This window comes from Corvus cornix, chromosome Z (genome assembly GCF_000738735.6).
Source record: "Corvus cornix cornix isolate S_Up_H32 chromosome Z, ASM73873v5, whole genome shotgun sequence".
NCBI lineage: Eukaryota > Metazoa > Chordata > Aves > Passeriformes > Corvidae > Corvus > Corvus cornix.
This window is the reverse complement of record NC_046357.1, coordinates 69389273-69461361: the sequence shown is the minus strand read 5'-3', so window position 1 is coordinate 69461361 and position 72089 is coordinate 69389273. Positions and strand designations below refer to the sequence as shown.

The 72089-nt window shown below is 39.1% G+C and overlaps 1 long non-coding RNA gene across 1 annotated transcript; it reads right to left on the bottom strand.

Moving 5' to 3' along the window:
• Window positions 1-21006: 21006 nt before the first annotated feature.
• LOC109145492 lies at window positions 21007-64602 on the bottom strand. Its single transcript, XR_002046879.2, has 4 exons — window positions 64368-64602; window positions 29973-30105; window positions 28698-28768; window positions 21007-27891 (listed from the first exon to the last, which is right to left on the bottom strand). It is a non-coding gene; the product is annotated as an uncharacterized LOC109145492 (long non-coding RNA).
• Window positions 64603-72089: the final 7487 nt, after the last annotated feature.

Sequence of the window (72089 nt, the reverse complement as noted above, 5' to 3'; positions counted from 1 at the left end):
GTAAGAGGGTGTTGGTTTGAGAATAGGATTCTGTGCTTCTTTACATGGCGGCCTAAAGGAAATAAGGATTAAATTAAAATTAATGACATTAATCCTTTGATTTAGCTAGATGGTCTCACAGCAGGAGGCTCGAGGGCTGAGCAGCTCTGGTGTCACCTTCCACAGAGTCTTGGACAGAGCTGGAGCCTGCCCCTGCCCCAGCTCCTGCCCCTGCCCTGGAGCACAGCCCTGTTACAGTACATCTGTTTTAGAGGGTCAGCTCTTACCAGGAATGCTTGGAGAGGCACAAGTCCAAAGCTGTGGGATCTCAGGACTGGTCCAACGAAGCAGATGCTCAGTACTGCTGCTAATACAGAAGAGAACGAAAAGGTTTCCTCTAATGCTTTGCTCCCTCTGTTACCAGATACTGTGAATACTGCACAAGGAATAATTAAGGCTCACAGGAATTAAATATTATGTTGTTCTGTAAGTATATTTATTTCAAAGTTTTTCAGGCTGAAGCACATAATATGTTTAGAAATATCTTCTATCTCCCCACTCCTCCCAAAACAAAAGGCCTTGAGACCACAGAACTAGACAGAATGGAGCAATAGATAATACATTAAAGGTAGGTGAGGGTGTGCAAAGAAACACTGAAATTATATTCAGCCTGAAAAAAATGTGCTTTCTGTGCTTCAGCCAATTTTTACTGGCAAGAAACAAGTCATTGAACAGTTTGTTTTAAAGAAAAGCATTAAAAGAGGAGACAAAGGCAAATTGAATGCTTACAGGCAGCATTTTCTAATCATGAGGGATACTGGGACAAGTAGATGTAGAAAATGAAAGCTGGCATCCCAGCCAGGCTGGAATTTAGAGTCAATATTTTGACAATGAACTGATGTGTAGTAAGGCTGGGTCAGGGAAGCCTTTGAATGTTAAAGCAGACAGCTTAGGTTGCGTAGAGCAGATAACGAGGAGCCAGATGGTATGCAAGGAAGTGTGCATATACAGAGAGTATTACAGTCAAAATGACAGACTGAAGTGATGATACAAAAATGGTCATTTTGTAAGCATTTGGGGTGGATAAAAGCAGGAGAGCGTCGTGTTTCTTGAGTCTAGAGAAGAGCATTTAGCAGGGATGAGAGCTTTGATGAGACTTTCAGCTTTGTGTGTAGCTAAAGAGCTGTTTCTTGATGCCATTAAGCAGAAAGAATCAATAAGATGCAGGAATAGCTCAGAGAGGATGCTTTAGAACATAAAATGTCGCTCCAATTATGGGGTTGATTTAACCATAAAAAATGACAGATTACCAAATGCGTAGATTAGATTCAAGATTCCTAAAATAGAAAGACCATGGCAGTAATTTCAAGTGGCATGAAAGCTCATCTCAGCAAAACAATATCAATATTATCATTTCATATAATGAAGAACTTAATAAAAATCTTGATATTCTATTTTATCATTGAAGATGATTCCACATTTCCAGATTATATTAATCTGAGTCTTTTCTAATATGTTGGAAGGGTGCTATGATCAAGTTTCCACTCTCTAGCATGTACTTACAAATTGAGATACTGGACTTTTTCTGCTGGAATGAAAAGATGGTGGGGTTTATGTGTTTATCCAAAAAAGAAAAGGAAGGGAAGGGAAGGGAAGGGAAGGGAAGGGAAGGGAAGGGAAGGGAAGGGAAGGGAAGGGAAGGGAAGGGAAGGGAAGGGAAGGGAAGGGAAGGGAAGGGAAGGGAAGGGAAGGGAAGGGAAGGGAAGGGAAGGGAAGGGAAGGGAAGGAAGGGAAGGGAAGGGAAGGGAAGGGAAGGGAAGGGAAGGGAAGGGAAGGGAAGGGAAGGGAAGGGAAGGGAAGGGAAGGGAAGGGAAGGGAAGGGAAGGGAAGGGAAGGGAAGGGAAGGGAAGGGAAGGGAAGGGAAGGGAAGGGAAGGGAAGGGAAGGGAAGGGAAGGGAAGGGAAATTTCAATGCAATTTGCAGGCCACCATGTAAAGAAGCACAGAATCCTATTCTCAAACCCAACTCCTGAAGATGTATGAGGGATAATATCAACTTCTATTTTTAAGACATTGTAGCACAAATTGCCTGGAAAATGTTGTTGGGGTACATCCAAACTCAGAAGCTAGTGGCCAAATAAAACATTCCCAAAAATCTTTATTATTTTAACAGCAGTAAAATAATTTTTCAGATAGTCTTACAAGTACTGATTTGGACACTTTAATGCTTGAAATCAACAAATCTGTCCCTTGAGCTCCTACCATTAACTCTTCTCAGCACAGCTCTACTGACTAAGACATGGGTGTAGGAATGTAGTTGTTTTTGCATGACCATAGCATCTTCATTTGCCAAATATTTGTCCAATTTCAACAACTTCACTCAGGTGTTTTGGACTGCAATGGCCCCATTCAGGGGGCTGTAGAGCAGGGGGACAGGGTATCCCCATCATTCAGGGTGGGTGCTGCTCCCTTCATGTATTTCAGTGGGGCCACCCAGATGAGGATGGCTCTGCAAGCCTCATCCTCACCATGGGCTGTGTTCACCATGGGCTACCCTCTCCTCCTGGGTTTTCAGGGCAGTGCTGCTCTTCTCTTCACATCCCCTGGTGCCCAATTGCACCCTCACATATTTATCTGAGAATCCTTTAGCCCCACAACGCTTCACAGACTCTCAGCAATCAAGAAAAGTAATAGCTTAGTAGAAAGTTCTTCCAGAACTGTGGATAAATCATACTGCCTTGCAACTGGAGTGAGCTCAAAACATCTGCACAGGCAGTTAATAGCAGTTACCATGGCACCACTGATGCACAGAAACGTATTAATCCTCCACAACGCGGTTGTGTGCCTGAGCTGTAGATCTCCATTGTAAGTAAATTGACACGCTTTACAGCTATAATGATGGCAGCATTACAAGGAAACACAAATGTGGTGATCAGGCATAATAACAAGCTTTTGCCTATTTTAATGAGAATTGCAGGCTGTTACTTCTCTGAAAAGCAGTGTATCAGAGTGAAATCAGACTTTACTGAGACCTAGAGCAAGGCATTACTCCACTCCTGCCATATCACCTGAGTAGGCTTCACTCCCTGTCCATTGCAAGCACTTAGACCCTTCCCTTTATTCTTTGAATGACACTGCCAGGTAAAATACTTGAGGACCATGACTGCCATAATCTGATAGCTTTGGTAAAATTCATTCATTGCTTTGCTACTTTAATATTCCATTCTCCTATTCTCCACATATGTGAAAATGACCTACAAGAATACTTTCCTGCATGTTTTCTGTTTTGAGATGGCCACAGAATAGCTGACAAAGGATGAAGATGCAGGCTACAAAATTGAGAGGAAGCACAGAAATGTAAAGAACAGAGCACAAAACCTCTTATTGTCCATAAAATTTGCTCCATTCAGAGAAAATCCTTACAACTAATGCTAGCTGAATTTATGTACCACACTTACCTATGTTCTTTTATACCATTTCAGACAGATTTCTGCCATTCCTTGACCATACAGTTAATCCTTGAAAATAAAGTAATGAAAAAGACATATTTTCACTTATATTTTCTTTAATTTATATACTTGCTCTACAATACAAAATAATCCAACCTTATAAAATGCATTCTTTTAATTACATAGCATGGCACAGATGACAATTTCAGAACAGATTATAGTTTTAAGTCAGGGCTCCATTAAGGAGTCTAAAATTGTAGTCTTGTGACATCCCATGTTATTACTACAAAACGACATCTTAGGCATATTGCTGGAAAATGCTGATTACAATATCTCTTGCTGTATCTTTTACACACCAGAGTTAGATATCTTTCAATTGATCTTATTGGGATTTGGATTGGACCCTATATACCATTTTTTATTAAATAATTACCTACAGTCAGCTTAACATGCCCAAAACAGTGATGCTGTTATTTGCATTCAACTTTCAAAAATTATTGTCTCAATTTTTTTAAAGAATGTGTGCAACAGAAATTCTTCCCATGGTGCTCAGCTTATCCATAACACCAGCATGCTTTATTTGTACCAAGTCAGACTGGTGCAGTTTGCTGTGCAACTCAGGCAACATAAACACATCTAATGATATATTTTTATGTATATGAGCACTAGGAGGAGAATTGCCCCTTCCTACTTTCGTTAAATCTAAGTTTTAGTAAGGGCAGGTAATCTAATTCAACTTCACTAAAAAGGCCTGGAAGCTCTGAGGCTCCCACAAGGCCCATAGATGATTAGTTAATAATAGAAAACCTCCAGTTACTGGGATGAGCGATAATCAGAATTACAGTGAAACACAATAATGGAATCCGAGTGAGTGGCTAAAATGATACTGAGACCCGACAAAGGAATGACTGCAGATCACCTGGCAAGAATACAAAATATTCCTATGCTCTGAAGCCCATGCTGGAGCAGGATCCTGGCAGGGATCTATGGACCTACAGAGAAAAGGTTTGCTTGTTGGACTTGTGACCCTGTGGGGGATCCATGCTGGAGCAGACAGTTCCCAAAGGATTGCACACAGTGGATAGGGACAAAAATCGATGTAGTTTTTGAAGAACTGTAGCCCAAGGGAAGGACTCATGCTGGAGAATTTTGTGGCAGACTGTCCATTGGAGAGCAGGGGAGAAATATGAGGAGGAGGGAGCGGCAGAGACAACTTTTGATGCACATACCACAGACCCCCTTCCTCATCTACCTGGGCCACTGGCAAAAGGGAGGTAAAGGAATCAGGAGTGAAGTTGAGCCTGGAAAGAAGTGAGGGGTTAGGCAAAGGTGTTTCAAAGTACGGCTTTATTTCTTATTTTTCTATTTTGATGTGATAATTAATAAATTTGTTTCTGAGTTGAGTCTGTTTTGATGGTAATGGGTGAGTCTCCCTGCCCTTATCACAGCTGATGAGGTTTCCATAACAGTTTCTCTCCCCTCGCCAGCTGAAGAGTGGAAGTTGTAGAGCGGCTTAGTGGGCACCTAGCATCCAACCAAATCTCCATCCATCACACCAACTGAAAATTAAATACTACTTATTGACAGATTACAGCAGTCTAGCTCTTTTTTAACACATTAAAAAAAAACCCCTCAGACCAAAAAAATAAGTTATTAATATGCATGGATACCTCAAAGGATGTTTGTTTCCAAATCGTAGTGGTGTTTGCTAGGCCACAGTCATTTTCACATCCTAATCCTGAGGTGTGTTGAGAACATTTAATATTAGTTGCTGAGGTGCACCGGGCTCATCATATATATTTACATAACTCTTCAATCACCCACACCCACCAGCTCAGGTAGTGCATTTGAGCAGGCAGTCCTCTTCCTTTCCAGGTATCAGAAAATTATTATGGCTAAAGAACTACAAACATATCACTTACTCTCATACCTTTATCACATCACTATTCTGAAAAGGACAAGTTGTAAAGGCAAATGTCAAAAAAAATGTAGGCCAACCCCATAAGTGGTATGTCCAGAGATGAGCAAACTGAGGTCCTGTAAGGATATAGTTGGGGTAAAATTTCAGTGGGGTGAGTCTGATGTATAGCTGAGTCCCATCAGGATTCTTCTGTCTGCAAATTGCCAGGAATGGGTTCTTGTTTAAGTGTCATCCGCTATGGCTCCCACTTGGACTTTGAGAAAGGCTTGGATGAGGTAGAAAAGTAGAGAGCTGGAAAATCTCTTATGCACTTGCTCTCCAGCCTGATAGGTAACACAATAAATAAAAAGAATGCTTTGGGACTAATTTAAATGAAGCTATTAGTGTTGGAGGATATGAAGTGCTTACAGATCATAGATTTAAAAGGATAGTGCTCCTTTTTTACAAACTTGAAATGTAATTCAGCTCAAATTTTTGATTTTAAACCCAAATTGTTCTGGACAATATTAATATTTCATAGGCAAATACAAGGATGTTGAAACTCATTTGGGAGAAAAGACAAAAGTTACAAGTCATAAAAACATTCCATAACATTTGAGTCTCGATAACAGGCTCCAGCAAGTCCATAAATCCTATTTGCTTTCATTGACCTGAAGGAGCTTCTCATCAACAAAGGATGTCCATGCAGAAAGCACTTTTTTTTATTTCCAGAAGCATATACATATACATATACAGAGCCCCTAATGGCCTAAATCCTGAACTTAAACTTGCTGCGTGCCTGCAGTGTGTCATATTCCATCAGGAGCCAATGTGCAAATAACATATTTCCATTTTTAAAGTCTGAAAAATGTCACAAAAAGATTTTGGCATTTACATGACTCAATCACACTTACACCCTCTAATTCTCTCTGCAGATAATTTCTAATGTTCACTGTATAACCACAGCATGAAATCAGTAAAAACTATTAAAGTAAAAAAGTTCTGCAGCATAGCCATTAAAGTATGCCAAAATAGAAAGAAGAGGTATTTAAAATTACACTATTGACAGTTGCTCCTTAAAAAGGGAAATCAAAATGTAATGCACTTAAACAAAAAATGGTCTTTATACACAAAAGGTTGATTTACCAAAATTTGGCCCTGCAACTTGGTACAAACTAGTGAATTTGCATAAGCAACATTTTTACCTGTGTCATTACAGAACAGAAATCCAGCCAAAGCACTTCTTTGTCCTTTTTCCATGTTGCATTTCCTTAATAATTTTATTCAAAAAGATGTGATAGTCTGTGTTTTTAAAAACGAAACAAGTTTGCAATACACAGGTTTCATACCTGGACCTGATATTAAGACAGCACAGTACCCATACCTGCTGCATTAAGTCATGTTTTGCAAGACATTTTTGTGGGAGTCACCTGTATGAACTCAAAGTAACAAGACAAAACAAGACCCCAAAAGCCTGAAATCTGTCCTGATGACAGAGAGGAAGCATAAGGGAGATTTGTCAGTAGCAGAAAGAAAAATGAGGGAAAAGGAACTGCAAGAAATATTCACTTCTTACAGGGTTGTGGTTCCAGGTTGGGATGGGAAAATACCAAATGAAATTTGGCCACTCAATTTGTGAAGAATTTGTAGATAACAGTGTTGTCACACTTTTTCTCCAAGAAAATATGAAACTAGAAAACAGGGAAGTCGTTGAAACAGAATTGCAAAATGAGTGATGGTGATGTTCACTGTTTGGTGTGTAGCTGTATGTGCACATTTGCAGTAAGGGGACGCATGGAGGAAGGATGAGTAGAAATTCACAGCTGAATTGCCATTACCTTGCCATTACCACCCGTCACCAAACAAAACACAACGGGCACATTTCAGACAAAGCAAAACTTCGGTTTTCCTTTCCTCAACCTGCCTCACAGATCCTCTACAATTGTGCAATATCTTTCTGCTGACACTCATTTTTTTTACTAAAAATAGGATAAGGTCTATAAATTGTAAGTCTCACACTACTGTTCTGGATTTTTATGTGATACATTACAAGAGGGTGCTTTTACTTTGAGACAGAAAAGGACTTGAGAGAATTTTGAAAGCCTAAAACTCAGTTTAGATGCCTGGTAAGGAGAAAATCTGTTTGTATCCAAAAAAGGAGCAGCTCAGACTTTTAGGTGAAGTGTACTTTAGGTATATAAATTACAAGGCATCCATTAACTTTTTAAAGGCTGAACAGTGTGGAAGAAGCAATAGAACCATCAGGAAAATACTTTAATTCCTTCAATGCTTATTCAGGTCATTTACTTTTAAGATTATGTGTTTACTAGCAGCATAACTATTGTTAGCTACCAGCAATTGAATCTACATACAAAATAGAAACCTAATTTGTCTATTCAACTTTCATGGGAATGATCATCACCATCCTCAAAATGGAGGCATGACAAAAAAGCTGGGATAAAATTTTCAAATGTCAAAATAGTAAATTAACATCACAGTGTTATTTGGAAGCCATTCTTTAACATTCCCCAGAGACATTGGATTTCTAATTTCCCTTTGCACTTGGAGGACTCAAATCAAATTGTAAAAAATACAGTTTTTTGCTGTTACACAGCAAACACCATAGAATCTAACCTTTCCGTGGTTTATATTGTCTGTATGGTTGCTGAAAAGCCAGAAAAGTTGGCACTTTTGTGACTGGGAGATATACCTCAAAAAATAGCACAGGGTAAGGCAAAGATCTTTTTAGCTATATAAGGCTATAGCTGCGATAGCTATCTCATGACAACATTGATAATTCTGAAAGAAGAAAGAAACTGGGCTAAAAAGTCTTTAGAAACTGGGTTAAAAATACCAGGCTCCAGGGTCCCATCTTATTCTTGTAAAAAGGTACTATGTTGCTAGTGTCATGAAGACTTTCTAGTCTCCACATCTACCACCTAAAGCATACTTGTTTTTATTCCTAGGAGACAAAAAATGAATAAGGAAAGAGGCATTTTGTAACACAAAATGAAAATAATGAATTCAGTATTAAGCCTGTGAGATAGCTAAATGTGTGTGGTTTCTTGAGTATCAAAAAAGCTATGTATAAAAATAGGTCAGTTTCCAAGACAGCATAAAATCACAAGTTAAATGTCAAGAGGGGAAAAAGATAAAGAAATTGACACTCTCCTGCAAACTATAGAAAATTTGCAACTATGCAGTAGCAAGCATAAAGGGTGTCAAAGGATGTATGATAAGAAGATTACTTTAGAAAAGAAAATAATAGTTTTGATGTAATTCATGCATTACCTTACTAAGTGTGCCAGTTTGAACAAATCTGGAGGAAATTATCCTCTGAGAGAAGGCAGGTTACAACCAGCCCTCCCCCACCAGGTTCGGGAAAAAAATTTTTTTTTCCTCAGAGGAAAGTGAAAGAGATAAAAACTGTTTATTTAACAAACACACAGGAAAAGGATAATAATGCTAAATGATAAAACCTTTCGCTGTGGACAGAAACCTGGGAAGATTTCAGAGTCGTTCTGTAGGTGTGGTCTCTCTCCTCTTTGGAACTGGGTCGGTGTGGGCCCACCTCTGGGGCCTCGGCGGAAAATTCTCCTGATGTGTTCTGATGTTGTTGAAACAGTCCAGAAGAGAAGAAGGGAAAAACCGAAGTCCCAGGAAAACAAAGTTCAACTCTCTGTCTCCCTCTGGAGAAAATGAGCCGAAGGCTGGCTGAAAAGCAAGAAGGGTGCTTCCTTCGCTCTTGCTACCACAGCAGGACACAGAGGAGTGTGTACCTGTGTCCTTGAACAACTGTTTGGAAAAGTTTGCTCGGTTTTTTCTCTCCCCCCTCTCAGGCTCAGTTTAAAGGCACAGAAAGGCACAAAATTAATTTCTGGGCATAGAGCAGCGAGGGGATACAACATCATAAAGTCACCCCAAGACACCTGTAACAGTCTCTTTATAATGCTTTTTATTTTTTAAATGTTACCAAACACAAATTCCAAAACAACAGTAGAGTAAAAGGACCACATTAAGTTTATCATAATTGTGACAAAAATCGATTAAATTAATTTTTTGTACACAAGTGAGCACACTACTCATAATATAACATAACCCCAGATACTTAGGGATGTTAAGCCAGAAACACAAAATTGTTTTGTTTTGGGTTTTTTTCCCTTCATAGTGGTAAGTTACAGAACTGCTCTCTCATATAGAATGATATGAATATTTATTATTAAGTTATACTGCTTTCAAGTAATATAAAGACCTGAAATAGCACATCTCAAAGACACAGAAATCTAAATTGATCATTCATCCATACTGATTTATAGCCAAGCAAGTAGATATTTAAATGGAGAAAAACAGGTTAATTGGCCTACAGTTTTTAAGGAAATAATAGGATGAATTTCAGAAAGTAGAACAAACTCAGAGGACTTAAGGATTTCATTAATTATATGGAGTTTTGAGACTTGATCCTGTAAAAATTAAAATACCCTCTGAATTTTACACAGGTGAATATTTCTAGCCAAATGGTGTGCAAATTTAAGTCAGAAGAGTTGAACAGGTGGTCCAGGATGTTTGGAGCAGTTTTCTAAGGATTCTGTACATACTAGAGAAGAAAGAAGAGACCAAGAAGTGAAGCTTGTAATACTCAGTCATAAAGTTACTACTTTTTTAGCATTATTTCCTTAGATGGTTGTATGCATGATATCTGTCTGTCTGCCACCCACTAACTGTAGTGTGCAAACTCATCTAAACCCATCCTGTCAGTAAAAGGTGGAAAGATAGTGATGGTCCTGAAGTCATATGGAACTGAGCACCTTCCCAGAGAAGGGTGAAGGATTCATGTTCTAGCATCCACAGTAATAATGTGGCAAGGACTGAGGAACTGTGTCACCCTGAAGACTGGCTGTCCAGAAAACATACTTACATGACATTAAATATCCTGAGGTTATACAGGAGGGGGGTGATCAGTAACAGCACACAGAAGCAGATTAAAAGCAAATCCATATAAAATCAGATACCATTAGACCCAATATACATGGAAGAACTGTCAAACAATGTGTATATACCTATTCTTCCCTTCAAACAAGAACAAGCTCTTCAAATTTGGACAGATTGGTAAACTCGGATATTTACCATTGATACAAGAGACTAATTCTAAATATTAATGACAAGGTCAGGGCTAGGTCGAGAATGAGTCATTACTAAGAAAATGCACAGAGTCACTGTCTTTGGCATTTTTTGTTTGGTTCTTTTCTTTCTTTTAAACAAGCAATGAGGTTATATGACAAAGTCACCATTGACTGCAGGTTTTAAAATATGCCTTATCAAAGCAAAAACAATTTATTATATTTCTGACATAGTTTCATGTGGGAAAAATTATAATTAGCTGTACCAAATTATCACCTGTCTCAGGATACCAATTTCAGCTGTTGTTGAGTGCTTGTCTCAGTTGGCCTTACTTTCCCACATTCTGTGAGTGACAGTTTTTAAATTAATATCAACTTTATATCATACATAAAAGACAACAGAAAAAATAAAAATTACACAAACATGTTTCTGGCTGAAGAGTTTGGCCATACTGTCATTCAAAATAAGAGCAGTGTACAGCTTCCACATCCTAAGGGTCTCAAGAAATTCACCATTTCTCACTCCACAAAATCAAGCAACAATTATTCACAGCCTAAAGCAAGATACTTGGAGGCTTTCTCATACAGTGTTTGGCACAATGTCCTAAAATACTGGGTTTGTCTATTTTTACTGTCAACTTGCTGAAGAATGAAATTCTTTTTACAATACAAAATTTAAGAGTTGGCAATATATTTTTTTGCTCTACTTTGACGACTTCAGCCTCTGCTACAGCTTTAATTTATTATAAGTTTCAAGGCACCACATTTTAGCACTGAGTACCCTAAGTTCACACAATGCATAGAAGCCTGCCAACTCTAATTTTTTTCAAATTAGGTGAGGGGTTTCTTTCCTTATATTCTTCTGGTGTAAAGACGTGTGCATCTTTCAAAACAAAATAACTCAAGATTCTGTGTTTCTTAAGCAAGATTTTAATGAACAGATATTTTTTGTCCAATATGCATCAGTCAGGGTTGGACTGAAACAGGACAAAGTTTGAAGGAATTTGCGAAAAGCTTGTAGTCACTATGGTGAAAACCATTTAAAGCAGTAAACTAAGGAAAGAAAAGAAAATAAATGGCAAGACAAATCAAGCAAACTGAAAGTAGATTGGAAACTTCCTAAAATAATCTGAATCTCTTTGCAAAAACAGCCATGGAATGCCCCACTTGGAACTAGTTCTTTACAGAGTTAAGTTTTTTTGGGGTTTTTTTGCTCTTTAGGAGAGGCATGTGGGATGCAGAAGTATTGAAGTAAAAGCCCTGATGTGATTGAACTGCCTTCTGATCTTTCTACTTCACCACTAAAACTTTAAGCATTTTATTCCTTTTTCCTCTCATTTCCACCAACATGGACAGCCACATTCTGCACAAAACATTGAAACTGTACATTGGCCAGTAGTGATTACAAAAAGGTGTTGAGAAAATAAATATTATTTAGTTTGCTGTGACAAAGAAAGGAAGTTTGATTACCTGGCCAGAAAAAAAGTTTAGAGTAACATCATGGTAGCAGTCCTTCTCGTATAAAGAGTGTGGATGTCAAAATACTTTTAATGGAGGTACTTTGACTCTACCCCTGCTGCCTAAAGAGTGATGGCCTAAATGGGAGCCACTTTCTCCACTACACAATAGGAAATTTTATACAAACATCAATTTGCATTTTTATTTTAGCTCCTTTGTCACACATGTCACACATATGCAACACGTATTTGTTGTGCAAATTATTCAGACTGTACCAATTCGGGTCATACAGTGTTGCCTTAGCAAAACTGTAACCATGTTGCCCCCCTATTTGTCATGGATGAAGCCATATCTGAAGTGTTCTGCACAGTTCTACACTCTCCAGCCAGAGAAGTTTGTTGACTTACTGAAGCAAGGCCAAGCAAATGCCCTGCAGCTGTTTAAGGAGCAGGACTCCCCACTGTAGGAAGAAGAATTGAAAGAAGTGGAGTTTTTAGCTTGGAGAGGAGTAGTCTAAAGGGCACCTGGAACTGCCCAATGGGAGGATATACAGAGGAAAAGAGTGAGGCACCTCTTGAAGATGCACATTAAAAATGTTAAGCACAGTCACAGCTGCAAAAAAAAAAAAAAAATCTGATTATTTATTAGAAGTAAGGCTATTTAACAGTAGTAACAATGAGGCTGATCAAACACTGAAGCAGAGGCTGAAAGAAGCTGTGAAATTTTACAAGATAACAAATTTGACTCAGCCCTGACTTGAGCAAAGGTTGAACTAGGTGAGTTTTGGGTATCCCTTCCAACAAAATATAATCTGCATATATAAACTGCCTAGGAGCAATCAGCAAACAAAAGAGGCTTTGTCAATCAATGTAATAATATATAAATATTTGCCCATCTGTGTGGCAACGTCCCAGTTTAATCTCACCCTAAATGAGTTTCAAGATGTGAATCCTAAATCATATCAAGACTTAGAATCACTTCAGTCTTGCCCCACATTAAGTATATGGTGCTATGCTATTCGTCAGACTGCCAAAGCTTGTAAAACCCATCAAGTCCACACATTACTTAAACATGGAGGGAGTTATGATCTCATCAAACACCATACATTGGACCTAATAACTAAGATATATTAATCAATTTGGAAATTAAGATCTGGTTCACTTGTCTTATGTTTTCTAGGCACCATGAGTTCCCACTGTGAATTGTGTGAATCTAAACAAAGCCATCCTATGAAAGCAGATCCTTTGGCATTGAGGCTGAAATATTTAATTAACAATAAATTTGCTACCACCATATGTCTTTGAAAGAGAATCTTGTTTCTTGTTTCATTTCCCAGTTAGATGGGCAGGCTTCTTTTCATTTTGTTTGCCTGGCAGTTCAACAAACTGTCTTCGTCCTAAAATTGTTCTTCACATTTTATGTCTACCACTATCCATCCATTCCTATTATAATTATTGCCCAGGCTTTTATGGATGACTCATACAGAAGGAATATCAAGCATATGCATTCATTTGTGCTGTTTTATGAAGAACCACTTTGTTGGATGTTGACATAAAACATTTGTGACAACCTGTTAGAAAATGAAATTTGCCCAACAAAGTTCACAGAGAAGAGTCTATCAAAATAGCCATCAACATGGATGAAAAACAAAACAAAACATAACAAAACCTTTATGGAACTCTTTCATATATTTCAATAGTATCAAGGGATAGAAAACTCTTTCAAGTCTGTAGGTCAAAGGCTACATATAGGGAGCAACGTGTCAGTCAGGCAGAGGAAACAGTGCAAAGATTCAGAGAAAGTTTCATATTTCCCCTTCCCTCACTGCTGATCCTTGGTTGCCTTTTTTTGACAAAGGGATGTAATGGGACACAGGTTTAACTGACATGCAGGGGGAAAGCACAGCAACAAAGGAAGGATGTGAAACAGGACTCTGTGGAATAGAGGAAAACAAACTACTCCCCCTCAGTAACCCAGCTGGGACCATACTACAACAGCACTTCAGATACAACAGGTGGTTTTATTGTTTCACACAACTTTTTGTTCTTCCTCATAAAATCACAGAGGCCAAACCAGTCCTCAGCCTAAATTATAGATGCGTACAGTTGCTGAACAAGCCCGAGGATTCTTTGACTAGTGTAAGCACAGAACACCTCTGACTGCACCAAAGATACATAAGACAGAGAAAGGAGTAAGCCCCTCAAAACATATTAATTTGTTGGAAAAAATGGAGTTTTAAATATTTATTATGTACAGTGCAGTGTTTTTTACAACTTTCCTCTTCTTCTGTTCTTTATGCCTTCTTTCACTTTTTGACTCATGTTTTTCCCTATATTATTCAGAGTAATGTACAGACTTCAAGGGATGATGAGCACTCAGACTGGTAGAAACTAAAATGTACATGCTGTCAACTTCAAAAATGTTTCTTTATTTTTCTTCTGGTTCAATTCATACTAAAGATGGGTTTTCATGGTCACTTACATTCACTTGCATGTCTGATAAAAAGCTTTAAAAAGTCATTATACTCCAAAGTTTTCTAACAGATACCCACCAAATCAATGAATATCAGACATATGAAGTAATAGTCCTTTCTGCATCAGCCCAGAAAAAAAGTTGCATGCCATTTTAAGGATATTTTGCCATATCTTGCTAGTAGGTTTAATCAAACTTAACATTCATTAGGAGGTGCAAAAAATGAGATTTTTCCTTTCCATAGCAACATGGAACATGCAAGTCTCTAACAGCATGGTAAGCCACACTTCTTTTATTCTGATATTTACTTTGACAGCTGATAAAGAGCATAGAACGTATTTATTTGCTCTCACGCATTAGTTCAGACAAATATGTAATTGCCTTTCTGATATAGTACTGATCTGTATCTACCAAGCTTCAGGCAATCCACAAATCTAATCAGGCTGCATGTCAGTAGTTAGAAAATGCTACAGAGCACTGCTACAGTGTTGCATCAATACTGATATAATAAAGCTATGAAGTCTTATCAATACAAATATAGATTTTTGTTCTGAAACCACGTGGATTGCACTATACTAAAAAGTCAAATAAATTGTATTTCATATTGTCTGAGTTAACTCCAATGTCACAATCCTACCAGTCATGTATGCTGGTCTACAAATTTATTGAAATCCAAGTGGAAAAACCGGTTTTAACCATCATAAAACTGTCACTATTTTTGTCTATTTGCTAATCATTTTTTCAAGAGATCACACATCAAATATGCAACAAATTTGAAAGTTCTCAGTGTGTCTGACATTGAGCCACATACTGTAGCCTTGTATCTGTCATAGGGCATACCTAAGCTAAAAGAACTTTATTAATTTCCTCACTTATTGCACATTTGTATGAGCAAATAACTCATAGAGTAAAAGGAGAGGAAAACCTAAAATGCAAGACTTAGGTCAGCACTTCTGAAATGGCATCAATATACACAGTGACACTTTCAAATGTATGCAAATGTATGTTCATCAAACAACAAAAGAGTACCAAGTAACAGGACATAAAAGGAAAGAACAGTTTAACTTTCCCTGTGATTTCTGACATTCATAAAACTTCACAAAAAACCTATGAAACTCAAAGAAACAATGTAAAATAGTTATGAAGCAGTGAATGGCTGTTCTCTTCACAGAGTCACGAATGAGTTTGAACATCTACATCGTAGTAACTAAACTCTTGATGAGTGGTTTTCATTTTTTGCTATTTCATGAACCAAAATTGGTGATTTAATTGGTATCCACAAGCCCCCTACATTCTTGCATTACCACTGTGTTTTCCCAGTGCATTCCCAAACCTGAAATCTACTACTAGGACAGGAATGCAGCTCACAGAAGGCAGATTGTTTTTAAAATATCCAAGGAAGGACTACAAAGCCTCTAAAGTAAAGTCGGTAGGCCAGTATTATATGAAATATATGGTACATGCTAAATCTCTAAGGGAGTATTTTCAATGTCTCATTCTAGCCCAAGAAATCTCTATCTTGCATGTGTTCTAGGACATATGGGTGAGTACAGAAGCATATAAAATATATTCCAAGAACACACATGGTTACTTGAGCTCTGGCACAGAAGTGAACTGAATGGCTTTAGACAGGGTTGGTAAATGAAAAACACTCAAAATGCAATACTTCCCACATACTTTTAGAAACAAAAGAAGCCAACATAAATTATGCAGCTCTGTGATTCATACAGCTTGAGTTTATGCTAACCAAATCAAATATTAGAACTTCCAAAACTCACAGGGCAACCTGCAAATTAATGAGCAGTACACTGTTATTTAGTACAATTAAATCTCTTGCGAGAAAAAAAGAAAAAGAAAAAGGTGAAAGTAAAGTTGCCATAAATGTTTTAATGGGCTTGGTATAAATTCCTTTGCAAGCCAGTAATGCTAAAATAAAATTTCTAAGCTGTTAAAAAATATAAGGAAACAATAGTCTATTTCTCCACCTTTTCCAAATAATCAGCATGTAAGCAATCAAAATAAGAGTGCTGTTACTACAAGAATAGAAGGGACTTTAAAAATCTGGTTACCATATAGTTTGTTTCTATTTTGATCTTAAGAAGTAAAATAAAACATTACATGCCTGTTGATAGGGTGCCAGGCATTTGCAGATAAATGGTAAGAGACATTTCAGAAATCCAGTGATCCAAAAAGATAGCTAAATGGTTACCCACCCCCAAGCACTGAAGTGAGCAAGACCAGAAAAGAAAAGTTCCGCTGTCACTGCTTTGTCAGCTGAATATTCCAAGGTGTAGAGGCTTCTTATGATCCACATATAAGGATTATGAAGACTCAAAGTAAGCATGACATAACTATTCCTCAGAGCACACTAATGAAAAGCAAAGGTTGTGGTTAAGACATAATGTAAAATATTAATATGGAAAAATAATTTCAAGTAAAAACACTGTATTGAAAAATACCCTTTATAAGGAAAGGTTAGTGAACTTCAAAAATTTTGCAGTTCGCATATTTGTTTGCAGTGAGGTTAATCCCCAAATTTCAAATTTGTGAAATAGCAAAAAAAAATCCAGTTTATGCTAATTTGTTACATGCTCTGTGAGCAAGGACGCCTGCACAATCTCAACGTATCAGTTTTGTTGTAGAGCTGAGAGTCACAGTCTAGTCTCTCAGCATGCTCTGGCCATCCATCTATTGCTTAATCATGCAGAGAATGCCCTTCTTTCTCAAGAGACATGATATTCACTCTTGGGGCTGCATAGAAGGCATGGATTAAGACACTAGGACAGAGTGATCTTGGGTATAGTCTCATTTGCATCACACTCAGTGAAACTCAAGGAAATCATCATCACCATCACAACGATAATGTAGTACAAGGAAGTCAGGAGGAGGTACCACTCCTGGTTTTGGTTTCAGACAAGGGATTTCTCACAAAAAGCAGAGGACTGGGCCGAAATATATCCAATAGCTGTTAGCCCATTTTAAGAGCTAGGGAATGAATTAAAATTCTTTGTTCATCAAATCCTTAAGGTCCTACTAATAAAATACAGCTGGGAACATTACAAAGGTAATTTTGTGCAGTTTTAATTATATAGTCACTGCTATGAGTAGCAGAAATAATAAGATTTTTCCCTTCTTAAAGATATACCTGGGCCCTATTACTTTAGAGGAGAAGGCGTAGCATGTCTCTTGCTTGTTCTGAGGAACATTAATGCCTAAGTTTTAAAGCACTCTTGAGAGACTTTTTGGGAAGAAAAGCTGATGGAAAAGGAATGCGTCCAGAAAGGTGCCTCACTGGAACAACAGTGGAGATCAGATTCAGGCTGGTGCATAGCAGAGCAAAATTCCTGTTGATCTACCTATGAAGCAACAGGTTTACCCAAGTAACAAAAAATATTCACACCTTTCCAGCCTTTAAAAACCCATGCTTTCAGACACCATGAACTCCTGCACTTCCTAACTCATTCGTTTCATCATTAAGAAAAAAATTGGAGCAATCCATCTCTCTTAATTTGTGAAAATAGTGCCACTGTTGGGACCCGGCAGGTCTGATTTTTAAAAACGGAAAAATTTTTACATTTAAAATGTAAAATATTTTTACATACATGTGTGAGAGAAGACTAATAAATTGTTGCTGTTTCCCTACTGCAGTGTTTGTGGCTAAATAACTTCCTTCACCAAAGTGAATGGGAATCTCTAGGTAATGCAGGGACATAGATTTTGTCATTATTTTATGGTTCTCTGCTACACCTAATTTTTTCAGAATTCCTACCAGGAAATTCTTTCCATTCTCCAGGGCATGGACATTATTTAGCTGTCCTAAGAAACTACAACAAACTTAAAGTGATTTAAAGAATTTAACTGATTTTAAGTATACTGATATTCAAGTATCAATACTAGAAGGATACAAGGAATGGCCATCTCAGTTTTGCCCTACATGGATACAAAGGTACAATTATGTCTGATTTCAGGTCATGTGGACTTGGGGAAATGATGGAGCAGTGACTGTAATTCTCACATTCACATATCCCAAGTGCAGATTCACTAGCTGTGACAATTTCTCTGCAGCAATCTTTTTTGTTTGTTTTTTTCTTTTGTTTTTTCATACTGTAGAACTAAACAAATGAGATCTATACAGTCCTCTATCTGAGGTGCAGGATTTATACAGCAAAATAGTACAAACTATAAAAAGTAATATTAAGAATTATATAGACTATTTTGCTGGAGTAGATAGGGATCCGGACAGTGAAGGAGAAATTTTGTTGCCCTATTTTCTGGATAAACACAGACGAAAAAAGACTCTCTAGCCCAAACAGCTCACAGAAAAGGGCAAGTAGATAATATCAAGCAGGCTCAGCAGAGTACAGATAATACAGATAATAGAAACTTTCTTCAAAACATTTTGAATGTTTTAAGAAGAGATGTGAGAATTCAGTGACCTTACTGGTTGCAATCACACAAAAGAGTGTCAAAAGATAAAACTAACAGAATATTTGCCTTTTTTATTAAAGACATATTGAATTTCTCCTTCACTGCTGATCCTGTTTCCCCAACAGATTGACCTTACACTTCTGATAAAGTGTAAACATCCATCATCATTCTCCTGATGGATCTTCATCTTTAATGAAATGGCTAAGGATCTCTGTAAGTAACAGACAAGTCTTGGTTTACATTGCTTGTTTTCACTTGTTAGAGTATATAAACCATGTGTCTACACCGTAGACTGTGGCAGATGCTGAAAGCCCAACTGTTTAACCTGAAACAGTGAAAGGAGCACGATAAATATCTCTGAACTGAAAGGATTGAAAGGAGTGCATTGGAAGAGACAGTCCCAGTTGCTGTCCCAGTGCTTCCAAGTTTGCCAAGAGTTGTCTTTTTGTCTGCCACCTGGGCCTTAAAGGAGGGACTTTGCATGAGCAGCCCTGCTTTGGCTTATCCAGAAGGACCTGCCATTTAGGGCTCAATACTAGATGACAGGAACACCCACACTGCCAAATATCTTTTGTGAATATCACTGTCTAGCCCATTTTCCCACAGGCATATCTTAAGGCACAGCTCCTTCAATTTGCATTCTTTTTTTCTGTGAGTCATGACTTCCTTTGCCAAATGAATGGAACTTAATTCTTCATATTTAAATATAGCTTGATATGGTTAGAGTGAAGGTCAGATAGTCTGCCCTCAGCAGAAATTTCCATTTATCTCACAGTGATATATAGTATACCAGGTCGTATATAGTATACCAGTATACTGATAGTATACCAGGTCTGACACCTTAGTCTATCAGGCCACTGGCTCCCATGAGAACCAAGTCATTGGAAAGAATGGATAATTATTGATAATTTTTGTGTTTCTGCTTACCATAAATACGCAGTTGAAACCTTTCAGCATCTTCTTTCTTCTACAAGACTATACAGTATTTTTTCCAATAACTTCATTGTGTAGTCATTTTCATGATACTGCAACTTTCCAGTGAATCTACCCTAATGAACAATAGCTTAAAGATTATACAACATACAAGAAAAAACTGTCTTAATTGTGCTTTGCATCATTGTAACAATCAAGCTGCTTTTGTCTTACTATTTTTTTCCTCTCTTTACTTAGCTTCCCTTCCATCTTTCTTTTCAACTACAATGTAAAATGTTCTAAATAAATGTTAGAGCTATATCAGTGAAACGGCAGGATTTTTTGAGAACAAGGAATATATTTATAGAATTTAATACTTTGCCCTCCATGTTACAAGTCTGCTAAGTTAGAATATTAGTGTAGCAAGGTTTAATCTAGAAATTTCTCTAAAAAGTAAAACTAAAATTGATGCCGCTGAGATGGGCGAAACACAAAATTCAGGTGCGCAGACAACTGTTCAATATTGTTATCTATGATCTGAATGTGGGGATTGAGTGCCCCTCAGTTCACTTGATGACACCAAGTTTGGTGGAAGTGTTGATCTGCTGTAGGGCAGGAAGGCTCTGTGGAGGGACCTGGACAAGCCGGATCGATGGGCTGAACATAACTGTGTGAGGTTAAATAAGGGGAAGTGCTGGACCCTCCCCTTGGGTCACAACAACCCCATACAGTACTACAGGCTGGGGGACAGAGTGCCTGGAAAGCTGCCTGGTGGAAAAGGACCTGGGGGTGTTGGTGACCAGCAGCTGACCATGAGCCAGCTGTGCCCAGCTGGCCAAAAATGTCAAGGGCACCTGGCCTGTATCATCAATAGTGTAGCCAGCAGGACCAGGGCAGTTGCTGTCTCTCTGTACTCAGCACTGGTGAGGCCACACTTCAAATCCTGTGTCCAGTTCTGGGCCACTCACTGCAAGAAAGATATTGAGGCGCTGGAATCATGTCCAGGGAAGGACAACAGAACTGGGGGAGGGTCTGGAGCACAAGTCTGATGAGGAGCAGCTGAGGGAGCTGGGGTTGTTCAGCCTGAAGAAGAGGAAACTCAGGGGAGACCTTGTTGCTCTCTACAGCTACCTGAGGGAAGGTTGGAATGAGGTGAGGATTGACCTCTTCTCTCATGGTAACAAGTGACAGGACAAGAGGAAACAGTCCCAAAATGCACCAGGGCTGGTTTGGGTTGGACATCAGGAAGAATTTTCTCACTAAAAGGGTTGTTAAGCATTGGAATGGCCTGCCCAGAAAGGTGGTGGAGTCACCATCCTTGGAGGTGTTCAAGAAAGTGGAAGTGGTTAACAAGGTGATTGTCAGTCAAAGGCTGGATTCGATGATCCTGGGGGATCTCTTCCAGCCTAAACCATTCTGTAGTACTTTGATTCCATGCTCTCTGCAACTGCCTCTTCTATGACATCTAGTGAGAGAACACCATCCTCCAGACACCTCTGCTCCTGCCTCAAGTTAGTTCAACATGTTTGTGGTAGAGGAATTGCCTGGCTATCCATCAACAGAGGGGATCCTACACAGCATGTTTCAGCCAGGGGTTGATTTCTCTCACAGGAAGAAAGGAGAGCCTTAAGCCTTGCTTGTACTGCATTATAACTCATAAGTGGGAATATGTTTTCATTTCTCCATATCACACAAGAAACTGTAAAGACAACAACCTGTAGGGCAGCACTCTTCACTTTCTTCCATCTAGCCTTTGTGTTGCTGTCTGAATACAGTCTTTGGGATGCCAGAGCTAAAAAGCATACTTATAAATGTCTCTAAAATCACAAAACACAGACACATCACTCACACTAAAAGCAGCAGCAGGTATGATATGTTAGACAAGTTGATTTGATCTTTTGGAAATGTTTAGTATCTAAAATTTTGTATGCCATATATGAAGAAATAGTGCCAGCAGGATATTGAAAATCACAGAGAGCTCTGCAGGAAACATTAGGAAAGAACGGGGCAACTAAATGAATATCCAGGGAAAATAGATACTATAAAATTGGATCCCTGCTGTATCAACCTTTGTGGATGATATTGCCAATTTGGAGAACAGTGGATTTCAGGGGGTTTGGTAACCAGAAGTTATATGGAATATTGCTTAAGTCTCTATTTTTCACTGGAAACTAAAACACTTTCAAGTATAATAGAAATAACTCTGTCTTCCTAGTATCCAACAAAATTGTTGTCTCAAACTACATTATCCATTTGGATTCACAGTAAAATTGCTGAAAGATGAAGCAGTGAAGAAACCATCTGTCAGCTGAGACTGAGTATTAATTGACACAATTTTCTTAACATATTTTACACTTACATCTCATGTGATAAAACAGTGCATCTGTTGCACTTATTTCCTTACAGAATAAAATAAAAGGGAATAAACACCACATAAATATAAATTAGGAGTTGTATGGGCAAATATAACTACTTAGTTTTAATTCTCCAGTTTCTTTATGTTTAACTCAAGGTACTAAATAACATTCCATGATTGTTGAAAACTTAACTTTGACAAGCTTTTCTGGACTCTTAAACTGAAACTTTAAAATTTTAAATGCTGAAATCATAAGCAATTCTTCAAGAATTTATCTTGGTAATCCTTCTGGTGAAAATCTATTTTCTAAGGAATTTTTAAAAGTGGTAACTGGCAAAAGCTTGAAGTTGAAAAAGCCACTTTCTGCCTGTTAGTTTCAAGTTTCTTTAAGAAATGAAAATGAGATCTCTTTAAACAATAATGTGAGAAGTTCATAATCTCCTGTCAAATGCTGGCTTCAAAGAAAACAATAATCTAGAAGAAAATTTTTCCCTCTATCTTTTATTTAGTAAGTCAGTTGAGCAAATAATGTCATATCACCCCTCTGTCTCCTAGAGACCTGTAATTCTAGGATAAGCAGCCACTTCATTTTGCATTTGCATTTGCATTTTTGTTTTCAGAAATCTGTTGTATCACACTCATTGATTTTCCTTCAAACATAATTGTTCTGAAAAGCAATGAAATCTTGAGTCTTACAAGACACAGAAAAAAGCAGTTTCCAAAACATACTTACTTGACATAAGACAGCCCTGAACTTCAACATGAATAGTAAAAGTATCATTTGCACAAATGTAAACAACAAGGATACATTTACCAGGGTCAGCAAACTTGGGTGTTATTCAATCTGGATTAATGATGTACAAATAATGAGTTGCACTTGAAGCAGCTATGTTGTCAAAACACTGTTCTTTTAATCCCTGATAAATTATGGAGTTTATGAAAGCAGATTTTTCCAGATAATTGAAGATTTTTTAAAACATATGTGAAAAGCAGATTAAGTGTGAACCCAGTACTGCTAGAGTAACCTATATGTCTATCAGAGGTCTTTTTACTTAACTATTTCATAAATCCACAGCTGGTTGTATATATTTTTCTGCTATAATCCAGTTTTATATCTAGGCTTTTCACTTTAAAAAATTCCATATATCAACTCAGCTTTTAGGTCCTTTCAGTGCATCAGATTGGAATGTATTAGGTTTTAAAACAAGTAACTTCCAGATTGGATGACCTGTTCTCACCCCTCTCCACCTGCTGTAAGTGGGAAATACAGGAAGAGCTTTCCTTAAGGATGTTTACATAGCTCCTTTGTTAGCACGGTTGTGTCTTATTTAAAGCTGAGTGGTATTTCTTCTTGAATGTACAGAAAAAACAATAGTACCAACAACCTACTGCTTCTCTCCAATCCATCTCCAAGTTACAAGAACATACAAATTTCTGGTGATTTATTTAAAAATCCATGTATTATTTCTGTCTTCTTTTTCTATGATGGGTGAATGTCTTCCTCTAGTTGATTGACAGTTTCATGACATGAGGTCAACAGCAATGAGCTTCATCTTCAGGCATTTTTTAAAAAGATTTCTGAATTTTCATTATCTTAAATAAAGCCATATTAAAAATTAAAACTGTAATTTAATCGTAAGTGTGTTCTTTGACTAGCTCTCCTCCTACTGCCTTCCCTTTCATCAGCATATGCAGTCTATTTTCTCAGAAGGAATACCACAGAACTAGTCGTGATCCTGTATCTTTTACTTGGAGTAGCAGCAGCTGCCAGGCAGGTGCTTACAAGCTTCAAAAGTTGTCCACTGAGCACACCCAGCAGAGTGGCTCCTTCGTTATTTTACCAGTGTCAGCCAGAGCCATGGGTAGGAGTAGATCAAAAGAAGCAAATGTGGAGCCTGCAATTAGCAACACCCACGGAACCATCAGCAGTAATCCCGGCACAGCAAAAGCAACAAAGGGCTGAAGAATGAAAGGATTATGTACAGGGCCAGCTACAAAATGACATGCAGTGGCCATTTTAAACTCAAGCATACTAACTTCATATAATATTTGAGATTTTTGCAAACCAGCACACACAGGGCAAACTGCTTCTTGCATTTCCCTACCACTTTCCTGACAAAAGCGGTGTTAATGATTCTTTGCTCTTTGCTGCCAGTAGTTTTCTGATCATGTGAACAAAACAGACAAATTAACTTCCTAAATCTAATAAGACTTAAGAAAATACTCCAAACATTATTTTTCCAGGAGCTCTGAAAAGAAGAGGATGATCTTAAGCAGTAAAATATGCTCTTCTTGGCATCTCTCCCTGTCAACTTCGTGGACTTTGCCAACTACAGTGCTCAGTTTGTTGCTTTCATTGCCAGATCAGCATCATAAGAATCTACTATATGCCAAGAAGTAAAAACAGAATTGATGTGAAGATAAACAGCCATGTGTCTGCATCTGATCAGTAATGATAAAGTTGTGGGCAATGTGGAGGGGGTAATTGGCAGATCCAATCCCCTTGTAAACCAGAATACATGATAAAGGAGATGTGTTTTTACGGCTGTATCTTTGAAAGTAGGGAACGCAGGTACTATTCAGTAACCTGGCCAAAAGATCTTCTCACGGTGAGTTGCTAACCAGACAGAGGAATACATAGGTAAGGAAGCCAAAATAGTCCATCTCTCTCGTGCTGGGATTTGGATTTGTTTTCAAAGTAGTTTTAGGCAATGAGACACATTCTTGCCTTTAAAAATTCAAAGTTGGCTGTGCTTTGAATATCCTCTTTTTTCACTTTACAAGACTGTATTTGGAATCCCTAGGGGGAAAAAATCTAGATCTGGGTAATAACCACTGCTATTTTAGAAAACAGCTGGTATAATATTCTCTAAGAATAAAGGGTGGATTGATTCACTGATTGGTAAAACTGCAGTTTCAATCCTTACATTTTCATCATTTTACTGCATTTTGCATTGACAGCTCTCACCTTTGGGATACTCAGTAAATGAAAGACCACAGTAGTGATCCATATTCTCTGTAGAATTGTCTAAATAATTTATCATTATGTGGTGATGGAGTTACACCCCATAAACTCCTCAGACCTACAGAAGTCTGCACATACTTTAAGGTAGCATTTCCCTTGCATTTATGTTCATAAATCCAGTCCACTGTTACCATAATTGGGGGAAAAGTTAAAAAACATACAGAAATACTTACCTAAGGGAAAGTAAGCCAAGCATCTTTTCTTGTGTTTATAGTGCATGTTGATGCTCACTTTCTACAAACATTTAAACTGTCTGACAAAGGGTTGCAAATTTTGGGCACTTTTGAATAGGCTCCACATGCTGCCTCACACGCAAACCATCACTTCCTGATTTTTCCAGTTTTCCAAAACCAGAGCAGTACCAAGTTCGATTATCCATTAGTGCCTCCCAGCATTTGAAACAAACACTTTCTTAGATTTAATTGAATCCTTTGTGCCTAGCAGCCATTCCTGAGTTCCTCTCAACAGAACCGTCCTAAGGCAGTTGCTTCCCCCAAGTTAGAGGGGAAATACAAACCTGCAGCAGTAGCAGAGCAGCTGATTTCCTGTAGGAAGAGGAGGCAGAGCAGTAGGAACTGCTGGACTGGGCCATGATGGGCCTCTGGGAAATTTTTAGAAGATGCTTAACTTTTCTCTCCTCTTAAGGTCTTTTTTTCTCCTGGGTTCCTACTTTTTTCACCATACTTTCTGCTTCTTACCTTTCTTCTTCAGGTACAAATGAGGGTTTAGCCATTTTCCTCACATTCTTACCTATTTCTACAAGATGTAATGCATTTTTAGTGGGATTTGCACTGCACTTCCTTTAAGTTATAAAATCTCTTTAATTCTAGCATAATTGTGTCTGTGTTAGGATGTCTGCACTGATCTAAACTACTGCTCTAGCAAGACTGGTCTCTCCTTTCTCAGACAGGCAGGAAAGCCACAAAAAAATTGAAGTTACGAAACGTAATTCCTGGAATATGTGAGATTTTGAGTATTATGTCCACAGATATGCTATTAGAATGTATTTAAATATTCTTTTATACCTGGGGTGCAGTTATTTATTAAGGAGCTAGATAAACTTCGCTATCAGTGAATGACATATACAAGAGCACATGTGGTTAGAGTAGCAATGCACTCAAAGATCATAGGAAGCCTGGCACAACTGAGTTGTCTGAGACTGTAGGATCACAGATTAGCAGTCCCTTCACAGTGGTGTTATTCTCAGACCTTATTCAAAAGCAAGATTAAAAAGGGTTCTTCACCAGTAAAATAAAACTGAGCTTGTTTCCCCCAGACTAAAAATCACAAGAGGCTTGTTTTATATAGCAATGAAATTATGACAGTAGGTAAAGGGTGATTGTGCCAGATAAACCAGAAGTTTCTCTCGAATTCTGCCCCGTAGTTAGTTAGATTACCTGTTCCAACTGAAGATTCCTAAGTTTGAGAAATTTTCTATTTTTTACCAAATCGTATTTACAGTGTGAGAAAATCTTATTCCAATATATTTACTGAAATTACTTCTGCAAACTCATGTAGTTTAAGCAGTTAGTTAATTTTTCATTTCAATGCTCAGGTGTTTGCTAGCATGAATACTTTTTCTTTTTTGAAAGTAACAAATTCTACTTGCATGCTTTTATCCTATCAGGCTTTCAGAGCATACTAAACTTTTACTGACTGATTTGGAAGTTTTTCCTCACTGTCTAGATGGTGCCTTGGAAGATTCAGTGCATGACAGGGGAGAATGGCCTCATGCTGCCAGTATCTGCTCTTAAAGTATCTTCTAGGCATTTCAAAAACAATTTCTTTGTTCCCAGCTCATGCATGATCCAATAGGACAGGTAGAGAGGAAGGATAAAGCAGCTGGGAGCAGGAGGAAAGATGAATAAGGTTATGCTTTCAGTGACAAGTACCTACCTTCTGCCCTTCCTTGCCTCAGGTGCCTCTTACGATGGTTGCAGCTCAGCCCTCCACAGCTTCTCTATTTTTGTGCCCCACTGTCCAGTGAGCCCTTCACTCATACAGTAAATAACACTTTCCCTCAAGTCCCAGTATTATGTTTAAACATTCACTTAACCATACACATACGCTCCACCAGCAGTAAAAACAGCCACTCCTCACATCTACAGCAAATTGTTTTGTCTTTAGGTGGGGTTGCCACAAATAATTTTTCTTTGATTGACTCCTCTCTCTCTTGTTATTTTCTGAATCTCCTCCTGCCACCAAAGAAATGGACATGGTACAAGTCCTGAAAGTACACTGGTGCTGTTATTTCTCCTCATGGGCCAAGGATACCTCAGGTCTGTGCCTAACCCAGCCAGTACCAGGGGGTCTGCTGGACATTTTTATCAGTGTCCTTAACCATGATACAAGTGCTGTGTGTATAGTAAATGGAGATTCTTTTAAAAATCGTGATCCTACAGATACTAAGCACAAATATCTCCTCTTCCTTTGTTTTCCTGTTTCCTCATACCCTTCCTTCAGCTTCCCTGCTCTTTTCAGTCTGATTCAGGAAGGACAGGTTTTGAGGGGTCTTATTAGCACAGTAGTTTTCTGGTAAAGTCAGCAGCTCTGCCTCCAGTTACTTAATTTTTTTTTTTTTTAATAAGCCATATTTCATGCCGAAAAGATGACCATAAGGTCAAATTATTCAATTTTTAAAAGTACGGTTATATTTTGTGGCATAAAACTTTAAAAATTATCAATACATCAATACAAAGTAGGGTTGGTTCTCTACAGTGTTTTGTCTCCTCTTTACTTGGGTTTATACTTTTCAGTAGGGTGGAAAGACTTGGCTGACAGGGCTCCTGAGATTTTCTGAAAATAAACACAGGAAAAAAATGGATAATCACAGATATAGTTGTGTCTCAGACATTTCCAAAAATGGTACTATGCAGAACAAGAGATTTTACTTTCTAACAGAGAAGCAAATCAGAAATACATTATGGTTTTTTGGTTGGGATATGCCTATTAACAAATTGCAGTGCCAGTTCAGGTTACTCCTGCCAGTCCTGAGGATGCTCTCTGGAGGCTGACAGAGGTCCAGCCACATTATCTGGGGTTTGTGGGGGTTCACAAGCTCCCAGGGGCAGGATCCACATCCCAAGGCAGGGCACTGCACTGATGCCAGGCTGCAGTGTCTAGACTCCCAGCCAGCTCATTTAGGATGTTATTGCTCTACGCCACATTGACATGTCTAAGTGGTTCTGCCATTTGGTCTCCTCATGCTTTGGAGGGAAAATAATACATGAAAGGCAGATACCCAGTGAACTATAATGGGCTGGCCACTTTAATTATCACTTCAGTCCCACATTCTGCCTGCACTCTGTGACAGAGGCACAATTAAAAAAGCAAAAGTGCACCAGCTACCACAGAGGCATCAGGATTTTACACTTGCAGCACGCTGTAAGGATTTTGGTTACATGCATTTCTACAAACAGAATAATCCAGCGATTAAAAGTCATGCTTGAACCTTTACTGTCTTTTCTTCACAGAGAAGCAATTTGTTTACAAGCATTAAATACTAATAGACACATGTTCAAATATATTGAAGTCATTACAATCCCCTGCTACTGTATAAAGAAAAAAACATGTAATAGAGGCCCAGTCTTCCTTGTACTTACATAAGTAGTGTTGACACATTAATCCTTTCACTCAAAGAATGAATAAAGAAGACTGTAAAATTTTTAGGCACCTATTCAACCAATAGAAAAAAACAATAGAAAAAGAGATTAAAAAAGTAAAACATAATTGACAGGTGGAAAGTATTCATCAATGTGTGAGATATGACACACCTACTCTGTTATATAAAATTATATTTTTAAGACTTTGAAGAGTCAAAGAGTCTTCATTCTCTTTGAAGAGAAATTTGAATACCTTAATTTGAAAATTAAAATGGCATCATTTTACTTCATTTTTGTTCTTTGTTAAATCAACATTTTTTCCCCATAAGAATAATCAACTCTTAATCCATAATTGATAGCTGAAATAACATAAAATCAAAATTCAAATATACCTATATACCTTTCATCACCATCACTGTACTGTGAGGAATTAAGAAGCACTTTTACTCATCTCACTCGCATAGATAAATATATAAAGTTTAAAATCTCACATTTGCAGCTAATCCATGACTGTATGATGGAACAAAAATGAAGCATGGATTAAGAACACACAGAAAAATCATTATTCAGATGTTCCTGCACCTCAATTATCTTCAGTTTTGATGCAGAACCCCAAACCATGAAAGTTTCACTGGAAGAAGTCATGACTCTATGTGAACCCTGATTAAAATCTGGCCTGAATTTGTAACAAAATAATAAGCCAAGTGAGCTTGTATTTCTTACTTTTCATAAGGATTTCAGAGATCTGAAGTTCTTATCCCACTGTTACACTGGTGTGAAGCTGAGTCATTCATAAGGAACTGTAACTACGATACAGCCCAGATAAATGTCTTAGTGAAGTATGCTTCTGTTTGTCAGTGTAAGTGATCTATAAAAATAAATTTGCTGGGGCAAAAGTAGCTGGGGTTAGCTGGCATCTTTTGGCAGTGTTCAGAAAGCAGCAAGCTTTCCCATAATATTACCTTTATCATTCTATTTGCATTAAAGTTGTGTCTATAAGTGCTTTCTGAAAGCTGCTGTAGTCTAAATAAAGATCAAGGATCTCACCTTTGTTATTTCTGCTGCTAATGCATCAAATTAGACACAAAAAACCCAAATATACTTAAAGGAATTATGTGAGATATAGACAACAACGCCAGCATTAATCTATTTTCCCAGAAATTGTTTCACTTTTTAAACACAGGCAGACCAAACCATAAACATTACATATGTATGAATCATTGCCAGCTGGGGAGAAAGGCGCTGTAAATCACAGCCAGGTACTCTCTCACATACTTCTGTCTCTAGTTCTGACCCATCAGAACTAGAAGACCTTCACTGGATTCCAGAGACATTTTGCCAGCTCACTGTACTTGAGGCTTGCTAGGAAGATCCTCACTCATGCTGGAGCGTATGACAGCAGGAACTTCTACAAAAGATGTTGAGAAATACAGCCACTGAGTTTCCCTGTCATCTTACAGAACTATTTTTAAACATGCATATACATATGCATTATTATATACGTTTTACTTTTTTGCTCAGCACAAGCTACAAAGCCTATGAAAGATTTACATAAAGTTCTTGAATTATAGTTAATTTGCAGATGAATTCAATTGCTTTTAGCTGTGAAGATGAAAAGAAGCATAAAGGACACCATTATTCCCTTTGTAAAAATCAGTCTTGTAAAAATGAAATCTTCAAACATAGAAAAATTTCCACAGCTTAACCTTTCCTGTGCAAGGGGTTCCATTAGAACAACAAGCTAATAGCATCTGATTCTCATTTAAATGAGTCATCCAATTATCCCGTGGACATCAAGAAGCAGAATGGGCTAGGACCTGAGGATAGTCTTGGCCATTGGATATCTAAAAGCACCTAAAATCTTAAACCTGTAAATGGGGAAGAGAGATTTATTATAGTGTTCAGAAGAGCATAACACCGCTGCCTTTATATGCAGTTATGAAGAGTCAGTCCATGCTCCAATTTCTGAATTGAGTATGGCAACATTCATTCCAAACACACGCAAAGAGGATGGAAGGGAATAGGCTTTGCTCTTAATGGCTTACCTCATGCAGTAAGTTTCATATATTTTCATAGTAAACACACTCAGGAACAAAACAGAAAGAACACTGAAAAGCAATGCAATTGAATTAACTATTTGCCTATATGAAACACAAGTCTTTCACAACTAAGGACTACAGATCTGGGGATCTGTACTCTACAGAACTGCTCATATTAAAGCAAATGAGTGCAGAGTCACTGTGAGAACCGAAGGATTGGAATATAAAAAGGCAAAAAAAAAAAAAAGAAGAAAACCCGCCACACTTTCATACTATTTTGAATGCACAAAGTACAGTCTTACTCCTACTATTTGAGGCTCACAAGGAGTAATAGGCAAATGCAAGATCTTGCAGCTGAGCACAAAAGAGACCAAAAGTTTTGCATCAGTTTTGCATGAAACAGCCATCCAGTTTAGAAGATTTCTATGCCTCCAGCTACTCGGAGCCTGCGGAGACGACACTTGGATAATCACCACATTCCTAACCTGACAGCAAAGGAAGGACTAACTCTCTGTAATTGACTGACACTTAGCCATACCAGGGAGACTAATTTGATCACCATGTGTATGTTCTTCATGAGGAAAATAAAATAAAAAAGCAAAAATCTGATTCCAGCTGCCAATGACGTGTAATTCCTGCATTTAACACTTCAGTTTAGTAACCTTTGCATCTACAATTGTATTAAGAAAGAGCAACTGTATTACTTATGGTAATCTCATTTCACCATTTTAAGTGACGTTAGTTTGTGTGGGTGCTTGTAGCTCTGCATACGTGTGTGCAAACAAATGGAAGAAAAAACTGAATGCCTGCCAAATCGAAAAGGAAATAAACAGCAGGGAATTAAATGGGTTTTTTCAGACTTCTAAGAAACAATTAAGAGGAAGAAAGAATAAAACCAAAAGCACAAGAAAGCACTTAGCAGTAACTGATGCTTCTTGGGACCAGGATCATGCTAAAGGATCTGTTCAGGTGTATCCAACCTCAGCGTATTAAATTCACATATTTTTAAAGCCAGAAGGGATCATTAGTTATGATCATTAGTTGTCTTCTACCACAGGCTATAAAGAATTTCTGCCAATGAGGTCTGAATAAAACCTGACACTTCATGAAGCAGGAGAACATCTTTTAGGGCACAGTCAATTTTTACATAAAACCTTTGGTCCTGCCCATCTGTGTAGGCTCTCTTGGACATTTTAACTAAATTCATCATAGGACTATCAGGAGAAGCTCTCTCCTATGCAGGGTACCTGAAGGGGAAACAGGAAGCTTGGATGGGATGTGAGACATGGTCAGGGTCTCTTCACTGGCACAAATTTTAGCCAATTCCAATGCATATTCCTATTAAAAACAGTAATCCACCAGGAATTCAGCAAAGCTGTTCACTAGTCATTGATGGGCTTTATTCCCATACAAAGGTAAGAAAACAGAGAAAAAAAAAAAAGAAAAAAAATGCTTAACATGAAAGAACAGAAACAATTAATGCTCCAAATCATGGATAGGAAGAACTAACCAATGGAGAAAAACTGTGTAACGAGCAACCCAGCTGAGACTGTAGCACAATTTGCTTCTGTTGCTGGGTCAGATATTCTCCTACCCACAGCCCTTTTTTCCACTACATGTCCTTTCTGTGTTCTCTGGTCCGGTTCTCAGCAAATTTGAAACCATTGCCTTGTACACCATCCTCCTCCTTCATCAGCAGAAAAGCCAAGAGGGGATTACCACACTACTGCTGGTCCAGTTTGTGTGTTGTGCATATGTATAGAAAATGACTTTATTATAATACCATGAATCACTGGTGAACTAGAATCCAGAGATGTGGGAAATTTTATTTCGTTTGAATAAACAAGTCTCAACATTTTTCTTCTTTGTTTCAACACCAAACCCCTCCTTTCCTGGCAACAGAACCTTCCTTAAATCTCCTTTAATTCAGAGAATAGCAATCACAGCTATAACCATCAAACCTGTGATTCATCTGGAATGTGTAGCAGCTACAGAATAGCTCAGGGTAGACTGATGAAATACACAATAGACAAGGGATGAAGTTTGTTCATAAGCAGGGATAAAATTTTAAAAATCGTGTCTAGTGAGTCCTGCTTTCTTCCTGACCGAGCAGAGGAGTAGTAACTGGTATCACTTGGGCAAGAGGGTACAATAATCCTTCTGAGGGGCTGCATAGCAGTTGTTTCAGGAAATTGCATTTTACCTCAAAACCCCACACAGGGATCAACCTCACATTGACAGTAAGCATGCTGACTTTCTGCTCAAGGAAAAGTATTTCACTTGGGAATACCAACCCCCTACATGAATGGGTTTTGTATACATGTAATACAGGCCAAATTTATGTCTCCAATCTGAGAACAGATAATACCCCACTGTGACTAGAGGCAAAAAATGAGAGAGAAAAAAAGAAAGAAAAAGTGACAAGAAGCCACAATAATTTTCCCCTAAACTGTGAAGGTTGTTCTTTCACCTTTGCAAAGAGGTTGCACTTTTGCTAGCCTACTGTTACTACTCTGTGCTCTGCACGTATCACACCAGGATTTTAAATATCCAGTACTGTATTTTTGAAATGTTTTGAATTATATTAATATTTTTACTGAAAAGCATATCTGAAAACTGAGCTACTTCTGAAGCTCAGCATGGAAAGGCTTCAAAAGGCATTTATTCTGAAAGTAAAAAAAAAAAAAAAAGGGAAAAGAAACTACAAGCATCTAAGCCCTGAATGCTTCTGCTCCATTTTATCATGTATTTCATTATTGCTTTTTTTCTTTCTGTCAATTCTGCCTCAAAGTGTTTTTTTCTGGTTATTCCTAGAAAAGACTCATCCTAATTTCCAGATGCAAAGGCATATCAGGATTATACCCAGTTCAGAACTAGTGAAACTTAGAATATAAAAATACAAACTCTCATCCTCTTTTAAAGCTCTTAATATTAGACTAAATGTAAGTTTAATAAAGAGAAATTGCAAACAGGTAAATTACTGCTTGTCTTTCTCATTAGGGTGTGGTGAAAATTAATTCCTATGCAGAAAGTACTTTGAATCTTTGCATGAAAGGCATTACTTTGGTTGAGAGCAAACTAGTATTATTAAGTGTTATTTAAATAAATTGGAGGCAGGGAACATCATAAATATTTCCCTGTAGGTTAAATCTGAGGACTGGTCCCTGTTGCATTGTAGCTCAAGTTTAACCTTTAGACCACTGACATCATATGCATCTCATTTACACGACAGAGGTAAGGCTCCCCTGGGCCTGCCAATATCCCAGCCATGGCCTAAACACCCAGCTGACAGGCAACACACTGTAATTGACACGGAACTTTGTAAGGTAATTTTGGACTTCAAAAGGAAGGAAATCATAATTTCATCTTTAAGTTAGTTTTGCTTTAAAAATGCACAATAGTGAATATACAACCATGTGACCCAAGTGTAAACCCCATCATTTTAAAGCCCATAACTTTATATTATGACCCTCAAATCAGTGTCTACCCACAGTCAAATTAACATACTTTGCAGGTTTTGCTGAGAAGAAATTAATAGAATAAATCACAGCTATGAGATTTCTTTCTGATCCTTGCTGTTGATTTTCATGCTTTAAGAAGATAACTAAGACTATTAAAATGCCAGCCCTGGAGACCTTGTGTAATCACAAAATAAGTGTATCACTAAGCAGCATCAATGCATATTTGCTAAATCATCAGTAATGCCCACCTGCAGAGGTCTGACAGGATTGTACTGTTCATGAATTTCCTGTTTCAAAAATCAAGTTGCGTCTGGACATAGGTAATCATATTCATTTAAGTCACATTCATTCAGTGCCCTTATGTCCATCTAGATAGGCTTATAAATACAAGGCAGTGGTCATAAAGCCTGCTTAGAAATATTTTAACTGAGAATGCAAGCAGAAAAGAGAATATAGCTGACAAGAGCCAAGACACTTCAACTACTAGCTCTGACATTTTTTGCATTTGATTAAGATGTCAAAAATGGAGAGAAATGTTTAGTTTATAAAATTGCTACTATTGACATAAAAAAAAATTTAAAGCATTAAAAATATGTAAAATGGTCAATGAAATAAAATTCATTTTTTATTGTTCTCATAAGAGTTATTTGGAAAGATACCCTGGCGTAGGCAAAAGTGTGTATCCTCTTGTGAACACCTGTGAAATGTTGAGTTTAATTGGGCAACAGCTGGTGCTGATTGTGGGTTTTCTTGCTGTATCTCATTACTGGTTTCCCCTTTGCTCTTTCCTGATTCACTGCTGCTGGTGCGCTGCTTAAACAACCCCAGCAGAAATAAAGACAGCCAAAGAAAATGATTGAAATAGTTTGTGTACATCTGTGTGCTTTTGAGCTTTCTCAGACTTTTGCAGATGGATGGAGTATGTGGGTGGTGGTCTGAGGACATCACACACTGGCTGACAGTCCTCACAATATATTTCAATCTCCATCTAGGCATCAAATTTTTCTGCAGAGGTTAGGAGAAGCTGTAATTTAAAACTATTTGTGGTCTAAAAAGCTCAGGAAAAAAATTTTTAAAAGCACCCATAATAACCTTGTCATTTTGCAGTGGAATATACTGCTTTCTCTCACTTCAATAAAATTATCAAGAAGTAATCGTGTATGTCCTACTGCATTATCTTGCTCAGCATTCTCAGGGAAAAGCTGCTGATCCTGAGAGCCAAACTACCAGGTTTTGCAATGTTTAGGAGAATTAGGAGTTCAGAGAAAAGACATTTTGAGTGCTGACCTTGATAAAAGCAGGAAAACTCAAGAGTGCACAAAGTAGAAGTGTAAATGGCAGATGAAAAATGAGGGGTTTTGGAAAAGAGTATTGAAAGAAAGTCAAATAAAAAGTCTTTTGCAGTGAAATTATCAGCCAGATTCCTATTTCCAAATAAGAACATAACTTGAGAAAGTCTGAAATTGATAACAGAAGAAAAATACCAAAATACTTTTGGAAGAGAAGTTACTAATGACTCGAGAGAGATCAGAACTAGACTGAGACTACACTCTTTTGAAAATGGAAATTCTCTTTTCCTGATACATAAGTTCTTACACAGAGAGAAAACAGGATCAAAACTATCCCTACTGCTAGTGCTGTATAAAAAAATCCCAAGTCCTCAGATTCAATGATCTGAAATAGCAGTTAATTGAGCACTCATTTTAGTTTGAGATAGTAAGTTTAGGTCAATGATGTTGATTTTAATACCACAGATATTCGAACAATATTTATAAACTAGATTGCTTTCAATTTGTATAGCACTACGACATATTATGAACATAATACTATATGAATTGATAATATCAGCATAAAATTTACATTAATCTACCATATCATAAGCACGTGAGACCATTAAATATTTTGTCTTTCTAATACTGTTTTGATTTCCAAGGCCTTTAACATTAACCTCCTCTTTTTTCTCCTATCTTTAAGAACAGAAAAAAAGTAAAGCAGGCAACAAGATCATAATGCTGTGTACAGCAAGAGAATTAAGTTCTTAACAACAGAAATACAACATTGGGATATATTTTATGCGTGTCTATATATATAAAGTTGAAAGTTTACCCATAACTGAAGTGATATGACTTAATCTCGGCACACTGAGCTGACATAATACCACCTTAAATGGAATGGGACAGATAAATATTTTGACTTATTTTATTTTTCCATAGGGATAGAAGCTTTGAATATATAAATATGTTCAGAAATACTTATACCTATGAGAATACAGGGCATTTGTTAATACTTATAATCCTGAACTGTGAAGAGTTGTAGTATTAATTTGTATTGTCATTGAGAGCTTTAGATTTACCTATTAGTGTTCTTAAAAGTCTCATTAATAGAGGTAGCCTTAGCAGTGTGCTTTTGTTATTTCTGCAGCGGTAGCAACAGAAGGAATTTAGGTGTTTTGAGACAATTTTCAGATAGTGTCCCTGCATCTAGTTTGACATATTTAGTGTGACATTGTGTTTTATGTCTTTATTAATGCACTATGAGTGTTGTTATTACCTCAGAAGAGAATTTCTACATACACAATACCTAAAAATGAAGGAAGAATTTTTTTACTCGTCCATGTTAAGAGAAATATTTGCCATGTCGAAACATATTTTTATTTAAAGACAGAAAGACATTCTTTGTGTTGAATCAGATAAACATTAATATCAAATTTACCCTCAGTGCTGTAACTCCAAAATTTGCAGACAATTTAGACCACAATATTTTGTCACGAAAAATTAGTTGGTCTACTGAGCTCCTAGAGGAACTACGTCATCACGAGGTGGCAGCTAAGTTCTGTATTTGGATAAAAGAGCTCACTGATCACCTCCCTTCTTGTTAGGTGGCGTTTCCCAAAAGGAATTGTGCATGGATCCATCCCATCTCTGTCAGACCCACCCATTTTTCTGAGTCAGATGCTATGATAGACACACAACAGCATCTCTCTGCTCTGCTAATGGCTTCTTCTCAAGATGAAATATGGCACGTCAGTTCACAAGGACCCAAAGATTTCTGTTTAAGATGAAGACAAATACAACAAGACTATGAAATTATGTCCTTCTAAACACCAGGTAAACAATTCTAAAACTGAAGCTTTTAAAAACACCTAGATAAACTTCCTGAAATTCACCACAGTAAAAATAATACATCTTTCCTAAGCTTGGTTGCAAATAAGAGATATTGCCCCAAGCAGCTTACAGCAATATCAAGCAATATCAAACAAAATCAGGTTATGGCAAGATACCTCGGTTTCATCATATATTTAGCTGCATCTTACAGTTGCAATTTATATCAGAACCAACGCCATATTTCCAAAGGCTACAAATTTTTACATCAAAAGCTTGATTCTTGGCAGAAACAACTATCCATTTAGAGGAATCATGTTACAAATGCAGAAATACTAGTTAGTTATGTTCAGAGAAAGTAGGTTAAAGACAGTAAAAGGTGCCAAAAGCTTGACAAACACCTTACTCTTGCAAGGCAAATCACACCATTTTTTGCCACTCATGTATAGTCCTTGAGAGGCTTTCTTTAGCTCATTTCCATGTGAACCATTGGGAAATTTATTGACTGATTTTAATGTGAGATTCATATAACACACGTACACACAGAGTGTTTGAAGTTGGAAGAGCTCTCTGGAGGTCACCCAGCTCAGGCAGGGTTAGCTAGAGTCAGTTACCCAGGATCACACCCAGACAACTCTCCAACACCTCCTAGGATGGAGAATCTTCCACCTCCCTGGATAACCTGTGCTCAATCACTCTCACAGGGAAAGTGTTTACTGATGCAGAGGGAACCTCCTGCATCTCAGTGTGTGCCCATCACCTCTGGTCCTGGACCCATCCTCTTCTCACCCTCACTTCATGTGTTTATATACACTGATGAGAGTCCCCTAAGCCTTCTCTTCTCCAGGATGAACAGTCAACTCTCTCAGCCTTCCCTCATGAGAGAGGAGTAGTATAGAAGCCAATAGCTATTAACGATAATCATGATTCTGTATTCACATAAAACAAGGCCTAAGAGTTATATTCAAATTTATGAACCCAAGGGAACATACATACATGTCTAAAATTAAATCTGGCCCAGCTAGTTGTCGGTACTTATTTGATCCAGAAAAAGTCTATGATGTTCAAAAAAAAATAAAACTTATCTCCATGATGGAATAGATCAATTTAAAAATTGTGCCATCACTTTTCTAACTATCTTCTTGCCTTGGGAATCTTTACTCTTTGAGTCTAATCCAGGTGAATGGAGTTCACAGATGTCTGAAAGCTGAATCATCTCTTCCTGAACAGAAGGAAATGCCATGAGGAGAAGCGATGACTGAGCAAGCAAAGATAAGGACCTGAAATGTGGCTGTTTCTCATGCCCACACGCCAACAGGTAGAAAGTTACATGTAAAGGAGTTCAGGAACCTGTTGGGTTGGATGGGAGGATGCCCATATTTTTGGAGATGTCAGCAGACACCTGCAGAGGCAGGGTACGCGGCCTAGCAGAGACAGCCATTGAGGACATGAATGTGTACAAACTAAGTGGTATCACGTCCAAACTCATCAGTTCTGCTGCAGAGTTGTCTCCGTTTTGAAAGACAGGTGTCTTCTAAGGAAGGCAGAGGCCCCCCTTGAAGTGGCAGATATAACCCCTTTTCCCTCTAAGTTACTATATTTTGAAATCAAGGGCCTTTAGGCGAAGATGTGGGAAATAGGAATAACAGTTCTTTACTATATATATATATATATATGTATATAACCAGCCAAACAGAACAACAACAACTCTGGCAGTAACAGCAATCACAAACCCAGCCCCAGCCCTCTCGGCTGTCAGGCCCTTTCCCCTCGGGTGCAGTTCCGCTCGCAGCCGGCAGGGGCGCTGGCGGCTCCCGGTGAGCAGGGCAGGTGCGGTGGTTCCCCCGCGGCTGCAGGGGGCGCTCCGGAGCGAGCTCGGGGAGCACGCGGCTCTGGTGCCCTGGGATCCCGGGAAAAGGATGGAACAAAGGCTTCACAAACCCCTGGGCAGCCGATCCCAGACTCTCAGGAACAGCAGGCTGGAGCGGCAGGGACGAACGCAAATCCCGAGTGGCAGACGAGATGTATCCAGATGGGAAAACCCCACGGAGGCCCAGGCAGGCAGGGCGAGCAGGGCTGCAGCGTAGCGAAAGCTCAAAGCAGCAGCGGAGCAGGGCAGCCACAGCTCGGCCTCCAGCAGGGCAGGGAAAGCAGCTTTTGGGGTCCCAGCGTTGTTTCCAGCAGGAAGAAAGAACGGCCAAAAAGAAAGAAGCAGCAGCTCCTTTCTCTGCAGCTTCTCTCCCCGGACGCTCAGAGCGAACTGACCCCACACCCAGGTGTAGACAAAGGAGTAGCCAGGCCTGCCCCACTCCCCTTTTTGTCTTTCTTAAGTACAGCTATTTGTCCCCTAGCAACATGCCTATGGGAGAAAATTCCTTTAACAGGAAAAAAAAACTAAGACTAAACTAAAACCCCAACAAGAGTAGGTTTAATTACCATTAGTGCCATACCACCCTGATGGGGGTCTGCACTGCTTTTGGATGCGGTCCTAGTTTAGTCATGTTTTCTTGGGCGTGACTGACCAGGCTCCACTGTGAAATACAGATATGTTCCAAGCAACTTCAGATGCTTTGTAACTAAGTCTGGTGGATATTGAGTCAGGTATGATCAGGAGCCCAACTAACTTCTCCATCTGAGACATGAAATCTGAATTATATCTCTAAATCAGCAACCAAAGCCAATTCTTTGGAATACTTAAAAAAAACACTACAGTGAGACAGAATGGTAGTACTAACACCGCTCAGGAATTCATCTTATGGTTTATCATGCTCACAGCCCTGTTACTGTAGCAGCATTACAGAAATGTGTCAATATAGTGAAAAATTATGAAGTATCCAGCAATGAAAGATGCAATCGATCAGTCTCCATCGATAAAGATAAATTCTAGTTTCTCAGGTATTAAATCTGCCAATCACTCTTCTGATTAGCTGGGTGATTAGGGTGTTTAACAGCTGAAAGCAAGAGAAAAATCACTATGGTTCTATATACAATTTCCTATTTAGAGTCTTATAAAATTGCCCATGCCAACTGCTAAAACAGCTCATAACATATTACCACTAAATTCACAGTGAACACCAACAGGTGTGTAATTCTCTTCCTACTCTCCACAGGCAGCTGGGGACACAATCATGTTGTTTTTCTCTTCTCTCCTTTATATATCTTCCTTTTTCTTTCTTCGTTCAACTTTGTCCTTTTTTCCTGGGTATTTTTAGCAGCAGCTTTGGAAAATCGAAGTTGGAAAAGTGAGCCTTAGACATTGTTCTGACGGCAATGAGATTTGTGGTCTTTCTTATTTCCTCTGATAATGAGATCCAAACCACTTGCCTTGGTGCCAAGGAAGCCCTATCTCCAGCTCCCACAAGCTTCACCCTTGAGGCTGACAAGCTCATAGTTTCTGAAGGAACACAGTTGCCAAAGGATGTCAGCAATACAAAGGGAGAGGTCCTCTCACTGATATTTTGAGTCGTGTTCATCACTGGTCTTGAAGATTAATCACAGAACCTTGCGTTTGGTCCAATAGACTTATGATTTCACAATAACTTTATTAAATACATTAGTTCATTAATTTTGCTCTTTCTTTCAGCTACAATGTGAAAATAGAGTTATAGAACTGAGAAAGAAAAAGAAGAAACTTAGTGACTGCTACTGAGTACGCTTAACTCTCATTGGAGCTTTATAATTTAGCATCTGCCTTCTTTTCAATCCAGGCACCACTTTTTCAAAGTTTTTAGTTAATCTGTTATTTTTATACCAACAAACAGGAAAAAGTTAGGCATTAATAATTATTATTCTTTATATTTTTCTCTTGTTTCACATCTGAAGGAACTGACAGGCAAGTCTTTCCATTCGATCTGGATTTATATGGTATTTACTCCAGCTGCTTTCCTGCTCCTCTGCTGAAACTACCAGAAGCAGGTATGAGCCAAACTCTCAGCAGCTGTGACTTACAGCTCAGTATACCAACTTACACTGAAGTTTCAGATGGTTTAGACTTACATACCAGACTCTGGGAGGTGCCAGGTGAGGCACAGGGCACAGATTGACTCCTGCTGCCAACCCACTGCAGGAGACATAGGGAGGCACAATGACCTCACTGTGTATAAACCCAGGACTCCACACATTTAAAGTGTGAGAGTGAGTGAGTGTTTAAAGAAGGTCAACTTTTAGCTCAGAGATGGCTGATGTTTTCTACATTGATTGTCTTCTTTCTCTATGACACTGGGCATTTTGTGGACTAGATATATTCAACTCCCTAGCCTCCAACAACTCTAAACATTTTCATTACTTAAAATATAGCTAACATCCATCTTAAAATACTGATATCTTGAATATTAGAAGCATTCTCATCTCACATGATGATCTAATGTCCAGATTCTGAACTCTCAGGTGCTTCTGCCAAGCAGGCCATGGTCTGACATTTATGCCTGTGCACTTTGATGAGCATCTGTAGCGTCAACATCCTGTTTCATTTTATCTGCTCTAATAAATGTACAAGATGTTTGAATGGTATTTTATAATAATATAATAATAATAATAATCAGTAGATTGATGGTCTTAGCTCTATTTATGGCAACTCTCACAAGACTGGTCGCTAAAGTGACTCATTGTTCAACCTCTGCTACAATTTTTCATCATCTGCCTGACTGAAATGGAAATTAAAAACTGTTGTTCTAGAACTTTCTTGTAAAAGAAAAGAAACAGTTCCTTTTGGGGAAATGTATTTCCAATTTATGCCTTCCTTATTTATTTTATCATTCTACTTGCTACACATTACTTTTTTCCTGGTGTTTGGGTCCACAAGAGAACTGATGATCTGCTTTTCCATGTGCTCATTTTCTATCTGAACTCCTAGCACAACATTTCAAAATAATGGATAAAAATATTTTGAAATTCCTTCCATGTTTCCTTTTGAAAATATGTCTCTTCCAGTCCACAGTGGAAAGTCTCAATTGCTTTCTCTGACAGCTATAGGCTGCCCAGCTGCAAGGTGGTAACAAGAAACCATGGGAGAGATGGGAAAGACAGGAGTGTGTAGGATCATTGAATTGTCTTATTCCCTGCCTGCCAAGAAGCAGGAAGCTCTCCAGGACAATGCTGAAGCAGGAAACCTGTTATGTTTTGCTGACTCGCTTGCTGGTACCAGTTTCTTCATGATTTCTTTAATTTGGCCTTTTCCTGTTCCTTTCTGTGATGCTGTCGGCATTGCTGTTTCTCACCCATTTGTCAGCTTTGATGTTTTTTAAGCTGTGCAAAGCCAATGTGTCAGCAATGCCAAAAACACAGTAAAAATAAATTCCATCTGATTATAATTCAACAAGAGCTTGTACCAGCTTGACTGTCCTTTACCTTAAGGCTACATGACAATACCGTAAGGCCAAATCCAGAAATAACATGTAGAGGAGTGTTAGTTCAAAGGCTTTGAGGCTGGGCTGATTAATCTCCCTGGAATGTCAGAGCAGCCTGCTGCTCCACAGCCCAAGCAGGGATGAGCTCAAGTAGAACAGGTGACCATATTCTCAGTCCACCCTTTCAGAAACACTACAGGGATATGAGGAGGAGGCAAAGGAGACACATGGGACCATGCGGATGAGGAGAGAATGTGTGATGCTAGGCTGGAAGGACAGCAGAGCCTCATGAAGGTACAATATTTTAACTTAATGAGCCTGGTAAGATCTGGCAACAGGAATGTACTTAGTGCCATATAACTCTTCTATTAAGACTTGTCTGCAGTGGAACACTGCTGTTTAAGGTTGGCAGACCCTAGTGAGAGTTAAAGCCAAAGAAGATCCTAAGGAAGTTGCTCTGCTGAATACCCCAAAAGCAGGAATTCAGAATCTAGATGAACTCTGGAGCTGAACTGTGGATTATTTTGCCTTCCCATTAAAGCACTGCGGGGGTTTATTTATATGGATAACTTCTGAGTTCATTCAACCATTTTTCTATTGGGTTGTTATTGCTGTCGTTGTTTCACAAAAGAGATAATTTTCTTATAACCTCTCCTACTTCCTATAGTCAGTCAAAAAATTGCTTACACATAACCCCTGAACTAGAATTTATAGTATCTGTTCTCCAGTTACCCTCCTGTGGATTGACAGCCATGATGCTTATGTCCAATACACCCCACAGAAACATCTAATGGACTCAGCAGGTCATTTAAAGGAAGGACTCCCTGCCAATTTCATGCAGATCAATATAACAATGTAGGAAGCATTGATGGAAAATGGGCAGATTAGAAAAATATTTTATGAGATTGAAATTGAGATCAAGTTTACACAAAAGAAAGAAGGGATTTGAATAAATTTTAAACCTCCCCTTCGTTGGAGAGAAATATTGACAGTGGTGGAAACCTGGCAAGAGGAAGATGACATCAGAGTCCTTAGGCAAACCCTTTATGCAATACACCTGCCTCCAGCCCAAAGATAATACCAAGTGTTTATTCAGGACTGGCAGGTGCATCAGCAAGAGAAACAAGAAGAATGTCAGAACGGAAGTTGTGATGCTGAAAACTTCATCCAAAGGTTGAGGAAAAGCCAGGAGAGAGGGGCAGAGTAGGACTAAGAGGGTACTCACTGAAGTTAAATTATTCAACCAAGATTACAAAGAAGAAGAGGAGAAGAGAGGAAAAAGGATGAAATATATAGTTGTTTTTACTAGTGACATAACTGTGGAGTTCGTTGTCAATTCCCTCCTCCCTGTGCCAGCAAACCACAGAGGAACGGGCCCTTTTCCAGCATAGACAGCTCAAGAAATAGCATTAGGTAAGAGAAGAACAAAATGGATGGGGTTGAATTAGACGATCTCCAGAGGTCCCTTCCAACCCTAATTATTCTGTGATTCTGTGAAAATAGGGTGGAATAATCACAATAAATGCACTGAGCAACTAGCATGGCTGCTGATCCTCAAAACCTTCCAAAAGCTGTTGCTCTTGAAAAGTAAGCTCTGGTACATCCCAGTTATCCAAAACCACTAAGAGACAGTGTCAGTATCATCCACCTCCCCTCCCCAAATCATAGGATGTTGCAAACATGTTGGAGTGACTGAACCTGTGTGGCACAAAAAATTACCACACAAAAAAAAGGGCTAGTAAAACCTTCCCCATCAGTCCCAAAAGGGGGGCTATGGAGGAGTCAGCTATTAAATTGAACTTTGCGATCAAAGTACACAGGAGAACTGTTTGGAAGGAAAGTTAATTTTGTAAGTTGCTGTCTTGTAGCAATAATCAAAAAGACAGCACTGCTGAGAGTTACTCATTTCCTGCAGACTATCTAATTTGTGATTGTGGTAGCAATACATTCCTAGAACCACAGTGGAGCATTAGCTAGGGGTTATATTTCCCTTAATTTTGTCAAAGCAGAGAAGTAGGGATTTCCAGCCCCTTTTTTCTGTTTCTAAACATGCATCTTCATTCAGAAACAAAAATTGGACCCCTCTGCCCTAAGCAATTACATGTCTACCACTCAAGATGAGTGTTCATGCTTCCCCCCCGCTGATTAATGGCATTCACATTTAAATGGTCACAACCAGCCTTTGAAGTCATTAACACCCCATTAAGATGAATGGGGTAACTTCACACCTTTTGTTCCAGTCTCCTGACTGTGGAACCAACAAAACCTCAGCATATTGATTTGCAGAATAAAGACTACTTTTGCAGTCATTGAAGGAAAAAATATGGAGATTTAAATACAAGACTGTGCTTCAATATTTGCTGAATAACTCTGGATAATCAACTATCCTGGAATTTCAACACGTGGGGAGACATTGTCACCGTAGTAATGGGGTAATGACATTTAAACCACTAATGAGTCTAGCACAGTTTGCACCATGATGCAAATAAAAGCTTCCATTTAACATCTTCTTAGTGAAAATAAATAAGTATGTGAAGCGTCTAACTCCTCTGTCTAAAGAAAACATCTCCCCGGGTTTCAATATCTGCTGACTCTGGTATTTATTCTCAGACATAAAACAATAATGTAATCCCTATTGTATTCCTCTTTTCAGAATGCAGCACTGATACACGTAATCTAGTTAGAATTAAGTGTGTGTGTGGGTGGTGAGTGTTCGTCAAAATGAGTAATTGTGAATAAAACCATATTATGTCTACAGTAATGTGCATTGTCCTAACTCAGCTATATTAGTCTGACTCAGCAGAAATGTAATTTACATGGGCTTTTGGAACAGTCTTTTTACACTAGGCTAATTCTGGGTTTTCTGCAGTAACAAAGAAGCTGAACTACATACCAGACAAAAAAAAAGTCAACACCCTTTGACCTGGTAGGATGTGGAAGTTCCCTCATAATCACATTTAAACCAGAGTGCACTAAAAAGCAAATAAGGAACAAAATAGAAATAGCAAACCACTCAAATTCTGGCTTTGAGCCTTGTGTGGCTCATTAATTTCCTCATAGGAAAAGATGCTTCATCATTACTATAGAAGCAGAAAAATAATACTCATTAATTTCTACAGCACTCTCTTTCCTTTTTTTGCCTCTAGAAAGTAGGAGGCAGATACCCTAGATCCCCATGAGAAGCCACCAGATGGTTTATAACAGATCATAGAGATCAATGATTTTTCAGTGTACTGCTCCAGGATTGAATCAGGTAGTGAATTGGGAATGCTGATATAGGAAAGAACTGTTCGGATTGAGTTATGGCAACAGATTAATAGGGCATTTAATTAATCTGCTTAACTTTACTGAGGGACAGTTAGACATTGTTATTGCTATTCTAGAGACACACAAGGAACAGCAGACAGGAAGGATTTGCCCAGGGCACCCAGCAAGTCAGTGGTGAAATTGTAATTAGGACTTGGAAACTCTTATTTTCCTGCTGCCAAAACCAAACAGCCTAATGAACAGCACTCTGCACTGGTTTGCTTTTATAAGGTTGCTCCTTGCTCCAGATCCCTTGTTTTTGGGTTTTTGTTCTGCCACAGTAGAGCAAGAAACAAATTCGTTTTATCATTGAGCATTTAAAATGCAGTGGACAAGCTGGTTGAATGAAATCTTAATTTTACTTTCAATAAGAAGAATTTGACCTGTTACACAGTGCCAAAAGCAGAAAGGCAGCTCTAATTTCCTCAGGGGTGATCAGATAACCTTGCTAAGGCAAAATATATGACCTTCAGACTGGCTGTTAATCCACATGAGAATTGGAAATGGGATTCTTTTTAGTAAACCAGGAGATTCCTCTTATTATTCGTTAAGTATCTCCACAATATTTTTTCCAAAGCAGTAAATAAATCTTCATTACGGACTGTTACTTTAAAACAATCATCATGAAAATCATTCTCGTAATTTTCTGAAAATGTCAATTAGAGAGAGCAATCTGGTTAAATTTAGCTATTTTCAAGTTTGCTGCTCTGGGATTTAGTGTGTTCTGGATGGAATTAGCTTTGTGTGCATCAGATATTTTTTAATTTGTGTTTGTTGGGGTTTTTTTCATTGCTATCAGACACACATCCCTCCAGAAGTATTTTTCAGAAGTGCGAAGATTTAGACATCATTACTTATCCTTCCCATTAGATGTAAATAGGGACAATATGAACCCAAAAGCTCCTATTTCCTGACTGTTTGAAAACCTTTTTTCCCTCCATGAAACATGAAGGGAATCAATATTTCACAGCAAGTCTATATAAAACACAAAAAGACTACAAGCTATGTGAAGTATGGCTGCATTTGGGCTAGAGTTTTGACATCATTTGAATAGAGAAATCTGGAGCATTTCGTAATGATTATAAAACCCTGGGGAATGCCCTGGGTGTTTCAACACATGCTAGGAGAGATGATGGTAGAAAACTGGCAGAAGTTACCTCTTCCCACCCAGTTTAACTGATTCAGACAGGGCAATTTTGTTGGAAGAGTCTGCTGGCAATCAATATGTCTCAGCTTGCTCCTGTGTGCCTTGCTGAGAGGAGAGAGAGCTGTTGGAAAAGAATCAAGACACGAAACTTTTTCTACTCTAGTTTAAAGCTTATAAAAGCAAATGATCTCCAAGGCACTAATCCTTCCACCTTGGTAAACATGCAACAAATCTAAATGGAAGAAAAACAGAACGACTCCTCCCTACTCCTTCTCCTCCTGCAGCAACACTGAGTTTTACAGGCTGCACGATGGTATCTGCCTTACCGGTTCACTGCAGCCATCAGCAGGGCTCAAATTTGTAAAATAAATAAATAAATATATAAGAAAAAGTCAAAAAAATAATCTCAAGAGAACAAAAGAAAAGGAAGAATATGCATTATCAGACAGAAAACCAGCACTTTTCCCTACAGGAACAAGAACAGGTTTCACATATGTGAATTTTTCTGGCAGCATCTTTGTTACAGCTAGTGACAGGCACCCATTCTCCTGATCTGCCTGTCTTTCTTGGCATTAATTCTGCAAGTAAGTGAAAGAGCATGGCTTTGAATAACAAACAACTTGAGATGTTACTTGCTCCTAAGTAATTATTTAGCAGAGTTTTCTTATTGACCAAATATTTTTGTACATGATATAAACAAACCTGCTTTACTGAGCTCTGGAGGCAATAAACGCAATCAGGATTTTTATGTGAGGTATTTGTTTACTTACTTAATAATATTAATGGATTATCAGTAATTTAATCTGGCAGCTCAGATAACACTATACCCCTCTGGAAGCATAGCGTCAGGTCAAAGTAGAAAGTCTCTCTTTGTTCCCTTAAGGAACAAACAGTGTCCTTAAAAATAGCATTTTGTGTATAGCCTCCTAAGGTTATAGGGAAACAAAAGAGTAGTGAAATTTACAAAAGCTCTAGTCAAGTATATTATACTTGGATTTTAATCAATAACACTGCATGTTTCTTTACCGAAGCTGTATGTTAGCAAACCATTCCTGTCTGTCTTAGAAACACTTTTCTAAGAGCTGCCAGTCCACTCTGCCCTTTTCTAAATCCATCGATTTCTTAGGAAAGATGGCTAGGTATCAGTTGTTTGCTGGCTAAATGATACAAACCACGACCTGATGCTCTGGCTCAAATCACCATGGGCTGACTGTGATGACAGGCAATTGAATCATAGAATCATAGGATGGTTTGGGTTTAAAGGGACCTGAAAAACCATCTAGTTCCAAACTCCTGCTATGGACAGGGACACCTTCTGCTAGAGCAAGTTTATCCAAGCCCCATGCAATCCCACTTCCGGGGATGAGGCATCCACTTCTCTAGGCAGCTTGTGCCAGTGCCTCACCACCCTGACAGCTGAAGATCAGTCCCAAAAGTTCAGCACCACATGAATAGGAAATGGAGAGTCAGAGTAGCTTGAAAGAAGTAATTGTCCAGTATTTTACATGATAGCTGATCTTTCACATTTTTCTTCTTGGTATTGGTTTGTGATAGACCATTGATCATCACAGTTCAAGGTAAATTCCTCCATGCTTTAGCATTTTCCTTAAAAACATACATATCTCTGAGGGAGAAAGAGGTGTTCCAGATCGGCTAAACTGTATCTATCTGATTCATATGAAGACAGAAAGATAATTATATTGATGCAGCAGGCCAAATTCAGCAAAATCCACCTAATGTGTCGTAAGAGGCACTGATCTGCACCAGACATATTCTGGTGAATAGATTTCCTCCTAATGCTCTGCCAACAGGGACCCTGCGGGGGAGCAGTAGGAGGCTGTTTTCTGTCACGAGGCTCTGGTTAAGAGCATTTTTAGATGCTCTTTCATGCTTCCCTTACACCAATCAAGCCAATATAAGGATTTCATTATCCCACTGCAACAGGACTGTGGCATGTAATATAAATAAAGAAAAAATAAATGGAACAATTCATAATACAAGCATAGGGTTATTGGCTAGGCGATGTCTTCAGTCCCTACATATCTCACCCAGGCTGCAGTTAGATTTGCCAGCCTCATATTGCTCTCTCAGTGCCATTTCCATGACTAGTAGTTTACTCCGGAGTTTCAGTCAAAAGGCACAGCCTGTTTCTTGAGAAACGCGTGTGAATCTTCCTCTTCAGACATTTAATGAGTTAAAATTAGCTGGTGCAGAAAGTCAGTAGGAAGTTCTCTGTCTCATCTGAACTCCATAACCTGGGGTAAGGCCTGAGATCAGGAATGACATTCTCCATTCATTTGCATTGCATATTTGGGTAGCTGGCACAGGTCAGCACAGAGCAGGGAAAACTTCTGTCAGGAGAGGACCAGATGTGTGGTTGCAGGACACAGTCACCACTACTCTCCCCAGAGGTAATATTTCAGGAACCTAAGTGAACAAGGCCCACAGCACAATCTCACCCTTCCTAATCAGCTTGGAATTTCTTCTTCTGTGAGCCTTAATGAAGCACAGTCATGCAAACCCTATTGCTCCTTCACCTACATTGAAAACAGAGGAGCTAGGCAAAGACTATTCTGTGGGCAAAATGATAAAAACAAGCCACCGGTAGCTTTTACAACTAGTTGCTCTATTTCAGTGTGTACTTGAAAATATTTTCCTGGCTGTACGACGGCATGAAACCACAACAAAGGTTCTCAGTATTTGCTTGTAAAGCATATGTACACACAAAGAGCCTGAGACTCCCTCCATGTCGTCTGAAATCCTGGAACCGTTCTTAATGCAATCTGCATGCTGAAATACCAAAGCATGCTTGGACTAGCTGAGAGAGGCAATTAGGAGTTTCCTCACTTCGTTGCTTCATCAAGCACTTTAAAGGAATTTAGGGCTTTTTTTTTTTTTCCCTGCAGAATGAAAGTGTGAAATGCTTTCGCTTAAAAAATGCTGACTAATTCCAGAAGCCATTCACAAAAGTCATTCAATCACCTGGTTTTGAGGGGAAAAAAAGGCAAAGAATCAGTTCTGGAACATGTAGAAAATTTGTCTGCAACTCTTTGATAGGATAATATTCTATGACATTACTAGTATGATAATACCAGCGTTACACTAAGCAGGGGGGACTCCACCCATGATCTTACTTCAGGGCACAGCACTAACACATAATTCTTTCAGTGTAACAGTGACTACTTGTAATGGCTCTACTTTTCTTATCGTGTTTGGAGGAAGAAAAAGGAAAAAAACATTGTTCAAAGAACTGCTTGAAAGGGAAGGTTTCTTTAATACTGAAGATTTAATCATTTGGATACAGCTGCATTTAATCAAATTTTCATCTATCATATCAAAATAACCTTGGAACTTTCATACAAAATAGAGAAGTGTGGTCCATCTACCCCAGTATTCTGTCTCCAGTGGCCAGCATCAGGAGCTTCTGAGGTAGGCAGCTGTTAGAATATATCTGCCCATGACAGAATATCTGCTTCACCCTCTCCCAGCAATTAAGGCTTTATTCTACCCTTAATACCCACAGACAAACACTGAAGTCTAAGATTTTCTGTTAATATAAAGGTTCCCAGGTTTTGAATTTTGGTTCATATCCATATCAGCTCAGTTGTTTAATCCCAAATTGTCTCTGGTTTCTAGGTGCCAACAACAGCCCATGCTAATGAGAGCTAACTGCAAGATGGGGGAAAAGAAGTGTTTCTTTTTCTGTGTTGATTTTGCCAACTTTGCAGGACATTGAGTGGTGCCTTGTTCTTGAAATTTTTTCTGTCCCTTTCAGACTTGGCTATTTCCCCACTCATTTTGCCCAAATATTTCAGAGTCTGAACCAAATGACAGGCTCAGCAGCGTGGTTAATGCTCAGGAGCCAAGTGAGTTGCAAGAAAGAAAAAGAAAAACAGCAGTAACTTGTTACTTACTGCATCAGAAGCAGCTGAAAGGCAACACAACTAAGATGACACTAAACAGTGAAGGATGAAATACAGCAAAAGTGCAGGAAAAACAAGTTGTTTAGGAAGCATATTCCCAGGAAAGGGGAGATAACCCTGCTAAAGCATGGACTCTTTCCTGCTTCACTTGTGCTGACAGAGGAGGTAGGAATGAGAGGAAATGGAAGAGTTGTCCATCAGAGACAGCTCAGTTGAGTCAGCATGCAGGGCACCATCTATAACTGGAAGGAAAAAAATCAGAAGAGACAAAGACAGATGGTTTGACCCCAGGACCATGTGCTCTTCTAGCAGGGGCTGACCCTTACACAGGGTACTTTTTCAGCACTCAGTTTTGCCCATTTCCTAGCAGTCCTAGACTAAATTCTTCTCATCAATATTCCCACGTCAAGACTTGATATGAGAAGTGTAGAGATGGGTGACACAGGCTGGTCTAAATATATTAATATTAATTTTTTTCCCCACAGAAATCATAGAATGTTAAGGGGTCAGAATGGACCTTAAATATCATCTAGTCTCAACTTCCCCTGCCATCCACAGGAACACCTCCCACTAGACCAGGCTGCTCAAGGCTTTCTCTAACCTGGCTTTGAACACTGCCAGGGATGGGGCATCCACAATCTCTCTGGGCAACCTGTTCCTGTCTCACCACCCTCAAAGTAAAAAATTTCTTCCTAATAGCTAGTGTAGCTTTCCCCTCTTTTAATCTGTACCCATTACTCCTTGTCCTATCACTACAGTTCTCAGTGAAGGGTCTCCTTCCCTGTTTCCTCATTTCCCTTTCCCTGTTTCCTGGTTTCTCTCTCGGTTTCCCTGTAGGGCCCCTTTCAGATACTGGAAGGTTGCTATGAGGCCTCCGTGCAACCTTCTCTTATAAAAACTCTTTCAAGTATTGGAAACATGCTTCATAGAAAAAAGAAATGTAATGGCTAGCGTAAAAGATATATTATTTTTCTAATTTGCATCAAAAGCAGCATATATTGAATATATTCAATATATTCACTGTATTATCCTTCTGCCAGTACTCCCTACAATCTGAGCCAGCGCTCAGCAATGTTTCTAAATTACTGGGAAGACTGTAGAGAATCATCCATTTCCTTATGTTTTCCAGCAGCCATGCCAAATCTTAAGTTGAAATAAGTCACTTAAAACTACAAAACATGCTGCAACTAGTGGAAACTTTTTGGAAATGCAACTTTAATTATCAGCTAAAAGATTGCAGTAAGGAGTCTGTGCCAAAAGGAACCTTCCATTTGAGTGCAACTGATGATGTGATGAAGGACAGATGACAAATCTCCTCTGAGGAACAATTTCTCTTCTACTGAAGCCAGCTAGGGCAAAGGAAAGCATTTGGAGAACCTATTATTCCTTGCTCAGTCTGGTTTTCTTTATGGAGCCACAAAACTAAGTTCACACTGTAGTTTGAAACCCAAAAACTGAAGACCAGGCTCTAAGGGTAGGGAACATTCGTCTTTTTTGGACCCTGGTATATCACTTCTGGGAGTGCCAGGAATGGTTTTGGGCTTAATTGCCCCACACAGATAGGTGCTACTGCCTTCTGAGGGGAAGAAACAACACAGCAGTCAGGAAGACAGACTATTAAAGGGCATTTGTCCATAAAATCCCAGAAACAACACCATGTGCCCAAACCTGGCTTAAGCAGAAAGCTCAAATCAGAACAAAATTGTATCAAACTGCATCCTAGTCAAAATCCAGAAAGGGTTTCCCCCAAGCTCTAATGAAAAACAGCTCAAGTTCTGAGTGTATTGTGAGAGCAGAGGCACAGCTCCCAGCACACTGTTTAGAGCAAACCCCCCACGCCAGCAGATTCTGCAGCTGCTGGTCCAGACCACTCACCCAGCCTGCTGTGACTCCCCAGCTGTGGGTACAGCATCAGGTCAGCTCAAACATGCCAGTTTACCCCGGGGGCCTCTGCTTCACCAGGCTGCACAAGCCTTTGCTCAGTGTAAAGGCACAAATATCACTCGCCCAGGGCAGGTGTCCCTCACAGGCAATTCCTACCACTGTGAGGGAGGGAGGTATGTCCCTTCTGAGCATACATCCATCCTGTGGCAGCATCCCTTCTGTCCAGCACAGAGGAGACCCCTCACAGGCTTCTCTCTCAGTGAGCCTACACGGCCTCTGCTCATCTTCTTACCAGGAAGGGCACATGGGTAATAGGAGAAACCCTACTTATGATGACTTATTTCATATTCTGCAAAAACAGTTTATTTTCTTTTTAAATTAGTAGTTACTACTTAGATTTCCATAATCATGCTGTCAATAAGACAGTTATCTGGGCAGATGTATGCACAATATTGAGATTTTTGATACTGTAGATAGAGGTGGGGTGAGATTTTCAAATGCACAAGGGAATTATTTCTCCTTGATACCACACGGATATAGGCAGCAGAAAATCCTACTGTCTGTCTGCATTTTTAGCTGCTAAGTACCTTAAAATTCTGGTTCTTAAGGACCAAGACTAAAATCCCAGATCTGCTTAAATCTACAACAAATTCCCATTGATTTCCACAGTCCCAGGATTTCTTCTTAAATCCACATTGAAGCATCTAAATAGTCTGTTTTAATAAGTATTTAAATCCCTAACAGCTCTCATATTTAGGTAAATATGGATTCTAATGCAATTTTTGAAATTTAACAGCAGACCCCTGTTTTTAGAAATCTTGTCTGTAATCATACATGTGACAATTTTCATTATTTTAGTACTTTTAAAAATATAGAATACCCAAATATAAGCCATCTTTTGACATTAAAACACAGTAAAAATGTCGTGTGTTGTACTCCTGGACATGTATTTTTCTTTCTTTTTACAGGGTAGCACGTGATACAGATTAAAATATTCTGCAGCAAGACTGTGTCTGCAGAGTCTTATAAAGGTGTATTTTAGGGAGTTGCAAATGCGATCTGGCATCAGTGTGGGGAGTAAAGGTAAGAAAAATAACATGGCAAGTATATTAAAGTTACGACAGGAACAGCATGAGTGCTACTGGATAGATTTGAAAACATTTTTGCAATATTGTACCTAGATCTGGGGCGGCACAAGGTGAGCTGGCTTTGTAGCTCACATCACTTCTTAACTAAGACAGTAAAACATTCCTACAACTCAAAAAATTTTTCAAAATTTAAAAAAGAAAGAAAAAAAGAACCATGGAACCCTTGAAAGAGCCAAGCTACTCTAGTAAATAGATATTGACATTTGTAAATGAATGTGGATTTTTAAGAATTGATTTTAAAAATTGCTCTAGGTCTGACACCTCTGCTGCAGTTTCTGTCCAGATCAATTTTTACAGCTGAAATAATTCCTGAACTATAGAGCTCATAACAAGACCAGTCTCAGATCCTAAACTATGATCAGGTCCTACTACAAAGAAAAGTATAGAAGGCCTAGGATGACTGCATTTTCCTTTGTTTGCTTGCAGTCCTATACAAAACAAAACCCAAAAACCCCCACTGAAGATAAATTCATTACTGTTGCTTTCCTCCTGCAGAGCATTAATAGGTTTTAGAAATGAAACTCTTTTATTAATTTGATTAAGTCAAAGGAAAATCCAAGGTTTCCATGAATAATTCAGATTAACATCATATCTTCAAAGGTCGTATGTAAAACATTATTATACATCAAAAGTTCCTCACAGTCTAACATACATTTCATTTTCAATAATGTTGATTTATTGTTTTATAAAGCAAAATAATAAATATAATAAATTGCCCTTATATTTTCTGGTCTCAGTCACTATAAAATAACTGGTGTAGTTTTACATTTTCAGTGTGAAATATTAAATACATAAATCAAAACAAGATTATTTTTCATCTGGAGCTAGCTGGAAACTGGTTTCTGAAACTGATAAATTTATTTTAGATAAAATGAATGCTTTAGGAAAAAGATCTTTACTGAGTCCATAGCAGCTCTGAAAGAAACAAGAACTCAGCGTTCTAATATCCTGCTTTAGTTGGCTTCACTGTGACAGGTGCTGAATCTTGCACAGGCAGCGGCTGGAAGCAGCTCCACATTTCTCCAAGTTCCAAGTTTCTCCTGTTCTCCTTGCCAGTATTCTCCTCACTGCCTTTGCCTGCCCAAAGATCATTCTCTTCATGGTGCACAGCACCATTGCTGCTAGGCTTACATCCTTCTTAGCTGAAAATTCTGTTAGGAGATATTATAATTATTTATTGTATATTGTATGTTGTTGTTGGGAGATATATATATATTATATTATATATATATATGTACATATGTACGAAGGTATGTAACCATTCCTAAAAATAATTGTTCACCAAGAAGAACATTAAGAAATAATAATAACTATTCCAATGTGTAAAAGTAGATTCAGCTGGTTTTGCACTGTTGTTTTCTCAACAGAAGCTTCATTGGGAGCTAGAAATACTGTTTTGCATCCTTGATTAAAAAGAGTAAATCTAATTCTAAGGAATCATTATAACATTTAAATACCATTCAACTCTTACTGCACTTAAACATTCAACCACAAGAAGCTTTCAAAAGGAGTGATGATACTAGCATACTAAAGAATTTCAGGGTGCATGAGTGAATAGGAAGGGAAGAAAAACAGGGTCTACCTGAGGCTAGTCATTAGACGGTTCCAGAAATCAGGACCACACCATCAACTACATGCTCACCCCAGGGCCTTGCTTGAAACCTGGGACAGATCATATTTTGGCAGCTTTTTTGATGTAGAATTCTGCTTGTGGTCTATACAGCTTTTTTCCCTTAATTTCAATTTTAAGACAGTTTTAGGTTTAGCAACAATACATTAAAAGTACACTTCAGCAACATAGTGTGGAAGAAGCCAATCAAACAGCACCTTTTGTATCTACTGCTTACCTTTCCTTCTGAAGAGATAACACTGGATTTTCCTTGTTCAGTACATTTGAGAAGTACTTGCATGAACACAAAGAATAAAAGCTGATAAAAGAAAGTGCCTAGCATGGGCCAGTCAGATCTTTTATCTTGGACTGTTTGTTGCTGGGGTTTTGGCATGTTTTTGGGTTGTTTATTTCAGCCTAATTTCTTTAATTTTAAGAACCAAGGGAAAAAAATTTCAAGCACATCAAAGCTGTTGTGGAGACGTATATCACATCTATCTGTCATGGGTTAGCAAGCGTAGTCCCAGAAGTGATGTTCTGCAAAGGGGTGCTTGCAGCTTCCTCTATGACCTGATAGAACCTATCAGCTGGCTAGTTTGAATATGGACAATTCTTTGAGCCACTTAAAATTGTGACCGCCTCTGTGATCCACACTTAAGAATATTAAACCCTGAGGAAGAGTCTCTCTCTCTCGTTTCCGGCACTGGGACAGGTGGCTGCGGGCCCTGTGCAGGGGCCAGTGGGCCCAGCCCAGGCCCTGCTCGGGCCAGGCCAGGCCGGGCCACGGCCATCCTGGAGCCGATGGGCCCTGTTCCACCTGCGGAACCAGCCCCCCCCGCCCCCACCCCAGCTCTGCTGTGGGCAGCCGGAGTGGCCCAGCTCCCCCTCCCTCTCCACTGAGATAAGCCACATTCCAGCTGCGAGGCCTAGGTGAGATTAACCCTTTTAGTGCTGTGAAGAGCTGAAAACCTGAGGGAAGAGAAAGAGGAGATGCTTAAAGCTGAAATTCTGTTGTGAAGCTATGATATATCAGAGTATCCCGTTGTGATTTCATGAAGATCTGGGGGGTGGAGTGTTCAACTCGTGAGCAAAAGCACCTGCGCTGAGATAAGCAGATGCTGACACAGCTGTAATTTCATGAGAAGTTTGGACAGGGAGAGATGGAAGCGATGAGGACTTTTGCTCCACATGGGAAAGGAGAAAACCTCAGTTCCTAGAGATGCTGCCAGAGATAGTCCTAAAGATGAAGATGAGGAGGACCCTTTGCTCGCAGGGGAGGCGGAGGGCCTCTGTTCTTAGAGACGAAATGTTCCCAGAGATGGGTGAAGAGAACTTTTGTTTCTGAACGGCTCAACCTTAAAGTTGTACCCCAAAAAAAACTTCAAGAGTGGACCCTCGAAAGCAGTTGTGGGAAAAGCTGCAAGTCGGGGGAAGGGACTCACATGCGAGCAGAGAGACTCCTCTTCCTAAATGGACTGAACAAGGTTATTATGGAAGTGGTAAACAGACTGAACATCTCAAGGGTTGTCTTTTTACATTGTCAGCGGGAGAAGGGAGGAAGGTGGGGGGAGGAGAAGAGTTCTGAAGGTGTGGTATAATTTTTTTTCTTCTTTTAGGTCTGTTAATAAAGTTCTTTATATTCTTTCAAGTTTGGTGCCTGGTTTGCATTTCTCCTAATTCTTATCTCGCAGAAGATAAACAGTAATGAGTATCTTGGACCAAACCACTACAGCATCCAAGTTCCTCAGGGGGTGTCCCACAGCTGAACATTTCCATAGCCTGGTTGGTAGCTTACTGAGTTGCTTACACAGACAGGAAATCTTTCAAGCATGTTTTTCAATTTCATTTACCTCTAGGAAGATAACACTAAAAAAGCATTTGTGAACAGAGAAGAAAATAAATTTTTGCTGTTGAGTTTGTTACTTGAGGTAGAACTACTATTGGAATTAATATAAATGTTTCTTCAGTAACATTATTTTTGTTATTGCAGTTTACTTCCTTAGTCTTTATTTTGTAGGTGTGTATCAAAATGCTAGGTGCATTTAAATTCTCAACTTATCTTTTCTCTTCACAATTGAAAATAGATCTTGCAGGAAATTAACATATATTTGCAGTATTTTAGTATTGGGAGAGCAGGCTATTCTTTTCCCTTTTGAGTCATTGGGAGACAGAGGCAACTGGATGGCACAAATTAATTAAATTCAGACAGCCCGGAACTTCATTAATGGTACCTGTAGTTCTCTGTATTGATGCAGAGCCAAGTCTCAAGATCTTAATGTGACTCTCATTAAGACAAAAATCCACTCAGGTAACTAGGAATTTTATTTGTTGAAGACCTAGGGAAGGGTTTCAATTTGGCGTGGTTTCAGTCCTTCAGCCAAACCCTTACAGACTGAAAAGGCAATGAATCTTGATATCATCCAGTTATTTGCAGACTAGTTTGATCTGACAAGAGAGATGGTATGAAATCTGGACTAAAAGAAAAGAGCAATGCACAACATACACTGGCTGAGAAGTCTCTTTGTTCATAAATATTGCACCACTAAGCTATTTTAAATTTTTAATCTTCTTGAGTCAAATTGTGCAGTAAAGTATGAGTAGCTTACCCGCAGAAAATATTAAATTAACAGCTACAGAAAACTATGACCAAATAGAGAAAAAAAAAATGAATCTTGCTATTAGCTTTGGCAAGTCCATCTCAAGATAACATGGAAAGACACAGCCGTTAACTTCAGTTATTCAGTCTTGGAATCCTGCTGAATCCTTCAAGGGAGTTAGTGGTACTACAATGGCTGAAAAAAGACAAGCTCTCACTGCAATGTGATGCAGAGATGGAGCATGTAAATGATCCCAGAATACATTTTCTCTCTATCCTGCATTTCCATGTTTGCCATAAACTGTGTCCCCTGCCTGCCACTTCCCAGTAGCCTAGATCTAGAAGAAAGATAACATTTTCCTTCAATTTTCCTTTACACAATGAGAACTTACCAGCAGTAACCTCATAAAAGAAGAAAAAAGACAAAAATTTAGAGGACCAATAAATCCATTCACAAAAAATCACAGATTTCTAACACCTCCAGAATCCTGTGCTAAATGGCATGGTTGTTTACTTTTAAATTCCCTTGAAAATTCTAGTCCGAATCACCCTTCATAAAATTTATCAAATCAGCAACTGTGTGAGATGACTTTAAAAAGTACATTGAACGCAGTAATTTATATGCGTACTTAAGCAACAGTCTTTGTTTTGTTCTACTCTAACCATTTGCAATTTAATATTGTATGACTGCAGCACACTGTATGATTAGAAAAGTATGTATATATTATGCATATACAGACTTGTATTATGCAACCACAAGAAAAAAAAATTGTATTGCCACATGCTATCTCCTGTAAATTTTTAAGAAGCTCATGTTCTTCCTTCCTTCCTTCCCTCCTTCCGAATTCCTTCCTTCCTTCCGAATTCCTTCCTTCCTTCCGAATTCCTTCCTTCCGAATTCCTTCCTTCCGAATTCCTTCCTTCCTTCCTTCCTTCCTTCCTTCCTTCCTTCACTTTCAACTGCTATTTTCTGCTGACTTTAAAGAAAGAAAGGAAAGGTATACAGCAATTCTCTTCAGTTTTTGAGGTATCAGATCATTTCCATAATGTAATTAAATTTATCACATTCAACTTCAGCAGCTATTTCTTGTTCCTAAAACTCATGGTGCTCCTGTAACTCTCACTCAAAATGTTTTCCTTCATATTTGCCAGTTTTTACTTTCCAGCTTCATGGATGTATCTCTGTATATTTAAAATAGTGAGTTCTTACAGATCTTTGTGATTAGTTTTGAATTTTTATGCCCTCTTGTTGTTTTGAAATTTCCTTTAAAAGTAGAATGAAGCTGTCAAAGGAAAGATAACATTAAGTACACATTAAACAATGCATATCTGTCAAGGCTATGAAAATCTGAGTCAAATTAATTTCTATGAAGCTGAAAAGATGATGCTTTAGAAACAGGTGAGATGGAGATCAGATGTAAAGAACTTAGAGAAAATAGAAAAATTAACATCCCAAGGCTTTGGAACATGCAAAATTGCTGTAGTTATTTTTTTCTGCTGCAGCATGTCTATGTTGAAGTAGCTAAGGGTGAGAAAAAGACCAATGCACTACACAGGAAAGAACAGTTATGAGAACTTGAAAGTAAGGAAGTGAATGAAGATGACAGTTGCTTAAGAGCAACATATAAAGAGCTGTAAATTAGGAGCTAATCACTTAAAAAGAGAAGAGAAAACTGAAGCTGACTACAGAATAGTTTCAAGAGGGGAGAAGTCCCAGTGGAGTAGCTCCCAGGACAGGCTGCCAACCCCAAACTATCTGAAAGACTTAACCTTCTTGCAGAGGGTATTCTCTGTCTCTCACAACAGCTTGTTATCTTATTATAACAAGATAAGTCTTGTTAGGCATCTTGGTCATAAAGGTAATAACTTCATTTAAACTGGCTGGGGTAGTCTGGCAGGGTTTACAGAAAGGCAGTTGTAACCCAGATGTAAGAGAGGAGGACCCATTGCATCACGTGGAATGTTGTCATGTGCCTTGTCAAGTGGCTTGGGTGGAGAGTGACCAAAACCCATTTACTCCCGTGCACATATATTTTACATGTGTATGTGAGAGAGCACACCCAAGAAAAACATTATTATTATAACAAGTCACAAGGAAAAAAATCTTACCTGAAGAGGTAAGAAATCGCGTGTTTCTGTGATTTCACATTGCCCAATAATAAATCCTTTCTATGGTTTGTGTCTCTAGGTAAGGCTCAAGGCTGATTGCTCATTAGCTATCTGTTTACAGTCTTTTGCCATCAAATTTTGACAGGTGTCATCAGGCAATTCAGCTGTGAGTTATGCTCTGCTCAGGAACTGCCAACATCCAGATGAAGTGCTTTCAATTCAAGTATGGTACGTGCAATGTCCTCAGCAAAGTGCTCCACCATCTCGACCACCTTTAGTCTTAGAATAAAGATTTAAAAAATAATAATAACAATAATAATAGTAATGATTTCCTTATAGCAAACATTGGATTAATTTTTTAAAAATGGGTGTAAATGTGAAGATCAAGGGCACTTAGTTCTAGAAGGAGTGCCAGCTGAGTGATGCTATTTGAATGGGCTCCAAGGCCCTGACTCAGTTGCCATCCCTTAGATGTCTGGTGCCACGTCAGATGTGATGCTGTATCCCACTTGGCGTCCATCTGTCTCTCCAGAAGGCTGCAGGCCTCCTCATGTGCTGCATCTACCACTTCAGGCAGATGTCTTAGGTACTTTAGGGTATCTAAATATTTATGCAACACAGCTCAATCAACCGCCAAACCTTCAGCTTCCTTCACCTAAGAACACGATTTGGCTCAAAGACACAAAGCACAAAGTGCTAAATACTCTGAGTCACTGCTATGCAGAAGGCTTGCTGTCCAAAACCCCACTGTTGACTCTCACTGTAGTCAATGAGAATGTAGTCAACAGAGTCTAGAAAACACATGGACCTTACAGTAGGCACCTACATTAGGTCTACTGTTCAAAAGCTATTGCTGACAGCTAAACTCAGATATTTTAATCTGGACATCAATCCCATGCTACGTATCCTAAGAAAAGGATACAAGGACAGTAGGATCTAATGCACAGGAACCTAGTTCAGAAATCTCTGAAATGAACCCTTGTTAAGACCCTATTATTGAGGTTCTTTAAAAATTCCTCTGCCTGAATTAAGGTGCAAATGAGACCATATGCCAGTGGCAATAATATGGGTTTTATTTGATGGTAAAATTGAGAGAGAGCAGGAGAGAACGACGGAAGGAGAGAGAGAGAAAGAAGAAGAAAGAAAGAAAGAAAAGAAAGAAAGAAAGAAAGAAAGAAAGAAGAAAGAAAGAAAGAGAAAGAAGAAAGAAAGAAAGAAAGAAAGAAAGAAAGAAAGAAAGAAGAAAGAAGAGAAAGAAAAAAAGAAAGAAGAAAGAAAGAAAGAAAGAAAGAAAGAAAGAAAAGAAAGAAAGAAAGAAAGAAAGAAAGAAAGAAAGAAAGAAAGAAGAAAGAAGAAAGAAAGAAAGAAAGAAAGAAAGAAAGAAAGAAAGAAAGAAAGAAGAAAGAAGAAAGAAAGAAAGAAAGAAAGAAAGAAAGAAGAAAGAAAGAAAAGAAAGAAGAAGAAAGAAAGAAGAAAGAAAGAAACAAAGAAGAAAGAAAGAAGAAAGAAAGAAAGAAAAGAAAGAAAGAAAGAATAAAAGAAAGAAAGAAAGAAAGAAGAAAGAAAGAAAGAAGAAAGACAGAAAGCAAGAAGAAAGAAAGAAAGAAAGAAAGAAAGAAAGAAAGAAAGAAGAAAGAAGTAGAAGATAGGGGGGGGACACAAAGAGTGCAAGGCGACAGAATAAGGGGAAATATCAGCACTCCCGTGGATCCAATGTTGTTCGTTGATCCTCTCCAGCTGGTCTCTCGGTGGCGAAGGTGCCCCCACGAGGCACAGAGTCCACAGGGTGTACATGCTCAGCTGGGTGGGCACGTCCGGCATGTCCCCTGGGTGGGGTCAGTCTCTCACGGCAGACTCTGGGTCTGTTGCATCCCGTGCAGCCCTTGTGGGCCAAGCCTCTACAGTGAACGTCCTGTGCATGTGGCCGTGGGTTGGGGGTTCCACAGCTGGGCCAGTTTGTGTATTGGAGGATGGGTGCTCACTGCCTCTCACCAGAGGTTGCACCATGCACCCCAAAACCTCCTCCTCCCCCTCGGGTTGGGGGGAGTCTGTGTAAACCTGGCTTCTGGTGAGCTGTGCTCTCCTCCCGCCCCAAACTCAGCGGGGATAGCTGCAGCTGCTGGCTTTGGCCTTTCCCTCAGCCTGAGATGATTGAACAATGTGTTTCCCTTTACCTAATCAACAGTTCGACTTTCAGTTCAAAGTCCCACTCTTCAGGGAAGCTTCGTTTGTAGCTTCTTTATAATGAGCAAAACTTTATATCAATGTTTGAGGCATGAACTATTTTCAGTCTCTGACAACCTTTAAGAATTCAGAGCACAGAACAAAAGCAGAGTGAGTCCAAAACTAAATGAATAATTTTCAAGCCAAAAATTGTAGGTGTTCAAAATTAACAAAGTAAACAGAACAGAATGTGTTCCGTTCTGTTCTGTTCTGTTCTGTTCTGGAAAATGAGAGAACACAAGAACAAAAAAGCCTAATTGATATATATCAAGCTCTCATCACGTTCTCCACCTTTCCCAGTACTTGAACTTCAATAGATTTGCATATTTATCATCTCCTTAGGACTACCTATAGATTGATTCACACACTAAGTATGTAGGATATGTAACAAAAGCATTTCCTAATCATGGGACAACATGAACCATTTTGATAAATAAGAGTAATCTGACTACCAAATAATGCTCACACCTATTTAGACAGAAACCTAAGACCTTAATAAGGCGCAACACTTTAAGCATTTAAAATGTAGATCTAAAGAACTGTGAAGATTTTGAATTACCAAGTAAGCATCACACTGGTCTAGGCAACACAATGAATCATTGTGAATCACCTGGCAGAAACTGCTACCCAACTTCAAAGCAAAAATTAATGGCTTGGGCCTCTGGGTGGAGGGAGCTATAAAACACTAACATCAGCTTTTGTATGTAGCAAGCTCATTAGAGAAAGCTAACCCTGCCCAGTACCTTGTATTACTAATTTAAGAACTCTTCTTGCAACTCACCTTCTTTTCCTATGCTCTTTCACTGTAAATGCAAATGCAACAGGTAATACCAGTGTAGTATATGAACATATTTTCTCTCTCTGCAATAGTCTTTCCCCTTTTTACTTACTTTCCTCTCTGCAGCAGCTTTCTAAAAATTCCTGTTTTCAAGCACAGGACTCCCAGAGGAGGGTTTCAAGAGAATTTTTATGTCATTTGATGAATGTCCTCTTCTCCTTGCTCTGTTCAGACCTCTCATGATTTTAAATTGTGAGGAACTGAACTAAAATCAATAGATGCCCTGAGTCTCAGTCTGTGAGAAGTGGGCATTTGGTAGAAAGCTGCAGGATTCCTCCATCTGTCTTGCACTCTGTTCTTCTACTTGCTCTCCAAAGCAGATGAAGAACAAACTTTTCTTCCCCTGTGTCTATTTGGAGACCCATTACCAAAACCAGGCTGGAGAAACACCATACCAAGCAGAAGAAAAACAGCTGATTTTAAAATCATTCTTCAAGTACCAGAAAGCCAAACTCTTGTCTACAATCAGGCCTTTCCCAGTACTCTGACATGCGCAGGATGAATGCTAGGAAGGGTTTTAAGGGATTTACACTGTTGAAACAATGTATTCAAATCTTCATTATAGATGAGAATCTGACCCAGGGTCTCTCAAGTCTTGTATAACTCGGCTGTGGGTATGTCTGCATGCATGAAGATAAGAATGGAAGTGGACTAAGAAAATGCCTCCCTACTTAAAAAGAACTAATTAAAAAGTGGAATGCAAAACAAATCAGCTAACTTATCTTAAAAGGTAGGGAAGCACAGCCCACGCAGGAGAAAGAGCCAAGCTACTGACATCCCCTCTCCAGAGGATAAAGGAAGACATCTGTGAAAAGTCCTCCCTTCAGTTTCTCCAGAGTAGCAAGTGCAGCAGTTGACTAGACATTAATCACATTCCACCCTTTATAGCTGAGGAAAAAACTCTGGAGGGGGGAATAATTTGACTGAGAATAACCACCTACCTTTGGGATCAGATTTCGTAATGAAATACAACCAGCTCTTTGTTGGAGAGGTTCTGAATTCCTGGGTCTGTGTAAGCGAGAAGTTAGCTGTGTTTCTCTATTTTACAATGGGAAAGATTTCCATCAAATCTGTCTCAGGATACCTTCCAGCAAGGAAGGGAAAAATATGTGCAGACTTCTTGCAGCATAAGTATACTCCAAAGCCATCCTTTCAGACAGAATGTAAATTCAGACCTTTGATGGTCAACACTGGTGCCACTGTCCAATTAGAGGCTGTGTTATTAGGGCTCTCAGGTGTGTGGGTGCTCTGTAGTAATTTCATTTGAATATGATTAATGTTCTTTCTAGCTCAAGATGTTTTCTTGTGTTGCTTTGCACAGTCAAACAGTTTACACCTCAGTGTTGGTTAAACTTCACAGGGTAAGTGAAGTGATTCATACATATATGTTTTGCCTCTAAAAAGACTTTGGCATCCTACAGGACAAAAGACATATTTAGAAGTGCAAGTCATCTTTGTCATCAAAAAATTAGATGTTGAAACACAAAAACCAGATTCAGAGGCATGAAATTTTTTTGTTTCTTTTGTTTCTAAAAATGTGGGAGATATACACCACAGTGTTCATGAAATTGTTCAAGCTGGTTTTAATAACAGTAATTATGTTAAAAAATGAAACTTCTCTCTTTGTCAGAGATGAACTGGGAAGAAACAAAGGAAGAGAAGTAACTCCTGCAGCACCTTTGTGCCCTTCTAGAATTGCTGCTCATCATTCTTTCTTTCAGCAGCTCTGTTGCTCCTTTTGTACAAAAGGTACCACCACCGAATGAAACAATTAAGGCCTGACAACTTAAATACGCTCTTCTGTTCTTTTCAAGAATAAGTGCCACCATCAAGACAAACTATACCCACTGTTTCACTATCAGCAGAGTCATTGTTATCCCAGATAGAGTGCCCTAAAAATAAAAGCCATTCTGTATGTGCAGCTTCATCAAGTCAGGTCATGTCAGCCCTGCAGGGTAGACAGCACTGTACTAATTTTATTACTCTATTTTTAAACATGACCTCCTTAGATCTTTTAGTGTGTCCCAAATAACAAAACAGAATTGACACATTGTATTCAAGTTTCTACTCCCAGCCACCTCCAATTTCTGAATATCTTACCCAGTCAGTATATTTGCTATCTAAAACTATGAAGAAGTTGTTATATTTAGCTTAATGTCACTTGTTGTGGCATTAACGACTTAATGTCACCTGTTGGCTGTTCAGGAGTCATGAGATGAATTCAAAATTCATATCCGCAAGATTAATCTGTGTTAACAGTTTAGTGCCCCTGGCACCATATTTCACAGTGTTCCATCCCCTACAACTGAGCTGAATTTTACAAGCCTGTGAACGTAGTTGCAGTGGGAGGGTTTCAACCAGTATTACCTCAGATACACTGATGGCTGGAAGTCATCCCAAGCAGGATTGTCTCTCAGAGATGACACTAAAATTCTTAGGTTTTTCTGGTACATCTGAGGAATTTTATCCTCAATAGCTGTCCTACCACAACATGAAGGACACTCAGACTATCTAAGAGTTATAGTGGCAGCAGAAGACATAAAAATAGAAGAATTGTCTATATTTATCAAGGCAAATTGATAGAACCCCATTGGCACACAGATTTACACCAAGCTGCAGCTCTTAGATTACCATTCATGTTTGGATTTTTCGCACCAGCTGACACTGGGCAGGTACATACATTATAGGACAACTTTTTCAGACATGAGCTGAATAAAAAAGTACTTTTCCTTCCCTTGCATCTATTCCTCACCTCAAACCATTTCAAGGCAAACAAAAGACATTGCAGTTAGTGCCACAGTGGAGTTTTCAGAAAATGCAGGGAATCCACTCAGTGTTCAGCGTTTGCACAATAAAAAAATCACACAATCCTATGTGAGAGGAAGGTAAGGAAGAGGAACCAGACTGTATTCAGCAGTTTGGCGTAGCAAGTTCCTCAGACTTTCAAATTGTAATTTTTATCATAAGCAATGCCATAGTGGCAAGGGTCAGACAGGAACATCTGTTACGAACTTTAGGCTGAATCTGTGGACAGCATTCTCAGTACCCTGTCACATTATGCCCTGAAATACCCATACTCTTCCCTTGCAGTGGTGGATGGCGGATTGAATTTGTGCGCCAAGGTTTCCACAGAAGGGGAGAAGGGGCCTAAAGGGATGGCTTTTGTGAGAAGCTGCCACAATCTTCCCCTGTCCATTGATGCCAATCCCAGATGGCACGAGGATGGACCCACTGCTGACCATTGCTGAGGCTATCAGTGATGGTAGCTGTGTCTCTGGGATAACAAATTTAAGATGGGGGATAAGTTATTGTGCAGAAGCAGCTGGGAGAGAAACAGTCCTGCAGACCCCAAGGTTAGGGAAAAACAAGGGGCAGGAGGTGCACCAGGTGCCAGAGCTGCAGCCCGTGGTGCAGACAATGGTGAGGCAGATGTGCCCTGCAGTCTAGGGAGATCCACAGGGAGCTGAGAGCTACCTGCAGCCCATGGACACCCCACACTGGAACAAGTGGATGCCCAAAGGAGGCTGTAGACCCTGGAGAAGCCCATGCTAGAGCAGGCTCCCGGCAGGAGAGAGATGGAGAGAGGAGCCCCATGGAGAGAGAAGGCCACACTGGAGCAGGTTTCATGGAAGGACTTGTGACTCTGTGGGGTCCTAAGCTGGAACAGGCTGTTCCTGAAGGACTGTACACTGTGGAAGGGACCCACATCAGAGCAGTTCTTGAAGAACCATAGCCCATGGGAAGAGCTCATGTTGAAGTTCATGGAGAACTGTCTCCCACAGGAGGGACCCCATGCTGGAGCAGAGGAATAGTGTCGGGGGAAGGAGCAGCAATATGTGGTAAGTTGACTGTAGCACTCATTTCCTTCTCCCTGTGCCACTGGCAGGCAGGAGGTATAGGATTTGGGAGCTAAGGTAAGACCAGGAATAATGGAGGGGTGTGGGAAGGTGTATTAAGATTTGGGTTTATTTCTTACTATTTTACTCTGATCTGTTTGGCAATTAATTCAGTCAATTTCACTGAGTCTGTTTTACCTGATGGCAATTGGTGACTGATCTCTCTCCCTGCCCTGACCTCAACCCATGAATCTTTTGTTGTATTTTTCTTCCCCCATCCAGTTGAAGAGGGCATTGAGTCGCTTTAGTGAGCGTTTGGTGTCCAGGTAGTGTCAAACCACCACAGCTGGTCAAACCATCCCAAAGAAGTTTAGAGCAAGTCAGTGAGATCATAGGAGATGCTGGGTTCTTAGAAAGGTCTGGTGCCTGCTGCACTGTATTCCATTGGCTAATCCCCAGCTGGGCTTGTTTGAACTTGGCAGGGTTTCTTTTTTCATTTTGGAAGGAAGGAAGGAAGGAAGGAAGGAAGGAAGGAAGGAAGGAAGGAAGGAAGGAAGGAAGGAAGGAAGGAAGGAAGGAAGGAAGGAAGGAAGGAAGGAAGGAAGGAAGGAAGGAAGGAAGGAAGGAAAAGGAAGGAAGGAAGGAAAAGGAAGGAAGGAAGGAAGGAAGGACGGACTTTGGCCCAATATTTGAATTGCACATTAGAAATTACTTAATTTCTCTCTCCACACACCTCATTAGCTAAGAAAGTAGCACTGAAACAGGAAGGAGAGGTGGCTATTGCCTCCTCTGCTTGACTGCTTCCACAAAAATGCATATACCTTGGTACATGTAAATGATCATCTAACACAGAGGGATAATGACCTGCAGGCAACTTTGTTTACCTCGTTTCCAAAGGCTTTTCTGCCAGAACCAAATTGGCTTATTCCAGTAACAAAAGACTGTAGAAAACAAAAAGCATTTCTTCATAGGAGTAGAGCATAGGGATATAACTGTGAACAGGACAGTTCAGACTGGTGTGTCTGTGTGGACACAGCAGCGGCATGTCTAACATACTTGGCCCCCAAAACATTGGGAAGGTTTGTTCAGGTCATTTTTTTTTTGCTGCCCAAGCACAGCAGTGCTGCCGTTATCCCAGTCAGCCAGATGGCACAGAGCCCTGTATCATACCACGTGAACTTATCCAAGGAATAATTGGTCAGATGCTGAAATTCAAACCTGACAAAATATGTATATCCTCCCTGTTTAACTCTGCTGTTCTGTCTGCTTTCATTTCGTGTTCTCTATCTGTCCCATGAATGATCAAGATGACAGTGAACAAAGAAGGATGAGAGGTCTGTGTTTATCAGTCACAGTCTGGAAGACTTGCTGCTCTAATAGGAAGCAACCTTGACATCTACTCTTGCCATTGGGCAGATCAACCTGCCAGCATCACATTTGTGACACTAACATTTTCTCAACTTTACTTCTCAGAAAAATGGAGAAGAGACGCACCAAAAATTTCTTAGAAACATTTTCATAACTTTTTTGGTTGGTTTTGGGTTTGGTTTTGGGTTCTTTTGTTTGTTGATTTTGGGGGGTTTTTTGTAGACAAACAGAGGAGTGCTGAAGAACAGCAAGCTATGGAGTTGTTAATGAATGTATTTGTTTGAAACATATATTTATAGCTGGGCTCATGCTGGACAAAGTAAAAGTTTCACACAAATCAATCAGAAATTATTTTCATCTGTCTCACTACAATATGCTTATGCTTCAAGTCCTGACAGGCTGAGATGTCTCCCCAGTAGAGCTTTTGGAGTTTGAAGCCTCCACACACATGGCCTCTGACAATTTTGTTCTGGCAATTCCTGTCCAACCATCTCTGCTGATGTGAGGTTCAGAAGTGTTGCTAAGTGGCAATTTTACTGGAAAGCAAAGATGTATCTGTGCTGGGAGAGCTTAAATCCTGCCAAAATAAAAAATGCAGTGAAATTACCTTTTCTTCTGTTTGTTCTGCTGCAGCAGTGTGTTCATGTAGAGATTTTCAGGCCTCATAGCTGACTATTTCTGCAGGACATTGGCATTCACTGCCTTCTTTGTTTCTTCATGAATATGTAAAAACAAATGTGTCATGTTGTTTGAACAGATTTCTGGCCAGCCTTAATTTAGAGTTGGAGTGCATGCACATAGTTGGCTATTTCAGACTACCAGTCAACTCCAAAAGGTTTGCTTTGTTTAGTTAAGAGGCAAACAAAAAGAGATGGTGATGCTAATTCTTGGAGGCTGGAATTATCATATCGAACAGCGTTCTAAACTTGGGACATCCCAGCGTCTCTTCATCTGGTTCATGTTTTTGGAACAAACAGCGCATGACAGACTCAGTTTTCATACACATCATAAACTCCAGCCAAAGTGAAAAATAAAAAGAAAACCCTATATTGTTATGACATGGCTATAAATACAGACATGGAATTATAACAGTAAAATATGTTATGCAAATTGCAGTTAATTTTAAAATAGCCTAATGTGACTGCCTACAGAGTGTAGAATTATATACTGTTGTTCAAACTCTTAGTTAAATTTTTTCCTTCCAGCCATTCCTATTACTCCAAAGTTTTAAGTTCTAACAGTCATTGAAAAGGATTTATATTGCCATGTAAAAAAAAAACCAAACAAGTGGGCAGATCTGCAAAGCACCCCGAGTTACTTGTTTGCTTCAGGTGGATAACTAGTGATTGCTCCTTCTTCTGCACACTGAGCTTCTGGTGTCTGCTGCCTTCTGTGATGTTAGACAGAGAGATTTACAAAGATGCCATTTGGCAGGATATTTTAGAGAGATTTGTTATGAGTGTTTTTGAGTGTGAGGCGTCACAAGTGGTCTAACCTCCCAGCTGGGTTTCTTAGCACATGGGGCTGGCAAAAGCAGCATGTGATGTGACAGCAGAGAATTAAGTTTGAAACAATACTTAAGTAAAAGGTTTGAAGAAGAAAACGAAGTCACTTTCCATCTGATGGAAATCACACTGTGTAAACAAATTCAGTGAGAGGTCAATGAATTCTGGTTAAGAAAAAAAACCCCATATCTTTGGACTGGCAAGAGACAGTGCCTAGGAGCCATTTAAAGAGACCTCACTATTTGTCACTGCCCTTTTCTGGCTGTGACTCTACTCACATAACATACATCTTACAAGGAGAGTTTTCTAATTTGGAGGATATCTACCTTTTAGACGAAATGCTCCATCCTTCCCTTCACCATTACAAAAATGTCGCCAAAGCAAAGTTAATTACAGTGTATCAAGAGTTTCAAAGAAATAGGCTGGGTGGGTAGAGGGGAAGGAGCAGAAAAATAGTATGTTAAAATCTTTTTGGGAACCAGCCAGGGAGCAATGCCAACCTCTGATTGTAAAGCTAAAATATGTTTGTCTTAGGGGGTTTTCCTGTCTCACTGTTTCTGTGTGGAGCGACAGGCCGACTTCATATGGGAAAATCCCAGTTTAGGATGAACTGGAAACTTGGCAGTCCATGGAATCACTATTGCCTCTGTCTTCACCTGCATGTCCCCGGTGGGCTCACATCCTGTTGCAGCCAACTTTTCTAGGCAAAATGGACTCTCTTTCCTATGTTCAATAGTCAGGCTTGGCACAGTCTGTTTACACTGTTCCTTAGAGCCTGGAGCACATTTACTGATAAATATATACTTTGCCACAGCCATGGTCACCTTCCTGTGTTAAAAACAGTCTATCATATGAGGTCGGCTTGTGCAAAGGCTTTTCAACCACATGTTTGTATCCACACCTTATGCCCTGCCCAAACAAGTTTGTCACAGAATCTCTTCTGGCCACCTCTCCTGCAGCATAATGCTACTGACAGGAATTGTCTCGTGCTTGTTGACCAAGTGACTGGTTGCTGGAGCTGGGCAAAAGGGAGAGACTACACTGGCTCACAATAACCAATGTATTTCCTTTATTCTGCTATGATTTCCTACCCATTCTTGCTCCCAGTCCACTCAGCAACTGTGTTTCAAAATATTCAAAATATGCCCCAAAGTTTTTATTTTACATCTTACTGGTAGAATTAACAATTCCCTGGAAATAAACACAAATTACACAGCTGGGTACATACAGCACAGTGGTGTGTGAGTGTATTTGTTAGTAGCTGGACTAGGACTGTTTATAAGACACACTTTGTTTGATGATACAGTGTTTAAATTTGATTCTTTCCAGCATGCCCTCCAGACAGAATTGCTGCTGGATACACTACCTTCTCTCCTAATTTAGTTGAAGACACATGAGAAGTTTAAAGCCAGGGATCACGGCACAGCACCAGATGACCAGTTCAGAAAGTTCCTCTCTGTTTATTGCTAGATTTCAAATACTTGCAGTGTTTTTCTCTTGCCCTTTTTGTCAAACAGTGAATACTCTGAGGTTAGATGAGGCATGATAGTTTCCAGAGTTGGTATCACTCATTCTGTATATGCAATAAGTGGTGTATTGTGTTGATATAAACAGCTCCCAAATCTGATGCGCTAATGTTTCTTGCCTAATTTTTTCAAATGGAAGCTACTTGCCCAGTGAGTCACTGTGTGTTTTCTTCCTCCTTCAGATAATTCTTCTTGGGAACTTCCACGCCCAGATGCTTCACCACAAGAGTGGTTCTCTTTTTTCATTTCTCTGTAGGACGTCCAATTAGGACATTCTTTTGCTTCCCATCTCCCCCACCCCTACTCCTCCCAATTTCATTGCAAGTCTGCATGTATTTTCTTTTTCCATTACCAAAACCATCATTTTGCAATTCCTCAATCACAGATTTAATGCTGGGATATATATTATGAAGACTTGTCCTGGGTTA